The sequence below is a fragment of the Scyliorhinus torazame genome, chromosome 12, assembly GCF_047496885.1.
Source record: "Scyliorhinus torazame isolate Kashiwa2021f chromosome 12, sScyTor2.1, whole genome shotgun sequence".
In the NCBI taxonomy this organism is placed as follows: Eukaryota; Metazoa; Chordata; class Chondrichthyes; order Carcharhiniformes; family Scyliorhinidae; genus Scyliorhinus; species Scyliorhinus torazame.
Genome location: NC_092718.1, coordinates 116663286 through 116735374, shown reverse-complemented (window position 1 = coordinate 116735374; position 72089 = coordinate 116663286).

Below are 72089 nucleotides of genomic sequence, written 5' to 3'. Positions count from 1 at the left end.
TATTCTCATATACACCATTCTCATTGGGCTCACGTGGGTCAAGGTAGCACAGTGGTTAGCATTGTTCTTCATAGCGCTTGAGACGCGGGTTTGATTCCCGTCTTTGCTCACTGTCTGTGCGGAGTCAGCACATTCTCACAGTGTCTGCGAGGGCTTCCTCCGGGTGCTCTCGTTTCATCCCACAAGTCCTGGAACACATTCTGTTCAGTGGCTTGGACATTCTTAATTCGCCCTCAGTGGACCTGAACAGGCGCCCATAGTGTGGCGATTACTGGATTTTCACAGTAATTTCAATGCAGTCTTAATGCCAGCCTACCAGTCACGCGAATAAAGATTACAATTGTTATATTTTGTTAGTTAGAATAAAGAAGCAGCTCAGGACATAGCTCACGCATTGACAAACCTTTGACAAACTTTTAATGTTCCAACACACCTCAAAGGACGTCTGGTAACCAATGCTAAAACGTCGCAATGTCATTGTCCACGAATCCATGACATAATAACAATAACCTTAATTGCACTGCAATTAAGAGACTGTGAAAAACCCCTAGTCGCCATATTCTGGCGCCTGTTCGGGTACATTGAGGGGGAATTCAGAATGTCCAAATTACCTAAAAGGACGCCTTTCGGGACTTGTGGTGAAACCGGAGATCCGGAGGAAATCCATGCAGACACGGGGAGAAGGCATAGACTCGTCTCAGGGAGTGACCCAATCCGGGAATCGAACTTTCGACACTAGTACTGTGAAGCAACCGTGCTAACCACTGTGCTATCGCGTGACACCGTGTCTTTTCTCCATTATAAGGCCAATGAGATATTTTCAATTAAAAAGCTTCCACCTCCCGCGACTCCACAAGCTCACCCACACTCAACTCGAACTTTAATGTCAGACGTATTATTTCTGTTTGTATTTCTGCTATCAAAGTGTGTTATTTTAATATTACCTGCAGATTAGATAAATTGCAAGCTTCCGGCATTTTGCAGTTGTCAACACTTCCTTGCGTTCGATGTTGCTCTTTGTCACTGTTGACAAAAACGCACCCTATAAATGACACCCATGGGAAGGGCCAAATGTGGTTTTAAATCGATTTGTCAACTTACAGCCATTCTTCACAAGAGAGTTTCCAAGGGTAAGATCACATTCGAATTCAATAGAAGCCAGACTAAACGCAAATAACCAATTGCAATCCAATGTTTGTAAAATGATTCTGGAATGGCAATATGAAGGACTCCACCAAGAATACATTTTAATAGAATGTCAGTATATTAATTGCAGTGTAAACCCAATTGATCCTGATGAATTTTTCAGCATGCCATTACTTTGTACGCTCTATATAATTTGTCTATTTAATTTGTCTGAAATTCCTCCCCGAAGCCTCACGGTTGCATAGTGGTTAGCACCGTTTCTTGACAGCTCGAGGGTCCCAGGTTTGAATCACGGCTTGGGTGTCAGTGTGTGTGGAGTTTGTACTATCTGCCCACGGCGGTTTCCTCCGGGTTCTCCGGTTTCCTCCCAAAGATGTACAGGTCAGGCCGATTGGCCATGCTAAATTGCCCCTTTGTGTCCAGAAAAGTTAGGTGGGGTTATTGGGTTACAGGGATGGGGTGGAGATGTGGACTTGGGTGGGGTGCTTTTTACGGGAGCCGGTACAGACTCGATGGGCCAGGTGGCCTCCTTTTGCACTTTTAATTCTGTGATGATTCTCTGATGATGATTCGATGATGGTTCCTTTGTGTGCCTCAGGATTCACTGACATCGCGCAAATCAAATTTCCTTACAACTTTTCTTTCAATCAATTAATTTCAGGTCACGGGAACGTGTTGTGGAGAAATTGCCTCTGGTTTGAGATTTCACAGAAAATGAGAGCTTTGCACGTCTGTCTTTGGCAAGTTGTCATCGCTGGATCCGTATGCAATACGGAGATGGCATTGTCTAGATAACTCTTGAGCTGCTCTGCAAAACTCGCATCCCATGCTTTAGAGTGCAAATTCTTTGGGAATGTGTGCAGCTCCATTGCCTTTTTAAAATGTCGATATTATACTATTCTCTCTTATCAAAGCATTATTGCTGCACTTTGCTGGAAAAGTATCTTGAAACGACCACGCAACAAGTTGAACTATCTCAAAAATGTAAAAGCAGCTGTCATAAATTAAGGTCGACTTCCCAACAAAATTTAAGAATGATATAAGACACCATATACATACCGCACCACTTTAACTATTTTGATGGTAGCGTTCTATTGCTGTTCATGGAGTCGCAATTACGGTTCAAAGACAAAGTCGGACATGTATTAGCACAGACCAAACATATTACATCCGCCTCGACGTCCAGATCACACCGATTCAGGAATGTGCCATGTCCATCAGAGAGGGGCCTTTCCTCCCATGGAAAGATCGTTGGACCGAAGCAGCTTCATGACATATTTTCGGAGTACCCGTATTCGACAAACCTGCATACGCTGACACTTTCAGGATAGCATAATATTTAAATCGGTTTCAGTTCTAATAATGAATGAGAATGAATAACGTGTGTATGGAAGCTGGAGCGCTGCCAAAGTGTTGGGTAGCAGAATGTTATTAACAGCCTGCTGGGAGGCAGGGAGAAATGTTTCAAGCTGCTAGATTGGATTATGATAGTAGCTAATGGTTACATATGATGGCTGTGTGGTAGCTTGAATGGCATGATATTTTTCGGTGACATGGAAGAATGGTGGGGCTTCAGGTTGCACGGTGGCAGGCTGAGCTTGTTGGACAGTGGCTACAGGGATGGAGCAGGCGGGAGGGATTCAGATTTCTGGATAACTGGGGCTCTTTCTGGGGAAGGTGGGACCTTTACAGACAGGACGGTCGACATTTGAACCTGAGGGGCACAAATATCCTGGGGGGGGGAAGATTTGTTAGTGCTTTTTTTTTGGGGGGGGGGGCGTTTAAGCTAATGCAGCAGGGGCATGGGAACCTGGATTGTAGTTTTAGGGTACGGGAGATTAAGAGTATAGAGGTCAGGAGCACAGATTTGACTTCGCAGGAGAGGGCCAGTGTTCAGGTAGGTGGTTTGAAGTGATCCTACTTCAATGCCAGGAGTATACGAAATAAGGTAGGGGAACTGGCAGCATGGGTTGGCACCTGGGACTTCGATGTTGTGGCCATTTCGGAGACATGGATAGAGCAGGGACAGGAATGATTGTTGCAGGTTACGGGGTTTAGGTGTTTTACTAAGCTCAGAGAAGGAGGCAAAAGTGGGGGAGGTGTGGCGCTGCTAGTCAAGAACAGTATTACGGTGGCGGAGAGGATGCTAGATGGGGACTCTTCTTCCGAGGTAGTATGGGCTGAGGTTAGAAACAGGAAAGGAGAGGTCACCCTGTGAGGAGTTTTCTATAGGCCTCCTAATAGTTCTAGGGATGTAGAGGAAAGGATGGCGAAGATGATTCTGGATAAGAGCGAAAGTAACTGGGTAGTTATTATGGGAGACTTTATCTTTCCAAATATTGACTGGAAAAGATATAGTTAATATATGGGTCGTTTTTTGTACAATGTGTGCAAGCGTGTTTCCTGACACAATATGTTGACAGGTCAACAAGAGGCGAGGCCACATTGGATTTGGTTTTGGGTAATGAACCAGGCCAGGTGTTAGATTTGGAGGTAGGTGAGCACTCTGGGGACAGTGACCACAATTCGGTGACGTTTACGTTAGTGATGGAAAGGGATAAGTATAACCCCCAGGGCAAGAGTTATAGTTGGGGAAAGGGCAATTATGATGCCATTTGACATGACTTGGGAGGGGTAGGTTGGAGAAGAAGGCTGCAAGTGTTGGGCACACTGGATATGTGGAGCTTGTTCAAGGAACAGCTACTGCATGTTCTTGATAAGTACGTACCGGTCAGGCAGGGAGGAAGGCGTCGAGCGAGGGAACCGTGGTTTACCAAAGAAGTGGAATCTCTTGTTTAGAGGAAGAAGGAGGCCTATGTGAAGATGAGGTGTGAAGTTTCAGTTGGGGCGCTTGATAGTTGCAAGGTAGCGAGGAGGGATCTAAAGACAGAGCTAAGACGAGCAAGGAGGGGACATGAGAAGTATTTGGCAGGTCGGATCAAGGAAAACCCAAAAGCTTTCTGTAGGTATGTCAGGAATAAAAGAATGACGAGGGTAAGAGTAGGGCCAGTCAAGGACAGGGATGGGAAGTTGTGTGTGGAGTCTGAAGAGATAGGCGAGATACTAAATGAATATTTTTCGTCAGTATTCACCCAGGAAAAAGATAATGTTGTGGAGGAGAATGCTGAGACCCAGGCTATTAGAATAGATGGCATTGAGGTACGTAGGGAAGAGGTGTTGGCAATTCTGGACAGGCTGAAAATAGATAAGTCCCCGGGGCCTGATGGGATTTATCCCCGGTTTCTCTGGGAAGCCAGGAAAGGGATTGCTGAGCCTTTGCCTTTGATTTTTATGTCATCATTGGCTACAGGGATAGTGCCAGAGGACTGGAGGATAGCAAATGTGGTCCCTTTGTTCAAGAAGGGGAGTAGAGACAACCCAGGCAACTATAGACCGGTGAGCCTCACGTCTGTTGTGGGTAAGTCTTCGTGGGGTTATAAGAGACAAGATTTAAAATCATCTAGATAGGAATAATATGATTAGGGATAGTTAGCATGGCTTTGTGAAGGGTAGGTCATGCCTCACAAACCTTATGGAGTTCTTTGAGAAGATGACTGAACAGGTAGACGAGGGCAGAGCATTTGATGTGGTGTATATGGATTTCAGTAAAGCGTTTGATAAGGTTCCCCACGGTAGGCTATTGCAGAAAATACGGAGGCTGGTGATTGAGGGTGATTTAGAGATGTGGATCAGTAATTGGCTAGCTGAAAGAAGACAGAGTGTGGTGGTTGATGGGAAATGTTCAGAATGGAGTTCAGTTACAAGTGGCGTACCACAAGGATCTGTTCTGGGGCCGTTGCTGTTTGTCATTTTTATAAATGACCGAGAGGAAGGCGCAGAAGGGTGGGTGAGTAAATTTGCAGTCGACACTAAAGTCGGTGGTGTTGTCGACAGTGCGGAAGGATGTTGCAGGTTACAGAGGGACATAGATAAGCTGCAGAGCTGGGCTGAGAGGTGGCAAATGGAGTTTAATGTAGAGAAGTGTGAGGTGATTCACTTTGGAAGGAATAACAGGAATGCGGAATATTTGGCTCATGGTAAAATTATTGGAAGTGTGGATGAGCAGAGGGTTTTCGGTGTCCATGTACATAGATCCCTGAAAGTTGCCACCCAGGTTGATAGGGTTGTGAAGAAGGCCTATGGAGTGTTGGCCTTTATTGGTAGAGGGATTGAGTTCCGGAGTCAGGAGGTCATGTTGCAGCTGTACAAAACTCTGGTACGGCCGCCTTTGGAGTATTGCGTACAGTTCTGGTCACCACATTATCGGAAGGTCGTGGAAGCTTTGGAGCGGGTGCAGAGGAGATTTACCAGGATGTTGCCTGGTATGGAAGGAAAATCTTATGAGGAAAGGCTGATGGACTTGAGGTTGTTTTCGTTAGGGAGAAGAAGGTTAAGAGGAGACTTAATAGAGGCATACAAAATGATCTGAGGGTTAGATAGGGTGGACAGTGAGAGCCTTCACCCGCGGATGGAAATGGCTAGCACGAGGGGACATAGCCTTAAACTGAGGGGTAATAGATATAGGACAGATGTCAGAGGTAGGTTCTTTACGCAAAGAGTGGTGAGGCCGTGGAATGCCCTATCTGCAACAGTAGTGAACTCGCCAACATTGAGGGCATTTGAAAGTTTATTGGATAAGCATATGGATGATAATGGCATAGTGTAGGTTAGATGGCTTTTGTTTTTTGACTTCCCATGTCGGTGCAACATCGTGGGCCGAAGGGCCGGTACTGCGCTGTATCGTTCTATGTTCTATGTTCAGTGGTTGAAGCTACCTTTCTGGGCTGGATGCGGATTGAGTTGGTGCCAGGTCATTTTGCGGTGGAGTCGGAAAATGCTGGGGAGGCTCACTGTCTGGAGGTATGACATCCCGCCATAGAGCTGCTCTCATGGTGTGTGTTCTTTAGATGGAAATAAGTGGGATGGCCGTGAAATATAATGACGGAAAACGTATATAATCACCGTCTTCCAAGCCTCAGGGCAATCCGACGATTGCGGAGGTCGGCGATTGGAGGTTAATCAGAGAGTCGTGAGAAACAGAGCGGCGGAGCAATGACAGGGTAGGCGAAGCCATTGAAGTTAAGGGGCCCTCAAAAGGTTAGCTGGTTTGGAGGCTGCGGGACCGAAAACGATCTGAGAGAGATATAGATGTCCTGGGTTCATACCATGGGGTGCGAGCGTCTCAGAATTGGGAGTCGCCCAGGTAGAGAGAGTGATATTTTTGCGCATATACAGAGCAGTTGGGAAAGTTTAATTTCCTAACTAACATCATCGCAAGTAACCTTTTCCGCGAAGCAATCCACACGACCATGTCAGTTATTTTTCCAGATAGCTCCAGACGGACAGAAATTGCCAACTGGAAGTTAGAGGATCCCATCTGTTTCTTCGGAGTCCGCCTTTTGGTGCATTCACGGGTTCCCCGAGCACATTTTATCAGATTGCTCCGGAATACGATCGTCCAGGCAGCAATTTACTCTGCTCTATGAGATAACTAGGCATTTCAGTGAAATTCAGTTCCCATGCAAAAATGTTAGAGAACAACTGCCATGCGCATTATTATAGAAATAGCATCAGACTTTATTATTATACTCAGAAAGCGTTTTAATTCACGACAGCAATCGATCGGCAAAGGTTCAAAGTGGAATCGATATCTTTACCGATCCGATATCATCGTCAATTAATTTGCTGGACAATCACTTTCTGACATACCACTTGTGTATTCCATTACAATTCATCCTCACGTTTCTTCAAGATATCCAACATAAATACCAGAGGTGCTTTGAGAAAGCGACCAATACAAATCAACCTGTGTCATTTCCAGGGCAAATGCCATCGATATTTCTTTAAATGGTGATGATTCTTCAGTGTACACCTGGATGGCGGATGTGCACAATTTGTTTCAGAGCTGCATACGTTACAAACGAATCTCGGTGTTTCAAGTGAGTAATGCACGCATTCGCTTCCAATTACCGAATATTCCGTTCAGGTTTCTTTATCTTTTCAGCTATTTATATTTTCATCTTTTGAACACTACGACTTTTTCGTCCTCGTCTATTACTTCCGACAATGTATTCAGGTTCTAAACATATGCAATCTAAAATAAATGATTGCATGAAGTCCAGCACGATTCCTGACCGCGATTAGGAATTGGGGAAAATAAAGCTAAAAGAGACAAAGTAAATCATGGGGTTGATGAAAAGCAGATCCTTATACAAATTAATTCGCCTGTCATTCGAACACCAGTATGTTACCGATGTGACGATGGAAAACAAAACGTTTATAGAGGTGGCAACTTCAAAGTGGAGAAATAGGAAATCTAGCGCATGCCTTCCAGAAGCCAACCCACAGTTTGAATAGCATCAATGGTAATGACGTTATTCTAAGATATAACAACTAAAGGGGTAGATGGACAGCAAATATCAAAACTGTAGGTTCCATATTTTATTTCCCGAAAGAAAGCAACAAGTTCCCGCATTCGTTCAATCTGAAGAGTATTTCCCAGACATAGCCACCGAAGCTGGTTGTAGTGATTATTGGCTGGATTAGCTCTTGGTCACGTAATGCCGGATACATTAAGTAAAAATGGTGACTCAGTGTTTAGTAACTTAATGTTCCTGATCAAGTTATAGTTTAATGTAAAATGTGTTTGCATACTCATCAGTAGACTTCTTTGTTATGCCTACCCATCCCTGTAATGTGTGTTTACTTTTTTAAAAGTTATTAAACAATCTTTATTAATTGTTCGCACAACGACTGGACTCTTCCTAACTAGATTGTGCATTTTTCCTTATATTATAACAATAAACACGTGCACTGCTCTGAACCGGTGTTCCGAACTACCGTTCTTGGGATTGCCACGCATTACGGACAGAATGACATGTGCCAATTCCCGCTGCTCTTGGGCGGGATTGTAAAAGAAAAAACAATTCTTTGCAGAAAGGGAATTTGTGACTTGTTAAACGTAACAAGTGTGTGAAAGCGTTGCATCAAGGGAGGTGGTATGTAATTGACACAAACCAAAAGTACAATTGGCTCTTGCACTGGCTCAGACGTTTTTCTTCCTTTGTTCAAGAATTTAGAGATTTGTTTATTCATTTAAGTGCCAATTAAGTACGAGCAATTCACTTAGCCTAAACAACTATGGGATGTCGAGGTGAAACCCAGACAGACACGGGGAGAATCTGCAAACACCATACGGACACTGACACAGGGCCAGGATTCAGCACGTGCTAACCACTGCACAACGTTTCGCCGGAGGTAGAAATCAATATTCTATAATTATTATGAGTACAGGCACTATATTTCCCGAAGTCATACTCTAAAGGACCATAACGACCAATAGAGTTGTCGACCAAAATCGTTACTCGATATGTCTTCTCAAAAGAATTTCCAATCATATCAAAATACCACTTCCAATGCCTTGAAAAAAAACAACATGAAGCAGTTGTCGTATTATTCACTGCCATAATCAGCGTTCGGCTGCTGTCATCAACCATTGAAAATACAGATGATAGAGTATACTCAATATTAATCTCACGATTGGGTAAATTATTTTACGTTTTGCAATTAGGGGTGGACTAAATGATTCTATCTTTTAGTCCTCATGAGATGGTACAAACATTGGTCGATGGACATAAACTTAGAGGACAACCGGAATTTATCCGAGGAAACCTATTAAGTATTCAGAAAGCATACTCTTTGACTAAATATCGAATTTTAGAGAACAATCTGAATGGGACGGGCTTGTGAGGTTGCGTTAAGTTATTTCAAGATGGAACATCAGGTAATTATATCAGTGGCTGACAGAAGCCTATCATGGTAGTAGGGGAGAAACGGTTAGTGTTCATAGGTCATAGAATTTACAGTGCAGAAGGAGGCCATTCGGCCCATCGAATCTGCACCGGCTCTTGGAAAGAGTACCCTACCCAAGGTCCACACCATCCCCATAACCCAGTAACCTCACCCAACACGAAGGGAAAGTTTGGACACTAAGGGCAATTTAGCATGGCCAATTCACCTAACCTGCACATCTTGGGACTGTGGGAGGAAACCGGAGCACCCGGAGGAAACCCACGCACACACGGGGAGAATGAGCAGACTCCGCACAGACAGTGACCCAAGCCGGGAATCGAACCTGGGACCCAGGAGCTGTGAAGCAATTGTGCTAACCACAATGCTACCGTGATGTTACCAGTGTCGGCCGACCCACATAAATCTAGATGTAATGGACTTCATAAAATTGAAAAAAAATGTGTGTAGTAAACCATCTCATTCAGGTCCCAGATAGACGTAAATCTCACAGTCGGTTCATTTCTAAAATGCTTAGTTAGTACTAAGCTAGAAGAATGGAGGAGATTCTCCATCGCTCCAGCAGCATTTTCCCGGGCGCGGAGCCAGGGCAGACTGCGGGATTATTCCTTCCTGCCAATGGGATCCTCTTCACAATTGTGCCAACTAACGTCGCTGGGCATCCCGCGGGCGTGGGTGCAATGGGCAATCGCGGCGGTGGAGAATCCTTCCAGTAGTAATGAAACAGGTTGACTAATAAGGGTTAACTCTTTGACATAAAATCTTTCTACTTCAGTTGGTTAATGAGTAAGTTACCTAAAATTTACACAACTGACTGATTTATCTGGCGCCACGGTAGCAGTGTTGTTTAGAACATAACAACTAGGAGCAGGAGTAGGCCATCAGGCCCCTCGAGCCTGCTCCGCCATTCAATTAGATCATGGCTGATCTTTTGCGTTGTCTCAGCTGCACATTCAGACCCGACCACCATAACCGTAAATCCCTTTATTCAGCTCTGGGATTAACGTAGTGAATCTCCTCTTCACACCCTCCAGTGTCAGTACGTTCTCAAGTAAGGAGACCAAAGCTGAACACAATACTCCAGGTGTAGCATCACTAACACCTTATACAATTGCAGCACATCCTCCTTAGTCTTAAACTCCATTCGTTTAGCAATAAAGGACACAATTCCATTTGCCTTCTTAATCACCTGTTGCACCTCTATACCAACTTTTAGCTTCACATGCACCAGCACACCCAGGTCTCTCTGCACAGCAGCATGTTTTAATATTTTATCATTTAAATAATAATCCCTTTTGCTGCTATTCCTACCAAAATGGATAACCTCAAATTCGTCAACATCGTATTCCATCTGCCAGACCCTAGCCCATTCAATTAACCCATCCAAATCCCTCTGCAGATTTCCTGTGTCCTCTGCACTTTTTGCTTCACCACTCATCTTAGTGTCGTCTGCAAACTTGGACACATTGCCCTTGGTCCCCAACTCCAAATCATATATGTAAATTGTGAACAATTGTCGGTCCAACACTGATCCCTGAGGGACACCACTAGCTACTGATTGCCAACCAGAGAAACACCCATTAGTCCCCACTCATTGCTTTCTATTAATTAACCAATCCTCGATCCAGGCTACTACATTACCCTTCATGCCATGCATCTTTATATTATGGAGCAACCTTTTATGTGGCACCTTGTCACTGGCTTTCTGGAAATCCAGATATACCACATCCATTGGCTCCCCGTTATCTACCGCACTGGTAATGTCCTCAAAAAATTCCACTAAATTAGTGAGGCACGACCTGCCCTTTATGAACCCATGCTGCGTCTGCCCAATGGGACAATTTCCATCCAGGTGCCTCGCTATTTCTTCCTTGATGATAGATTCCATCATCTTCCCTATTACCGAAGTTAGGCTCACTAGCCTACAATTACCCGCTTTCTGCCCACCTCCTTTTTTAAACAGTGGTGTCACGTTTTTGTAATTTCCAATCCGACGCCCCCCCCCCCCCCCCCCTCCCCAGAGTCTCGTGAATTTTGGTAAATTATCACTAGTGCATTTTCAATTTCATTCGCCATCTCTTTTAGCACTCTCGGATGCATTTCATCAGGGCCAGCAGTCTTGTCTACCTTTAGCCCCATTAGCTTGCCCACCACTACCTCCTCATTGATAACAATCCTCGCAATATCCTCACCTGTCATAGCCTCATTTCTATCAGTCACTGGCATGTTATTTGTGTCTTCCACTGTGAAGACTGACCCAAGACACATGTTCAGTTTCTCAGTCATTTTCTCATCTCCCATTACTAAATCTCCCTTCTAATCCTTTAAAGGACCAGTATTTACCTTAGCCACTTTTTTTTTGTTTTATATATTTGTAGAAAATGTTGCTATCTGTTTTTATATTCTGAGCAAGTTTACTCTCATAATCTATTTTACTCTTCTTTGTGGCTTTTTTAGTAGCTTTCAGTTGCCCGCTAAATATTTCCCACTCCGCTCGTCTCCCACTAATCTTTGCCACTGCGTATGCTTTTTCCTTCAATTTGATACTCTCCCTTATTTCCGTAGATAGGCACGGTCGATTTTCCCGCTTTCTACCGTCCTTCCTCTTTGTTGGTATAAAACTTTGCTGAGCACTGTGAAAAATCGATTGGAAGTTTCTCCACTGTTCCTCAACTGTTTCACCATAAGGTATTTGCTCCCAGTATACCTTACCTAGATCTTCTCACATCCCATTATAATCTCGTTGTTTAAGCACAAAACACTCGTGTTTGATTTTATCTTCTCATCCTCCATCTGTATTTTAAATGTCTCCATATTTTGATCGCTCCTTCCGAGACGATCCCGAACTATGAGATCATGAATCAATCCTGTCTCATTACACAGGACCAGGTCAAGGATCGCTTCTTCCCTCGTAGGTTCCATTACATACTTTTCTATGAAACTATCGCGGGTACATTCTATAAACTCTTCCTCAAGGCTGCCTTGACCGACCTGGTTAAACCAATCGACACGTAGATTAAAATTCCCCATGATAACTGCTGTACCTTTTCTACATGCATCCGTTATTTCTTTGTTTATTGCCTGCCCCACCATAATGTTACTATTTGGTGGCCTTTAGACTACTCCTTTCAGTGACTTTTTCACCTTACTATTCCTGATTTCCACCCAAATGGATTCAACCTTATCCTCCATAGCACCGATGTCATCCCTTAATAATGCACGGATGTCATCCTTAAATCCCTTACCAGCCACTCTGTCTTTCCGAATATTTTGATACCCTCGGATATTTAACGACCAGTCGTGACCAACCTTTAACCATATTTCAGTAATAGCCACTCAATCATAGTCATTCACGATGATTTGCGCCATCAATTCATTTACCTCGTTCCGAATACTAAGAGCATTCAGGTAATATACACTTATGATGGCTTTTTTACCTCTGTTCAGAATATTAACAGCTCGATCAGTTATAATTCCTCTTACCTTTTCTCCTAATTTTCCTTGTCGTTGAACCCATATCTTCATGTAACAACCTGCCGCGTTGCTTACCATTAATGTTTTTACTTCCCGTTCTATTCCTTTTAGTATTACTGGGCCTTTTCACTGAGCTCACCTCAGTCACTGTACACTGTACTGTCGCTCTTTTTGATTTTTTGCTCTGGCTTCTCTGCCTTACACTTTCCCCCTTAATGCCTTTTGTTTCTGTACCTGATTTACTACCTTCCAACGTCCCGCATCGGTTCCCATTCACTTGCCCCATTAGTTTAAACCCACCCCAACAGCTCCAGCAATCACTCCCTCTACGTCATCGGTTCCAGTCCTGCTCAGGTGCATACCGTCCGGCTTGTACTATCCCCACCTCCCCCAGAACCGGTTCCAATGCCCCAGGAATTTGAATCCCTCCATTTTGCACCATCTCTCGAACCACGCATTCATCATATCTATCCTGACATTCCTACTCTCACCTGCTCGGCGTACTGATAGCAATCCTGAGATAACTACCTTTGAGCTCCTAATTTTTAGTTTAACTCCTAACTCCCTGGATACAGCTTGTCGGACCTCGTCCCGTTTTTTTTACCTATCTCATTGGTGCTTTTTATGCACCACGACAGCTGGCTGTTCACCCACCCCACCCCCACCCCAGAATGTCCTGCAGCCACTCCGAGACATCCTTGACCATTGCACCGGGAGGAAACATACCATCCTGGAATCTCGATTGCGTCCGCAGAACCGCCTGCTTATTCCCCTTACGAGTTAGTGCCCTATCACTATAGCTCTGCCATTCTTCTTCCTGCCAGGCTGTGCAGCAGAGCCAGCTTCTGTGCCATGAACCTGGCGGCTGCTGCCTTCCCCTGGTGAGCCATCTCCCTCAACAGTATCCATAGCGGTATATCTGCTTTGCAGGTAGATGACCGCATGGGACACCTACACTGCCTTCGTACTCTTGCTCTGTCTTTTGGTCACCCATTTTCTATCTCTCTCAGTAACTTTCACCCGCGGTGTGACCAACTCGCTAAACGTGCTATCCACGACGTCCTCAGCATCGCGGCTGCTCCAAAGTGAGTCCACCCACAGCTCCAGAGCCGTCAAGCGGTCTATCATGTTCTGCAACTGGACACACGCCTTGCACGTGAAGGAGCCAGGGACAGTGGACGTTTCCCTGAGCTCCCACATCGCACACGAGGAGCATGACCTGGGATCTGGGATCTCCTGCCATGTGTTAAACTTAGGTAAACTTATCCAACTACAATTACAAAAAACGAAAGAAAAAATAAATAAATTAGACAATAAAAGAAAAACTACTGACCAGTCACTTACCAGGGATAAAATTCACCTCCTCCCCCTGAAGCTTCGAATTCCCACCTAGCTTCAAATTCCCAAACTCACTCTTTTTTGTGTCTCACTCTGGCTGTATCTTCTCTGGCTCACTGGGAGATCTCACTTTGAGTGAGTTACAAGTTGCTCTTTTTAAATTGGCCTGAGTTGACTCCCCCCCCCCCCCCCTACCTGCTTTTAGATCAATGCAGATTAAGGTGACTGACACTTCACTGCCAACCAGTTATGTGAGTGGTGGGGCAGCCCTTGTTAACCTACACTGCACAATTCTAGATTAATTTAACTTAATTTAAACTCCTGAGATTTAAAAGGAACAGTCTTACGGTTGGATTGGATTCAATTCCCACCTAGCTTCAAATTCCCAAACTCAGTCTTGGTTGTGCCTCACTCTGGCTGAGTTCTTAACAGCGCTCAGGTAGGATACCCGGCTCAGGTGACTATCTGTGTGGAGTCTGGGCGTTCTCCTTGTACCTGCGTGGGGTTCCACCGGTTGCTACGGTTTCGTTCCACAAGTCCCCACAAAAAGACGTGCTCTTAGATGAATTGCACTTTCTGAATACTCCCTCAGTATACCGAACAGGCGCCGGGGTGTAATGACTAGGGGATGTTGCACAGTAACGTCATTGTGGTGTTTATGTAAGCCTACTTCTGACAATAATAAAGATTATGATTATGATAATGATTGTGATTGCGATTATGATTATGATTGTGCTTACTATTATTATTATTACGATTATTATTATTTCCCAGATAGGATCCGAAACAACCTGGAAGTGTTTCTTCCGTCTGGTGTAATTGGTGGGAATACATTGGATAGAACAACGACAGCCATGCATCGTACAGATGTTGGGATTACTGTCCCAATAAAGCAATATTCATGAAGGCAAATACAGCAAAGTTATCACAAGGACATAAGGAAATGTAATATCGTCGCTAAAATGACAGTGATGAATTGAGTTCATTTACTGGAGGTCCAGTATCATAATACTGCCAAATCCGGCTGAAGCACAGCGTCTTAGTGTTTTGCAGGGGGAAATGAATGCGCTCACCATGATGGAATGGTTTCATATAAACTATTGGAGGATTGCACTAAAACAGTTGGCCAGTCCATATTTCGCACACACACAAGAGCTATTGGCAAATACCTTTGTCTGAGAAAGAAAAGGAAATCTCCACACTCGTGACGTCAAATGGACTTCATCAATGTCAGGTTATGCAGTTCTGGATGAAGATCAGACGCACAACATTACATAGACTAAGAAATAAAGTTATTAAATAACTTCGACGCACATCGAAATTGACGACTTAATCGCGTTCAGTCGAAGTTGAGAAAAACAGTTGCAACACTTCAAACAATTGTGTGAAGGCGAACCACATCATAGATTTGGAGAATTTCCTGAAGATCAAATGTCATATTTAGGTTATTTTTTTAGGTTAGAGTATGGCCAAATAGCCCCACAATAGCGAAAATACAGGGCATTTGGGATTTTCTAGAACAGTCAAAAGTAAAAACAATTGTAACCTGTCTGGACAGGAACGGCTCGTAAGTTCATGCCGATTGTTAGCTGTGTGGTACCTCCAGTAACATGACTCTTGAAGAAGAAGAAAAACATGGCTGGATGAAGGACTGCATTCGACAGTTGAAAAAGATGTTGAAAACAAAAATAATATCAGCCGTACATCATTACAGCACACTGATCAAGCTTATTGTGGGTGGAAGTGACATTGGTATGGATGCTATGTTGTTCCAAGCATGAAATTGGACTTGAGAGGATGTGGGTCATTTCTCATGGAAATTAGTCGTCACAAATACAAGTATTCTACAACAGAAAAGATAATTTAAATTTGGTTTTAGCATTAAAACATTTCGAAGTTTATGATCGCATTAACTCAGCAGAGACAATCATACATACGGAGAATAATCCCCTGAATGTTCTATACCAATTTAGAAATCGGAAGACCAGCTTATTTCGATGGAGTTTGCTTCTACAACCCTACTATTTCAAAATCATCCAAGTGGCTCCAAGTGAAAACGATATTGTGGATGTTTTACCATAAGTGTAACAGAGGCTATTGGGATCATTGAGCGCACAGTGTAATGTATGTCAATGCAAGCGCTGGATTCCATTCATGGTTAATAAGGCAGAACCGATTATTTAATTATTTAGAAATTGAATATCTTTTTCATTAAGACCTCACATTTGAAAACAAGCAGTGGGCAGGTTCGGAATTGGTGACAGGTAGAAAATGTAGAGTAGGGAGTTCGTTGAAGGCATACGGCTGGCGAAATGCTCGGATACGAATTCAGTGGAAAAAGGTATTTTCCCCATGTGACTCGAGAAACAATGAGGTTATCGATGTGGCAACTTCAAAATGGAAAGATGAGGTAACTGCCACGTGCCTACGAAACGGTGACTCAACTGAATGTACGGCATTAAAGGGGAAACATGGGACTCCGTTTTGACACCAACGAAAGGAGAAGAGAGGCAATTAAATTCAAAGCGGCACACTTCCTATTCATTTGAAGGAAACAAAGCAGCCGTTTTCCTGTTTCGCTGAACCTGAAGATTATTTCCGCAGACATTGCCGCCTCAAGACAGATGTGGAATGAGTTGCCTGATTTTGCTCATAGATTTCCTCAGTGATTAATATTTTAGGGGGAAAAGGAATGTCTCAGAAATCAGCTCACTTACTTTTCCCAAGTTAGCCAAGAGAAACTTCCATGTAAGGTTTTGTATGCAGTCATCAGTATAATTAAGCACCATCATCTATTACAGTCTATCGTCTCGCTTGGAATTGGTACTTATTTTAAACTGAGAAATAGGCTACTTTTTAATTCCGCGACTGCACTGTTCCTTGCTGGATTGTACACCGTTCCGTTCATTAGACAGAAGAAACGCATGCCCCACAAAGAAGGGGGGGTCCAACTTACGCTTTGTCGTTTTCGGTTACCCTGGAATTTAGCATCAGTGTGGTTCGTAACGCTCCTCAAATATAATCCATGTCGAAATACAACGAGTCCTGGATAATATCCGGTTGAATGATGACGGGGTTGGTTTAGCACAGGGCCAAACAGTTGGCTTTTGAAATAGACCAAGGCAGGCTAGCAGTGCGTGTTCAATTCCAGTTCCAGCCTCCCCGAATAGGCGACGGGGGTCTTTTCACAGTAACTTCATTTGAAGCCAACTTGTGACAATAAGCGATTTTCACTTTTCACACGTGCTATTGAGAATTCGCGCTACAAACGTTTCTGTCAATGCCTATCTCTGAGAGCAGCGTCTTGAGCCAGCGAGGCTGACAGCCAATGTTATCACTGCACCACGAATACTTCAGAGTTTCATAAATGTGCGGTTATGACACGGAAATAGAGACGTCAAATGGATATTGTCTATTCCTTGCAGCCCCCGCAGCTTATATGAGAATGAGTAAATACAAACATAGCATCTACAGTTAATTTGCACATTGGAGCAATTAAACATTCCAAATCTCTATCAACTGAATTCAATTTACTTGCAAAACGTCATATGGAGTTTATTACCATGGTGTTCAGAAACTACAATACTTCCAAGCTTTGTTCCACCATCTTGTGTGGTAATTATTTTTCCTTCATCTGATGACGCTCCGGAAAGAAAAGCATTTTGTCTATCGACATAAATATTTGTTTTGTTACGTTCCATTATCTCTGCCATAAACACTGTTTTACGCTAAGTAATAATCCAACGTTTCTGGCAGGTTCGCAAAATAATGTAAATCTGATACCAACAGCCCATTGTAGGAATTTTGTCTGAAATCATCTCGAAATCCATTGTATGTGTTTTGATGTCTCGGACAACTCATGCATAATAATCTTGCCGAAAGTAAAGACGTCCAGTTTTAATTTAGTCGACGTGCAAATGTCTATTCTGTATAAATAAATGGCTATATGAGAGAAGGGCGTCTTGAACAGACATGGAGCACGATATTAAGTTGGCGAGTAAGTGAAAAGGTGGTTTGCCCCATTGCATAGAACTTATTAAAATGTTATTTTCAACATCTGGTTTCTGCAATTCTGATGGTTACCATTGTCTTGGGCTGGTTTAGCTCACTGGGCTAAATCGCTGGCTTTTAAAGCAGACCAAGGCAGACCAGAAGCACGGTTCAATTCCCGTACCAGCGTCCCAGAACAGGCGCCGGAATGTGGCGACTAGGGGCTTTTCACAGTAACTTAATTGAAGCCTACTAGTGACAATAAGCGATTTTCATTCTTCTTTTTATTCTTCGTCAAATTCGGCACACTTAAAGTTTTTTCCCACTTTTTACTCGAGCATGAGCTTTATTTAAGTGAGAAAAGAGTTTGGCGCTTTCAAATAAAATCATTTAAAAAACGTTTTTCAACATGCAGAACTGAACAGTTACAGAGAGATTTTTGGTGAGAAGAAAATTAATGTGCTTGATGGTGCATTTGCGTTTAATACGTCTCAGTACCAGTGTTGAGGGGATTGAGCAGAATCAGCACATGCAGACGCGGTTTCATGTTGGGTGTATTGACTAAGCATAGGTACAAGCCATGGTTACAGTAAATTTCAGAAACTGATCTCATGAATCTCACACGAGATAAATATTTGTCTCGCACCCAACTGCGGCATTCATGTTCTTGAATTGAGCGAAACAAAGTATAATGCAAAACATCCAGGACCTCTGTCTATTTATTCCAAACGCGTTTCAACGTACAGACTCAACTAATTGGTGTGCAGGAGGCCCTGTGGAGCTGTGACAGGGTCCCTGCCACTGGTCATGAATTTTGGCATTCTAGTCAAAAAGCAAGGTCAAGTTGGCCATGGAAGTGTCATTCAACAACCGCTCAAAGGGCTGCACAGCAGCTCTGGGTTCTTTATATAACTGCCCAAGCCACCATTCCTCAAAAATATAGCGGAGAAATCTAGCCAGTGGACATCGAGTTCTACTTCTGGTGAGCGGTTCCTCTGTGTTAGAGTTCCAAAGAGCAAATACTACCTCAAACAACCGACCGTCAAGTATCCGAACTGTCCTGACATCTTATATTTAATTTGTCCATAGTAACCATTCCTGTCAGTGGGGTTAGACCGACAACATAGAACATAGAACATAGAACAATACAGCGCAGTACAGGCCCTTCGGCCCACGATGTTGCACCGAAACAAACGCCATCTAACCTAAACTATGCCATTATCATCCATATGTTTATCCAATAAACTTTTAAATGCCCTCAATGTTGGCGAGTTCACTACTGTAGCAGGTAGGGCATTCCACGGCCTCACTACTCTTTGCGTAAAGAACCTACCTCTGACCTCTGTCCTATATCTATTACCCCTCAGTTTAAAGTTATGTCCCCTCCTGCCAGCCATATCCATCCGCGGGAGAAGGCTCTCACTGTCCACCCTATCCAACCCCCTGATCATTTTGTATGCCTCTATTAAGTCTCCTCTTAACCTTCTTCTCTCCAACGAAAACAACCTCAAGTCCATCAGCCTTTCCTCATAAGATTTTCCCTCCATACCAGGCAACATCCTGGTAAATATCCTCTGCACCCGCTCCAAAGCCTCCACGTCCTTCCTATAATGCGGTGACCAGAACTGTACGCAATACTCCAAATGCGGCCGTACCAGAGTTCTGTACAGCTGCAACATGACCTCCCGACTCCGGAACTCAATCCCTCTACCAATAAAGGCCAACACTCCATAGGCCTTCTTCACAACCCTCTCAACCTGGGTGGCAACTTTCAGGAAATATGTACATGGACATCTAGATCCCTCTGCTCATCCACACTTTCAAGAACTTTACCATTAGCCAAATATTCCGCATTCCTGTTATTCCTTCCAAAGTGAATCACCTCACACTTCTCTACATTAAACTCCATTTGCCACCTCTCAGCCCAGCTCTGCAGCTTATCTATATCCCTCTGTAACCTGCTACATCCTTCCACACTATCGACAACACCACCGAATTTAGTATCGTCTGCAAATTTACTCGCCCACCCTTCTGCGCCTTCCTCTAGGTCATTGATAAAAATGACAAACAGCAACGGCCCCAGAACAGATCCTTGTGGTACTCCACGTGTGACTGTACTCCATTCTGAACATTTCCCATCAACCACCACCCTCTGTCTTCTTTCAGCTAGCCAATTTCTGATCCACATCTCTAAATCACCCTCAATCACCAGCCTCCGTATTTTTTGCAATAGCCTACCGTGGGGAACCTTATGAAACGCTTTGCTGAAATCCATATACACAACATCAACTGCTCTACCCTCGTCTACCTGTTCAGTCACCTTCTCAAAGAACTCAATAAGGTTTGTGAGGCATGACCTACCCTTCACAAAGCCATGCTGACTATCCATGATCATATTATTCCTATCTAGATGATTATAAATCTTGTCTCTTATAATCCCCTCCAAGACTTTACCCACTACAGACGTGAGGCTCACCGGTCTATAGTTGCCGGGGTTGTCTCTGCTCCCCTTTTTGAATAAAGGGACCACATTTGCTGTCCTCCAATCCTGTGGCACTATTCCTGTAGCCACTGATGACATAAAAATCAAAGCCAAAGGTGCAGCAATCTCTTCTCTGGCCCCCCAGAGAGTCCTAGGATAAATCCCATCAGGTCCCGGGGACTTATCTATTTTCAGCCTGTCCAGAATTGCCAACACCTCTTCCCTACGTACCTCAATGCCATCTATTCTATTAGCCTGGGGCTCAGCATTCTCCTCCACAACATTATCTTTTTCCTGAGTGAATACTGACGAAAAATATTCATTTAGTATCTCGCCTATCTCTTCAGACTCCACACACAATTTCCCATCCCTGTCCTTGACTGGTCCTACACTTTCCCTAGTCATTCGCTTATTCCTGACATACCTATAGAAAGTTTTTGGGTTTTCCTTGATCCTTCCTGCCAAATACTTCTCATGTCCCCTCCTTGCTCGTCTAACTCTCTCTTTAGATCCTTCCTCGCTACCTTGTAACTATCCATCGCCCCAACCGAAACTTCACACTTCATCTTCACATAGGCCTCCTTCTTCCTCTTAACAAGAGATTCCACTTCCTTGGTAAACCACGGTTCCCTCGCTCGACGCCTTCCTCCCTGTCTGACCGGTACATACTTATCAAGAACACGCAGTAGCTGATCCTTGAACAAGCCCCACTTATCCAGTGTGCCCAACACTTGCAGCCTACTTCTCCACCTTATCCCCCCCCCCCCCAAGTCACGTCTAATGGCATTATAATTGCCCTTCCCCCAGCTATAACTCTTGCCCTGCGGTGTATACTTATCCCTTTCCATCATTAACGTAAACGTCACCGAATTGTGGTCACTGTCCCCAAAGTGCTCTCCTACCTCCAAATCCAACACCTGGCCTGGTTCATTCCCAAAACCAAATCCAACGTGGCCTCGCCTCTTGTTGGCCTGTCAACATATTGTTTCATGAAACCCTCCTACACACACTGTACAAAAAACGACCCATCTATTGTACTCGAACTATATCTTTTCCAGTCAATATTTGGAAAGTTAAAGTCTCCCATAATAACTACCCTGTTACTTTCGCTCATATCCAGAATCATCTTCGCCATCCTTTCCTCTACATCCCTAGAACTATTAGGAGGCCTATAAAAAACTCCCAACAGGGTGACCTCTCCTTTCCTGTTTCTAACTTCAGCCCATACTACCTCGGAAGAAGAGTCCCCATCTAGCATCCTCTCCGCCACCGTAATACTGCTCTTGACTAGCAGCGCCACACCTTCCCCTCTTTTGCCTCCTTCTCTGATCTTACTAAAACACCTAAACCCCGGAACCTGCAACATCCATTCCTGTCCCTGTTCTATCCATGTCTCCGAAATGGCCACAACATCGAAGTCCCAGGTACCAACCCATGCTGCCAGTTCCCCTACCTTGTTTCGTATACTCCTGGCATTGAAGTAGACACACTTCAAACCACCTACCTGAACACTGGCCCCCTCCTGCAACGTCAAATCTGTGCTCCTGACCTCTATACTCTCATTCTCCCTTACCCTAAAACTACAATCCAAGTTCCCAGGCCCCAAAAATGAAATACGTCACGAAATTAATGACATTTTCCGGATCCAGAGATGAACATGAAGTAGCATCGAAATAGTCATCGATGTATCCCCAAACAAGTTGTGGGAGGGAGTCAGAGTAGGGCAGGAACAAGGAATGCTTATTTATTCATATGTATTAATTTCGCTTCCAATTTCAACCCCTTTCTAACCTTCATATGGTCCATTCCCAACACTTCCCTACACTTCCTTGAATTTTTTATTTCAATTTCTGGAGATAGACTGTCCACTAATATCCAATACAAACTCCCACAGCTTCCTCGACTACAGCTCTTCACACCCCAACTCCATTCAGGATTCCATCCCATTCCACAGTTCCTTCACATCCGTCGCATTTGTTCTGCTGATGCCACTTTCAAAAACATTGTTTCTGGCATTTCTTCATTGCTCTTTAACCATGGATTCGCACCCACTGTGGGCGACAAGACAGTCGACCTTGTCCGACACATCTCCCGCACCTCTGCCCTCACCCCCCCCCCCTCCTCCTCCCTCCCGGAGCAGGAGAGAAACCCATCTTCCGCATTTTTCACCCCAACAGTCGCCATATTAAAATAGTCACCCACCATTTGTTCCACCAAATCCAGCATGATTCCACCATTAGATACATCTTCCCCGCATTCGCACTGCCACCATTTCGCAGGGACCGTTCCCTCCGTACGCCCTGGTCCATTCCTCCATCAACCCACAAGCTCACCGACATCCCAGGACAGCTACCCGTGCAGGCTCACAAGGTGGAACCATTCCCTGCTCGCGATATTAGGCAGAAAAACACCCTTTTCCAGTGAGGCTAGAAACCCAGTGCAGTCTACGCCACATTGGAGAGACTAAACGCAGACTGGGTGCTCGCTTTGCCGAACACCTCCAGTCCGTGCGCAAGCATGATCCAGACCTTCCTATCTCTTGCCGTTTCAACTCACCATCATACTCTCACGTCCATATTCCATCACCGGCCTGCTGCAGTGTTCTCGTGATTCCCAGGACAAATTGGGGGAAGTGTACCTCACATTCTGATTAGATACGTTACAGCCTTCCGGACATAACATTGAGTTCAACAACGTCAGACAGTGAACCCTCTCCTCCACCTTTTCCAATTATATTCCTATCAGTTTATTTTTGATTTCTTTTCATTTCTGTTTTTCTCTCACCATTCTCCCCCCTCTCCTCGTGCCATTCCACTGGACCAAATACACCTAGTCGCCCTTAGCACACTGCTCACCTTTGTTGTGCCATTCATATTTTTTAATTTCTTTATGTGTCACTATTAGCACTCTTCTTAGACTTAATCAACCTCGTTTACATTCCTTTTATCTTGTGACGTCGACTTTTTATTCTCTATCCAGCTATCGCTGGCCACCTATCCAGCCCAAACGCCCCACCTCCACTCGCTCCCACTAATGTATAAATCTGAACCCGTTTCCATTTGTCTGTACATTTCACAAATATCATTCAGACTCGAACCGTTAGCTCCCGATCTCTCCACAGATTCCAGAATCTGCAGTAATTTAGTTTAACTGCTCTTGCATCTCCCTTTCCGAACTGAAGGAGCAATGACATCTTGACCGTCTTCTTGCCATGCATCAGTTTCAACTAAGCTATATCAAATGATAGATGTGTAGCTAGGCATCGTATGGACAGCATTGTATCTCAGAAGTTTAGGAGTAGGTACACCGCCTATGATTGTGGCCGCACGGTGACACAGTGCTTGTGTCTGACGCTGAGGATCATGGCTCGATCCCGGCACCAGGTCACACTCCGTGTGGAGTTTGCGCATTCTCGCCGTTTTTGCGACGATTTGCCTTTAATTGGAAAATAATAAGTGGGTAAATTTAGAACATAATACTTATGATGTCATCACCATAACAGTCTTTATTATTTCACGTGGCCGGTAATTTGTTCCTATGGCCAGGTTACAGCTCCGGTCAGAACAGCACAGCTCATCTGTCAAGTCCCACAGATGGTTTTCTTGTGTTCGGACCCAAATCTGCTGGACTGCACGAATAAAATTGTGATACATTTTCCAATACCTTTCGCTCGCCATAACTACTGCTCACCATGCTTGCTTCTTTTCCGGTTGCCTGAGAAGGTTTTGATCATCATTGTCTCCTCCATTGTGCATTTCCCTGGTGTGAAACACACCAGCTGTTCGCTTTTGGACCTTAATGTCCACTTGGGCGCTTAATACTTGTCACGTGGGTGCACCTTTTGACAAAGTTCAGTTTAATTGTCCTGATCCTGTACAAACGTTCACAGAATATACCCACGATTGTTTCCTGGAACAGCATGTAATCGAACCTTCGAGGGGCAAGCTATCCTAGATCTGGTTCTGTGTAATGAGACAGTAATAATTAATGATCTCATGGTTAGGGATCCACTCGGAAGCAGCAATCATAGTATGTTTGAATTAAATAAAACAGAAGGAGTGTAACACGTTACAATCCATTAAAAGTACATTGTGCTTAAATAAATTGAGATGGGGAGGAGTTGTTTAATGTAGATCGGGAGCGAAGACTTTGTGGTGGGACAATTGAGGAACAGTGGAGGACCTTCAAAGAGATATTTCATAGTGCTCAGAAAAAGTTTGTACCAGTGAACATTATGTACCGTTAGGAGAACGGGAAATCAGCCGTGAATATCTAAGGGATTAAAGGACTGTGTTAAAATGAAAGAAAATGCATCCAAAATTGGCAAGATAAGTGGGAAATCAGAGGAGTCAGCAACCTTCAAAGGTCAACAGAAAGCCACAAAACAAGCTATGAACAAAAGTAAAATAAAATATGAGAGTGCATTGCTCAGAATACACAAATAGATTTCAAAATGTTCTACAAACATTTGAAAATTAAAAGAGTAGCTGACGTAAACATTGGTCCTTTGGAGGATAAGAAGGAGATCCAATAATGGGAAATGAGGAATTGCCGATGCATTGAACGAGTATTTTGTGTCGGTCTTCGCAGTGGACGACTCAAATAGCATGCCAACATTTATTGGCAAGCAGCCTATGGCAGCTGAGGATCTAGACACAATCGTTAGCACTCAGGAGGTAGCGTTGGGAAAGCTAATGGGGCTAAAGGTAGACAAGACCTCCTGGACTGATGGCCGACATCCCACGGCATCCCATGGTACTAGGACAAGTTGGATTAGATTTGCTTACTGCCACGTGCACCGAGGTACAGTGAAAAGTATTTTTCTGCGAGCAGCTCAACGGATCATTAAGTACGTGGGAAGAAAAGGGAAGAAAAGAAAATACATAATAGGGCAACACAGGGTATACAATATAACTACATAAGCACGGGCATCGGATGAAGCATAGAGGGCGTAGTTTTAACGATGTCAGTCCATAAGAGGGTCCTCTAGGAGTCTGATAACAGCGGGGAAGAAGCTGTTTTTGAGTCTGTTCGAGCGTGTTCTCAGACTTCTGTATCTCCTGCCCGATGGAAGAAGTTGGAAAAGTGAGTAAGCCGGGTGGGAAGGTCTTTGATTATACTGCCGGCTTTCGCCAGGTAGCGGGAGGTGTAGATGGAGTCAATGGATGGGAGGCAGGTTCGTATGATGGACTGGGCGGTGTTCACGACTCTCTGAAGTTTCTTGCGCTCCTGGGCCGAGCAGTTTCTATACCAGGCTGTGATGCAGCCAGATACGATGTTTTCTACGGTGCATCTGTAAAAGCTGGTAAGGGTTAATATGGACATGCCAAATTTCCTTTGCTCCCTGAGGAAGGAAAGGCGCTGTTGTGCTTTCTTGATGGTAGCCTCGACGTTGGTGGATCAGGACAGATTTGTGGAGATGTGCACTCCTAGGAATTTGAAACTGCTAACAATCTCCACCTCGGCCCGGGGGTTGATGCTGACAAGGGTGTGGTGAGTACTTAGCTTCCTGAAGTCAATGGCCAGCTCGTTAGTTTTGCTGGCATTGAGGCTGAGATTGTTGTCGTTGCACCACTCCACTAGGTTCTCAATCTACCTCCTGTATTCTGACTCGCCGTTATTCACGATCTGGCCCACTATGGTCGTATCGTCAGCAAACATGGAGATGGAGTTGGAACCAGATATTGCCACGCAGTCGTGTGTGTACAGGGAGTAGAGCAGGGGGTTAAGTACGCAGCCCTGTGGGGACCCCGCATTGAGGACAATTGTCGAGGACGTTTTGTTGTTCATTTTTACTGATTGTGGTCTGCTGGTCAGAAAATCGAGGATGTAGTTGGATAGTGGGGAGCCAAATCCCAGATTGTGGAGCTTTGATATGAGCTTGGCTGGGATTACGGTGTTTAAGGCTGTAGTCAATAAATAGGAGTCTGATGTAGGAGTCCTTGTTGTCAAGATGCTCTAGGGATGAGTGTATGGTTTCTGCTGTGGACTGGTTGCGACGGTATGCGAATTGCACTGGATCAAGGCGTTCTGGGAGTATGGAGGTGACGCGCTTCATGATCAACCTCTCGAATCACTTCATTATGACTGAAGTCAGGGCCACCGGACGGTAATCATTGAGGCATGTTGCGTGGTTCTTCATTGGAAAATTATGGCGGTCTTCTTGAAGCAGGTGGAAACCTCGGATTGGAGTAGGGACAGGTTAAAGATGTCTGTGAATACCTCTGCGAGCTGGTCCGTTTAGGCCCTGAGTGCTCTCCCAGGGATCCCGTCCGGGCCCGTCGCCTTCCGAGGGTTCACTTTCAGGGAGGCCTTCGGAATCTGTGATCGTGGGTATGGGTGAACTGTGTGCTGCTGTGGCACTCGACAGCGGATTTTTGGTTACCTGCTCGAAGCGAGCATAGAATGCTTTGAGTTCATCGGGGAGGGATGCGCTGCTGCCGGAGATAATGCTCGGCTTCGCTTTGTAGCCTGTTATGTTGTTTAGCCTTGCCACAATCGCCCAGAGTCTGTCTGTGACTCTAGCTTGGTTTGATATTCTCTCTTGGCATCTCGGATGGCTTTGCAGAGGTCGTACCTAGGTTTCTTGTATCTGTCCTTCAGTAGGGAGTCAATATCGCGATTGAGCCATGGTTTCCAGTTGGGGAATGTACGGACTGCTTTCTTTGGCATGCAGTCATCCACACATTTGCTGATTAAGTCTGTGACGGAGGTGGCATACCCATTTAAGTTGGCCGCTCAGTTCTTAAATATGGACCAGTCCACCGTCTCTAAGCAGTCACGTAAGAATCTTCTGTTTCCCCTGACCAGCACTGCACGACCTTCTTAGCTGCATTCTCCTTAGCTGTATGCCGGGAGAAGGAGCACCATCTTATGGTCTGATTTCCCAAAGTGCGGTCGGGGGAGGGAACGGTAGGCGCCCTCAAATCTGCTAGTTGTGAGTAGCAGTGGTCAAGAGTGTTGTCACCCCTGGTGGGACAGGAGATGTGCTGGTGGAATTTTGGCAGTACCCTCTTGTGGTTGGTCCTGTTCAAGTCTCTCTCCATGATGAACAAGGACTCCGATTGCTCTGTTTCATAGTTGTTTATAACTGTGTACAGTTCGCACTTCTGCCAGGGGTTGGATGTAGACCGCTGTAATAATGGCTGAACTTAACTCTCGTGGAAGATAGTATGGGCGGCCCTCCACGGTCAAGTTTCCAGGTCCGGGGAGCAGTAGGTCGCTTGGATTGCCACATCCTTGCACCAGGAGGAGTTGATGAGAAGCCAAACCCTTCCACCCTTCGCTTTGCCTGATGGCACGGTGTGGTCCGCCTGGTGAATGGAGAAGCCTTCACGTTGTATGGCACAGTCCGGTGATGCAGGGGTGAGCCATATCTCTGTGAAACAGAGCACACAGCAGTCTCTTACTTCCTTCTGAGAGGTAAGTCTGGCGTTAAATTCATCCATATTGTTTTCGATCGCTTGGGCGTTTGCGAGGAGTATGCTGGGGAGAGGGGTCTTGAAACCACGTTGTTTCATTCTCACCTGCAGACCAGCGCGTTTCCCTCGCTTTCTCGGTCGGCAATGCGGCTGGATGATCCGGGGATCCAATGGGAGATGTCTGACCATGTGGAACATAGGTGGTTGAGTCTGGTGAGGTCCAGGGAGCTGGCGGGGACAAGGGCGCTGGTTATGTTCCGGGGTCGCGTCCGGTAGAGTCCGGGCGCTGGTTGATATAGGGGGGTTGCTAGGCGGGCATGTCTGCGATCCGGATGGGTCTCGGCGTTCTGCGGGCACGTGTATAACTTGCAGCATGTTTGTGACCTTGCGCGGGGTCTCCACCATTTACGGGGTCCTGGGTCATGGGCAGGGGCTTCCTGCGGCAGGTGGGGCTGAGTCTCAGGGTCTGCTGCCTATCTGCACGCTCCTGGGGTCTGTTCCTGCCTCTATGTGGATTTTTCTTTCTTCCATCGCCATGTACGTTGAGTTGCTGGGCGGGCCTTCCGGATCGGGTCGCTGGGCGTGTCTCTCGAAGTCGAGTTGGGCTGGGTCTCGTCCTCGAGGGTCGGGTCTGGAGCTCCGGGGATTGGGCCGGGCGGTCCGTTGACTGGCGCCGGTTGATTGGCCGAGTTGGGAGCTCCGAGGTCCAGGCCGGCTCCAAATCGAGGTCGGGGATTCACTTCCGTTTTGGGCCCGATGCTGTTCCAGGTCGTGAAGGTCTGGTCGGATCGTGTCAAAATGTCTCCACGGGCCTCGGAGGAAAGATAAAAGAGAGAGGCTAGTAATAATATTCGTGTTAGCGTTAAATTTTGAAAGATTAGAACGAGTATAAGTTAAGTAAACACTGGATCTGTTGGGGAGAGCTCCGGTACAATCTTCTGGATGGTGGCGGGAAAAAAGCAAATGCTCGTGATAATTTGTCAAAATTCGCTGGATTCTGGGCTGGTTCCAGACTGGAGAACAGTAAATGTGAAGCTACTGTTTAAAACAGGAGGTAGACAAAAGGTGGTTAACTCTTGCCCAGTGAGCTAAACATCTGTCGTGCAGAAATGCTTGAATCTATCACGAAGAAAGAAATAGGAAGACGGCTGGTTAGAAATTGTCCCATTTGGCAGACGCAACATGTCTTCATTAAAGGCAGGTCATTTGCACTAATTTAGTGGAATTCTTTGAGGGCATTATGAGCGTGATAAACAATGGGAAACCGATAACTAAGATCCTTAATTTCCAGAAGGCATTCGACAAGGTGCCGCACAAAATGCTGCTGCATCAAATAAAGGTATATGACGGTAACGGTGATGTGTTAGCAAGGATGGAGAATTGGATATCTGACATAAATCAAAGAGTGGGGAAAAATGGTCTTTTTATGGTTGGCGACCAGCAGCTATTATGTGCCTCAGGGATCAAAGTTGCTTCCGCAACTGTTCACAATTTACTGAGACAATTTGGATATTGGGACCAAATGTAATGTGTCAAAGCTTGCAGATGACACTTAGACGAGTGGAAGATACAAGTGTGCAGAGGATACTAAACGTCTGCAGAGGGATATAGACAGTGAAAGTGAATGGACAAGGGTCTGGCAGATGGAGTTCGATGTTGGTAATTGAGTCTTTATCCAATATAGTAGGAATAACAGCAACACTGACAATTCTTTATATGTTAAAAAAATTGCAACATGCTGCTGTTGGTAAGCACCTGGTATCCTTGTGCATGGATCATAAACTGTTGTTGTTTAAGTGCAGCATGTAAGTACGAACGCAAATTGAATTATGTGCTTCATTGCGAGAGGGTGTTGCTCGTTGTGTCTTTAATTAATTTGCTCTGTTTTATAACCGTTTCTCTGGAGTCGCCAGGTATATTTATGATACCACTACGAGGTTCAAGTTCAAGTGCTGATCAATAACTCAATACACCAGTCAGTAAGTTTCAAATCAAAACACATTTATTATGCACAGTCAATCGCGGCTCGTGTATAAAACTCTACTTTCTAGACTATCTCTAACACTAAGATGCCTATACTTAGCTTTGGAACTGGCCCACCAGGTCAGGGGAACAAATGCCCTTTTGTTCGATTCTGAGTCTGCAGGCTTCAAAGCTGGTGTAGACTGGTAGCTAGGAGCACCTATCTCGTAGCGTGCGCTGACTGGAGACTTACTTGGTTGGTGCAGCAGCTAGGCAGGTCATGGTCAAGGGTTGTTTCGAGCTGCTGAAAAGCCCTGCCAAGAAGGACGAATTGAAATTGGGGACTCGAGGTTATAGTCCCCAGGGGCTTCGCGCCCTTTTGCGCGGACCCCGTACCTGGTTCCAAGTGATTGGACTAAATTCTGATCTCTTGGATCGATTTCTCCAATACTGAAGCTGTTCCTTGATCGCTGGGCAGTTCCTAAGTGTGCGTTGGCCTTCCTTTGTCTTGGCTCCTTCTGGCGCCGAGGAGTCCGGATTGGCCTTGTTTATCTTAATTGTTTCCAATTGTTCCCGGGGAACGCTCATCAATATGTAGACGGTTGTTAGTTTCAGTGCTGTCTGGATTCCTGCAAGTTCTGATGTACAGGAAACTTTTCACCTGCTTGTTTTTCCTGCGTTTGACCGAATTTCCTTGCATTCTTAGCGGATCTCCATTTTAAAGTCGGGAAGTGGCCAACCCAGGTGGCTCCACACCCTCCTTAAGATCCCTAACACGAAGCATGAAGGATCACATAACTGCGTCTTCTTCACTCCCTGACCCAGCGAGCACTCTTCCATGGCATCTACACTGACCATAACTATGCAAGAAAAATTTAACTGACAATCTAAGTGGCGCTATGTCACAACAGGGACATGCAGTACAACATATTAAAAATAACGGTACCTCTAACTATCTTCCATAAACTACACTCACTTAAACATCCAAACATTCTAACTTCCTAACAATACAAAAATAATACCAGCATTCACATTTTCCTCTGACTTGGCGGTCACGCAAAGAGTTGTACAATATTTCAGTTGCAAATGGGACATATTTCTTTATTCACAAATGACGCAAAACAAATGTCCTTTATTGTAGATCAAGGGGTTCGGGGCCTGGTGAAAACCGAAAATAGGGGATCTTAGCCTGTATACCGGAGTGCGAGAGCGGTAGGCTCTCCTTCCCCATTTTCTCATGAGGATAGTCTGCACAATGCTGCAGAATATCGCCAATGATAAAAGTGATTCAATTACATATGAAAGGGAGTACCATGTTATAAACCTATCACACCATGATGGTGTGTTGTTACTTGTCACCGGGCTCTGGGTGCGATGGGGAAGTGAATCATTGATGGCCAGCGGGATTGGGGTCAGGGGGTTCGCGTTCGCGTAACCGAATACAAATTATAATGATAACGAAAACACGTATGATGTCTTCATTGTTCTCGTCTTTCTTCTGTTCTCTTCTTTTTCGTCTCTTCTTTCTTCCTGGAGCTTCTGGAATTCTGTGGATCAAGCATAGTTTATGTTACTACCTTGTTTAATATCGTGTACGTTAGCATGTCTGTCTCTTAGTGCCAATTTCTCTTTATAATTGGTCACCATGCGTGAGCCACCCCCCCCCCCCCCCTATTAAAAAAAACCCGAATATTTGGACTAGACATCTCAGAAAATACTGCCATACTGCGAGCCGTCTCGCAGCCTGTGTGGTTTACCATCCCATTGTTTGAGGATGTAAATAGCATAGGGAAGCAACCTAAGGGTTGCCAAAACCAAACAAAAGACTTTTGAACGTAACAAGCCAAAATGGGGCGCGTATGGGCTGCGGCAGGTAAGATTTGGATGGAATTCCCGGGCAGGACGGTGATTAATGTCGTATGTGCGCTACCCGAGCGTAGCTGACCAGAGGGCGGGCTGGGGGGGGGGGGGGGGGGCTCAGGCAGGGCGGGGGACCAATACCGTTACTCCACTGCCTGAGCAACCGGCAAGAACTGGTAATAATGTGGTAGCCGTGGGTGGCTGCCTCTTGAATTAGGAGAGCAACTATGAGTCGGGTTCTGTCGACAGACTAGTTCCTCTGAACTATTGTCTGGGACAACTTGTACCTTGAACAATTTTCTGGGGACAAACTAGTTCCTCTAACAGCCAGTGGGCGTCATAGTGACGTGGAGCCGTGAAAAACTTTCCGAGTTTTCACACAACACTTAACGAAAACACTAATCGAACAAACATTCAACAAACATGGTGCAGGTTCCATCAGAAAGGACACCGTTTCTCCCAAGCGGTTCCGTTTAAAACATCACCTGGACACCTCAGTTATCAGCTGCGAACAGGGTCGCAAAGGGGTTCTCGTTTTTGGAGTCAGTCTCAATGTCATCATCTTCTCCCGGATGCCATACTCTTGAATGGGTGAGGGATGCGAAAGCTGCATGGTGTGACTTAGAGTCCACCTCGTCGTTTCGGACGAGCCTGTACGAATTGTCATGGTGCCAAATAATCGTGTCTAATTCTGTGGAGATGCAGTCGGGGTCGTCATCGTAGGGCGGTGGTCTTTGGTGAGGTTTGTTAAGGAATGTGATCAGGAAGGGATCGCTCGAACAGTGTTCAGATTCGCTGGGTGTGGGACCTGTAGCATGGGGAAAGTACGGAGGCATGCTGTGACTATCGTCTGTGTCACAGTCGCTGTCGCTGCTGCTGTCTGTGGGCGTTCCGGGGCGGAGTCTAGAGTTCGGGGGTGGAGTCGAGGTCGAGTCCGTGGATGGGGATAGCGTGTTGGGGGAGGGGAGGGATACGTTGGCTGTGGGCGGGGCGTGGTCTGCTGCGTCGAGCATGACGTGGTATTCGTGGTTAGACTGCGAGCCATATGCCTTGAGCTGGTTAATATGAAACCACGCGGACTTCCCGTTGGGGTACTTAGTGCTATTAACGGAGCAAAGAACATATAACATTACAGCACAGTACAGGCCCTTTGGCCCTCGATGTTGAGCCGACCTGTGAAATCACTCTAAAGCCCATTTAGACTATTCCCTTATCCTCCATATGTCTATCCAATGACCATTTGAATACCCTTAGTGTTGGCGAGTCCACTGCTGTTGCAGGCACGGCATTCCACACCCTTACTACTCTCTGCGTAAATAACCTACCTCTGACGTCTGTCTTATATCTATCTCCCCTCAATTTAAAGCTATGCCCCCTCATCACCATCCGAGGAAAAAGGCTCTCACTGTCCACCCCATCCAATCCTCTGATCATCTTGTATGCCTCAATTAAGTCACCTCTTAACCTTCTTCTCTCTAACGAAAACAGGCTCAAGTCCCTCAGCCTTTCCTCATAAGATCTTCCCTCCATACCAAGTAACATTCTGGTAAATCTTTTCTGCACCCTTCCCAATGCTTCCACATCCTTCCTGTAATGCGGTGACCAGAATTGCACGCAATACTCCAAAAGCGGCCGCACCAGAGTTTTGTACAGCTGCAACATGACCTTAGGGCTCCGAAACTCAATCCCTCTACCAATAAAAGCTAACACACCGTACGCCATCTTAACAACCCTCTCAACCTGAGTGGCAACTTTCAGGGGTCTATGTACATGGACACCGAGATCTCTCTGCTTGTCCACACTGCCAAGAATCTTACCAATAGCCCAGTACTCTGTCTTCCCATTATTCCTTCCAAAATGAATCACCTCACACTTTTCTGCATTAATCTCCATTTGCCACCTCTCAGCCCAGCGCTGCAGCTTATCTATGTCCCTCTGTAACTTGTAACATCCTTCCTCACTGTCCATAACTCCACTGACTTTAGTGTCATCTGCAAATTTACTCACCCATCCTTCTACGCCCTCTTCAAGGTCATTTATAAAAATAACAAACAGCAGTGGCCCCAAAACAGATCCTTGTGGTACACCACTAGTAACTGGACTCCAGCCTGAACACTTCCCATCAACCACCACCCTTTGTCTTCTTCCAGCTGGCCAAGTTCTGATCCAAACTGCTAAAACTTCCTGAATTCCTTGCTTCCGTATTTTCTGCAGTAGCATACCGTGGGGAACCTTCTCAAACGCTTTACTGAAATCCATATACACCACATCAACTGCTTTACCCTCATTCACCTGTTTGGTCACCTTCTCAAAGAACTCAATAAGGTTTGTGAGGCACGACCTACCCTTCACGAAACCGTGTTGACTATGTCTAATCACATTATTCCTTTTCAGATGATTATACACCCTATCTCTTTTAAACATTTCCAAGATTTTGCCCACAACAGAAGTAAGGCTCACTGGTCTATAGTTACCGGGGTTGTTTCTACTCTCCTTCTTGAACAAGGGGCCAAGATTTGCTATCCTGCAGTCTTCTGGCACTATTCCTGTTGACAAAGATGACTTAAAGATCAAAGCCAAAGACTCTGCAATCTCCTCCCGAGCTCCCCAAAGAATCCTAGGATAAATCCCATCCGGCCCAGTGGACTTATCTATTTTCACCCTTTCCAGAATTGTTAACACCTCCTCCATATGAAGCTCAAGCCCTTCTAGTCTAGTAGCCTGAATCTCAGTATTCTCCTCGACAAAATTGTCTTTTTCCTTTGTGCATACTGACGAAAAATATTCATTTAGCACCTCTCCTATCTCCTCGGACTCCAAGCACAACTTCCCACTACTGTCCTTGACTGGCCCTACTCTTACCCTAGTCATTCTTTTATTCCTGACATATCGATAGAAAGCTTTAGGGTTATCCTTGATCCTACCTGCCAAAGACTTCTCATGTCCCCTCCTGGCACTTCTTAGCTCTCTCTTTAGGTACTTCCTAGCTAACTTGTAACTCTCGAGCGCCCTTACTGAACCTTCATGTCTCATCTTTACATAAGCCTCCTTCTTCCTCTTGACAAGTGTTTTGACTGCCTTAGTAAACCGCGGTTCCCTTGTTCGACCACACCCTCCCTGCCTGACAGGCAGATACTTATCAAGGACACGCAGTAGCTGTTCCTTGAACAAGCTCCACATTTCCATTGTGCCCATCCCCTGCAGTTTTCCTCGCCATCTGATGCATCCTAAGTCTTGCCTTATCGCATCATAATTGCCTTTTCCCCAGATATAACTATTGCCCTGCGGTATATAGCTATCCCTTTCCATCGCTAAAGTAAACGTAATCGAATTGTGGTCACTATCACCAAAATGATAGGTCACTACCTCCAAATCTAACACCTGTCCTGGTTCATTACCCAGTACCAAATCCAATACGGCCTCGCCTCTCGTTGGCCTATCTACATATTGTGTCAGAAACCCTCCTGCACACATTGGACAAAAACGGACCCATTTAAAGTACTCGAACTATAGTGTTTCCAGTCAATATTTGGAAATTTAAAATCTCCCATAACAACTACCCTGTTGCTTTCGCTCCTATCCAGAATCATTTTTGCAATCCTTTCCTCTACATCTCTGGAACGTTTCGGAGGCCTATACAAAACCCCTAACAGGGTGACCTCTCCTTTCCTGTTTCTAACCTCAGCCCATACTACCTCAATTGACGAGTCCTCATCAAACGTCCTTTCTGGCAGCGTAATACTGTCCTTGACTAACAATGCCACCCCTCCTTCTCTTTTACCACCTTCCCTGAGCTTACTGAAATATCTAAACCCCGGCACCTGCACCAACCATTTCTGTCCCTGCTCTATCCATGTCTCCGAAATGGCCACAATATCGAAGTCCCAGGTACCAACCCATGCCGCAAGTTCACCCTCCTTATTCCGGATGCTCCTGGCATTGAAGAAGAAACACTTTAAACCACCTTCCTTCCTGCCGGTACACTCCTGCAACTTTAAAACCTTACTCATGACCTCGCTACTCTCAACCTCCTGTACACTGGAGCTACAATTCAGGTTCCCAAGCCCCTGCTAAGCTAGTTGAAACCCTTTCGAAGAGCATTAGCAATTCCTCCCACCCCCCTCCCCCAGCATAATGGTACCCCTCTGGTCCAGGTGTAGACCATCCCGTTTGTAGAGGTCCCACCGACCCCAGAATGAGCCCCAGTTATCCAGAAATCTGAAACCCTCCCTCCTGCATCATCCCTGTAGCCACGCATTCAACTCCTCTCTTTCCCTATTCCTCATCTCGCTAGCACGTGGCACGGGTAACGACCCAGAGATAATAACTCTGCTTGTCCTAGATCTAAGTTTTCACCCTAGCTCCCTGAATTCCTGCCTTACATCCCTATCCCTTTTCCTACCTATGTCGTTGGTACCTATGTGGACCACGACTTGGGGCTGCTCTCCCTCCCCCTTAAGGATCTCGAAAACACGATCCGAGACATCACGCACCCTGGCACCTGGGAGGCAACACACCAACCGCGAGTCTCTCTCGTTGCCACAGAATCTCCTACCTATCCCCCTAACTATGGAGTCTCCAATTACGAATGCTTTACTCCTCTCCCCCCTTCCCTTCTGACCAACAGGGACAGACTCTGTAGACATGCACCCCATGGCTCACCCCTGGTAAGTCCCCCCCCCAACAGTATCCAAAGCGGTACAATTGTTACTAAGGGGAACTACCACCGGGAATCCCTGTACTGACTGCTTCCTCCCAGCAGTGAGGGGCTTACTTTGTCCGTAACGGAATACGGACATGAATACTTAGGTGATATGAACGTGCTGGGGTTGTAAATGGATAGCATGACCTGCTGTCCTACATCAAACTCAGTCGCATGCACTGTCTTGTCGAAACAGGCCTTGCTCTGTTTCTTCCTCGTGCCTAATTTTCCTGCGGCTGCTAGCTGAGCCGTTTTTACATTCTCTACTAATTGTTTCACTGCGTTCTCGTGTGTGAGGGCCGTCACTTCGGTGCTGGTCAAGTCCTAACAAAAATGCTGTGCCCTTTATGGGGCGTCCGGTCATGATAGTGTGTGGGGTGTATCCTGTGGATGTCGAAACAGTGTTATGCAAAAACATTAGTGCAAACGGGAGGACTGAGTCCCCAGAGGTGCTGTTTTGTTGGACCATTTTCCTGAGGGTTTCTTATAGGGATCGATTCATTCGCTCCCCGATACCACTTGACTGGGGGTGGTATGCGATGTGGAATTTTTGGATAATGCCAAATATAGTGAGGACGTTCTTCACGGTACGTCCTGTAAAATGGGAACCTTGGTCGGATTCAATGCTGCGGGGGAGTCCCCATCTCGGAACGATGTGGTGGGCTAAAATCTTAGCTGTAGTCTTTGCCGTGTTTGTTCCAGGTGGGAATGCGTCTACCCATTTTGTAAACGTATCTATAACAACTAACACATAATTGTGACCTTTCCGGCTAGGGGGCAATTGTCCTATAAAATTCATCTGGAGGTTATCCTGGGGCCATTAACGGGGCGGGTGTGGCTAAGCTGAGCTTTCTTTGAATATCTGTCCGGATTGTTTTGGGCACAGATAAGGCAATTTTCTACATAGTGCGTGACGTCTTCCTATAAATTCGGCCACCAACAGATCTGCCTGAGGTGGGCTGTAGCGGGGTCAATTCCCTGATGCCCATGACTATCATGGTACAAGCAAATAAGATGATTCCTGTCCTGTTCAGGAACCACATAAAGGGTATCTTTTAGGACCACACGGTCATGTGTGGTCATTGCATTTTTACATCTATCATTTGGGGCTGGAAATTTGCCTTTTAAAATCTCCCTAAGGTTACTATCTTGCTTCTGGGACTGCACTAAATCTTCGCTATTTATCGTTCAGACCTGAACTGCATTCATTGGGGCGCTTTCGGGGGGTTGCAAAAATATCCATGTCTGTAACCTGCTTTAGCCAGTGCGTCGGCTTTTACATTTCCAGGTGGGGAGGAACGGTGGTGACTTCGTACTTTAGTAACACCAAATCTCCTGTCCTGTGCTTTGTGCAAAATGTGCCGGAGCAATGGGGCTGAAGGGAGGAGTTATCCATCCACGGAAACAAATCCTCTTGCTTTCCACAGGGGTAGGAATTCTGTGAGGCTGTTACAGACATAGAGGATGTCCGAGTATATGTCTGCTGGGCTGGGGAAGGAATCTGGGTGATCTACAATGTATGTAATGGCTCCTAGTTCTGCCGTCTGCGCGCCTAACTGTCCTGGCAGTTTTAACAAGATTTATTCTAGGGCGCGTCCCTGTGCGCCCTCAATACAGATGCCGCATCCTGTAATATGCTTCCCGTTTAGTATAGTGGAAGAACCATCCACATATATTCTCAATGGTGCGCACGTGTCTGTGTGCTTGGGGCTCTGGAGTGAACTACCTATCTTTTTGGGTGGTATTAATGGGGCCTGTGTTGTGGTGCGGTGAGATGATTTCACATTCGGGGGGGGGGGGGGGGGGGTGCCTGGGTACTGAAGGTTGTCGCCGATGAAAGTGTGGGTCTTGGTCCTTTTAACAGTGATGTCCCGTCCCTGCAAAAGAAGGGTCCATCTGGCTGCTCTGATCTTGCTTACTGTACCGCCCTTAAGTCGTCCGTCTAGTAAAAGTTGGGTAGGGGTGTGTTCCATAAGGATTGTGATGGGGTTTAGTCCGGTGACGTATGAAAAGTATTGAACTGTCCAGAAAACTGCGAGCAGGTGCCTTTCACAGGCCGAAAATCCCTGCTCCACAGGATCTAAAACTCTGGAGGCGTAAGCCACGGGTCTTAACTGTTCGTGCCGTCCCTGGAGGAGCACGGCCAAAAGGGTACGCTCTGTGCTAGCTATCTCGATAGCAGAGGGGGAAAGCGGGCCTGGAACCTGTAGTGCGGGCGCTGCAATGAGTGCGTCCTTTAAAGCATCTACAACATACGTGTGCCGCGGAAGCCATTCCCAAGGGGCTCCTTTCTTTAGGAGTTCCGACAGGGGTGCTGCTTTGGTGGCAAAACCGTCAATATGATTTCGGCAGTAGGCAACCAGTCCTAAAAACGACCGGAGGGCGGAAACATCCTGGGGAAGGGGCAATGTGACAATCGAGTCAATTATTTTATGCTCGATCTCCCGTTTACCATGCGTGATAATCGTTCCCAAATATACCACTTTGTTTTCCAAAATTTGGAACTTCTTGGGGTTCACATTACATCCAATTCGCTGTAGGAGTTCCAGGAGTTGGAACAGAAGCGCGATGTACTCTGCCTTGGTGTTTGTCTGCACTAATAGGTCGTCTACATAATGGACCAGACATTCGGGTCGAGAAAAGGGTGAGTTGTGGAATCCTTGTAGAAGGCATGTCCACGTGTACTGCTGACCTTTAAAAGTGAAGGCAAATTTGTACTGGCACGCTTTTGCCAATGGAATGGACCAGAATTCGTTACTGATGTCCAAAACCGTGAAATATCGTGAGTTGAGTCGCTGTTTGAGCATGGTCTCGGGACTTGTGCCGACCGTGGGGGCTGCTGCGGGGGTGACTTTGTTGAGTTCCCGGTAATCGATGGTCAGTCGCCATGATCCATCGGGCTTTCTCACTGGCCAAATCGGGGCATTATTGGTGGAGGCTACTGATCTAAGTACACCTTATTCGAATAAACTATCAACATCTTTTGAAATTTCTCCCTCTGCCTCTTGGAGAAATCCATATTGCTTCTGGGATCTAGGGTCAGGTCCTGTTATTTGAACCGAACCAGCCATCCTGCCGCAGTCATGTTTATGACTTGCAAATGCGGTCCTGTTTTTCTGGAGAACTGCCCTAACCTGTTTGACTGCGCTAATCGTGGTCGGGTCAAACCAAAAATCGCGGATTGCCCTAATCTTATTAGCATACTCACTGAATGTGAGCGTTGCGGGGGCTCTTGCTGACTTTGTCATTTTCCAGACACATTGATTTACTGGGTCAAATGACAGGTTGTGGGAGTTCATTAAATCGATGCCAAAAATGTGTTCTGCTGTGTGGCGCAGATCGACCAAAACTATGGGGTGTTTTGTTGTAATGCTATCAATTTGAATGGGTACAGGGGTTGTGATGTGTCCCTGTTATGAGTGGCCTGTGAAGCTCCTGAGGGTGATTTTGGCTGTAGTGGGCCACATGTCTTTTTGGAACATGGTGGAGGAATTAGTTGTGGTGCGGGACCCTCCTCTGTCCCAGAGAAATTCGATGGGCTGTCCCCGTATTTTTGCTGCAACGACTGGTCGGCCGGACCTATCCCAAAGGGTGTCGCAGACACAGGAGGGGGAGCCAGAACATCGCCAGTCATTTCCGTTCATGTCTGTCTGGTCTGAACGGGTGCTTACACTATGTATGGGCTTTGTCCTGTTTCTATTCAGAGTGCCTGCCTGCTGGGCTCTCTGTGGCTTTCTTGGGGCATTGCACTCTCGTGCAAAGTGACCTAATTGTCCCCAGTGGTAACACTCCTGTGGTTTCAGTGGGGGGAGGGCGGCTCATGCCTTCGTTCATCCATGCGGGGTTCTGATGCGCTTTAACTGCTTGAATTTCTGCCTCTGCCTGCGGTTCCTCGGGTCTTCTAGTCGCGGGTTTGTTGTGGACAGATTGCTCCCAGGTGTGGGGCAACCTTTTTAAAACCCACTTTTCGTTGTGCGTTTCTTCCGAGGAGTCATAAATAGTACAAGCTTTTTGTCCTGCCTCTGTGGCATGGGAGATAAGTGTGTGGGCCCATTTGGCCATGTTGTCTGGGGACAAATGGGCCCACACTAAGTTTCCGAAGACGGCTGTAAAATGGATCCACAGTCGTCCAGCAAACGCTGTGGGGTGTTCTGTTTTCTTCCGCCTGCACTTATTCAGGCCTTCTACTGGGTTGCTTTTGTTATAACCAATCGCGTCTAGAATCGCTCTGTGAATCTCTGCAAGGGCGCCTCCTCCTACATTCTGTGGGTCGGGAAGTGCTGCTCCAACAGAAGGGTCTAAGCTTAAAACTGGGTGTTTCACTTGCTTACGCTCATCCAGGCCGTATATGGTCGCCTGCTGCTTCAGTCTAGCAAAGAAGTGGTGGGGGTCTGAGGTGGGGAGGAATGGTGTGATATTTTCGCACGCGTTCCGTAATTGGGTCACGGATAAGGGGGTGGTGTAAAGGAATTCCACGTCTCCGTCCGATGTGACTGTGCGGTGGGTAGTTACTGGATTCATTGGTGCCTGATCTATCTGCTATGTGGCACGTTGGGGTGCATTTCTCCTTTGGGGCTTTCCTTGCACACATGTTTCCTGTACATATCTATGCGCGGTTTCGTTTAGTTCTTGCCAATCAGGGCCCTCTTCTTCATGTAATTGGGATCCAAAGGTGCGTTGAAACCCATTTTGCACTGAAAGCAAAGACTGCAGTTCCGCAATCTGCTTCCGGCATTTGCATGAATCACTGAGCTCTGTCTGTGCTCCGTGGTGGCAGCATGAAGTGCTCTTAACGCTTCTTTTAGATCGCTGCACTGCCTTTGCAATGCCTCTACCTGTTTCTCTGTCACTTCTCGTACCAGGACTACACGTTCCGTGTCCTGATAGGCCTTATCGTATTGGTTTGGAAGCTGCTCAGATGCGCTAGACAAAACTGGAGTGCCCGCTTGGCATCATCCACCCCACTGTCCTTTGCTGCCAACTTCCTTCTCAATTCTACATTCTCTCTCTCGATCTCACTAACATCGACCTTGCTCATTCGATGTCTCTCTTCTACCTCTGTACGGAGAGTCCGAACGACCTCCTCTGTGTCTCGCAATTGTGCCAGACAGGACACGATTGCCATCGGCTTGCTAGCTTTCCTTAAGCTCGTCTTATGGATTTCGCTCAGGTTCTCCCACCAAGTATGTCCTATACTCCCGGGATCTGTTTCCTCATTTGAACAAAAGTCACTCCAAAGGGGCTATCCCTTCTGTTTGAGGTACCTTCTAATCTCAAATTCCCAAACGGGACACTGACTTACTCTGCTGCTGGTCGCTGCGAACATGAATTCTTGAGGGTTCATCAGGCATTCATTTGCCTTCATTGCCATTTTTCCGATCAGAATGCTCTCTTTTAAAATTGGGAACGAGGGGTACTAAGGCGGTATTGTAAACACGGGTACGGCGTTCGCTATTTTCCGGAATACCAATTCCCAAAGAACAAAGAACAAAGAAATGCACAGCACAGGAACAGACCCTTCGGCCCTCCAAGCCCGTGCCGACCATGCTGCACGACTGAACAACAATCTTCTACACTTCATGGGTCCGTATCCCTCTATTCCCATCATATTCATGTATTTGTCAAGATGCCCCTTAAATGTCACTATCGTCCCTGCTTCTACCACCTCATCCGGTAGCGAGCTCCAGGCACCCACTACCCTCTGTGTAAAATACTTGCCTCGTACATCTACTCGAAACCTTGCCCCTCTCAACTTAAACCTATGTCCACTAGTAATTGACCCCTCTACCCTGCGGAAAAGCCTCTGACAATCCACTCTGTCTATGCCCCTCATAATTTTGTAGACCTCTATCAGGTCGCCCCTCAACCTCCGTCGTTCCAGTGAGAACAAAACGAGTTTATTCAACCGCTCCTGATAGCGTCCTGATATCCTGATAGCGCTCCTGATATATCATATGACCCTCCACATCAGGCAACATTCTGGTAAATCTCTTCTGCACGCTGTCTAAAGCCTCCACATCCTTCTGGTAGTGTGGCGACCAGAATTGAACACTATACTCCAAGTGTGGCCTAACTAAGGTTCTATACAGCTGCAACATGACTTGCCAATTCTTATACTCAATGCCCCGGCCAATGAAGGCAAGCATGCCGTATGCCTTCTTGACTACCGTGTCCATCTGTGTTGCTCCTTTCACTGACCCGTGGACCTGTACTCCTAGATCTCTCTGACTTTCAATACTCTTGAGGGTTCTACCATTCACTGTATATTCGCTACCTGCATTAGACCTGCCAAAATGCATTACCTCACATTTGTCCGGATTAAACTCCATCTGGCTCCTCTCCGCCCAAGTCTCCAAACAATCTGAATCCTGCTGTATCCTCTGACAGTCCTCATCGCTATCCGCAATTCCACCAACCTTTGTGTCGTCTGAAAACGTACTAATCAGACCAGTTACATTTTCCTCCAAATCATTTATATATACTACAAACAGCAAATGTCCCAGCACTGATCCCTGCAGAACACCACTGGTCACAGCCCTCAAATTAGAAAACCATCCTTCCATTGCTACTCCCTGCCGTCTATGACCTAGCCAGTTCTGTATCCACCTTGCCAGCTCACCCCTGATCCCGTGTGACTTCACCTTTTGTGCCAGTCTACCATGAGGGACCTTGTCAAAGGCCTTACTGAAGTCCATATAGACAACATCCACTGCCCTACCTGCATCAATCATCTTTGTGACCTCCTCGAAAAACTCTATCAAGTTAGTGAGATACGACCTCCCCTTCACAAAACCATGCTGCCTCTCACTAATACGCCCATTTGCTTCCAAATGGGAGAAGGTCCTGTCTCGAAGAATTCACTCCAGTAATTTCCCTACTGAAGTAAGGCTCACTGGCCTGTAGTTCCCTGGATTATCCTTGCTACCCTTCCTAAACAGAGGAACAACATTGGCTATTCTCCAGTCCTGCGGGACATCACCTGAACACATTGAGGATTCAAAGATTTCTGTCAAGGCCTACGCGATTTCCTCTCCAGCCTCCTTCAGTATTCTGGGGTATATCCCATCAGGCCCTGGAGACTTATCTACCTCAATATTTTTTAAGACGCCCAATACCTCGTCTTTTTGGATCTCAATGTGACCCAGGCTATCTACACACCCTTCTCCAGACTCAACATCTACCAATTCCTTCTCTTTGGTGAATACTGATGCAAAGTATTCATTTAGTACCTCGCCCATTTCCTCTGGCTCCACACATAGATACCCTTGCCTATCCTTCAGTGGGCCAACCCTTTCCCTGGCTACCCTCTTGCTTTTTATGTATCTGTAAAAAGCCTTGGGATTTTCCTTAACTCTATTTGCCAATGACTTTTCGTGACCCCTTCTAGCCCTCCTGCCTCCTTGCTTATGTTCGTTCCTACTTTCCTTATATTCCACACAGGCTTCGTCTGTTCCCAGCCTTTTAGCCCTGACAAATGCCTCCTTTTTCTTTTTGACGAGGCCTACAACATTTCTCGTTCTCCAAGGTTCACGAAAATTGCCGTATTTATCCTTTTTCCTCACAGGAACATGCCGGTCCTGAATTCCTTTCAACTGACTCTTGAAAGCCTCCCACATGTCAGATGTTGATTTGCCCTAAAAACATCCGCACACAATCTAGGGTATTCAGTTCCCGCCTAATATTGTTATAATTAGCATTCCCACAATTTAGCACATTCATCCTAGGACCACTCTTATCCTTGTCCACCAGCACTTTAAAACTTACTGAATTGTGGTCACTGTTCCCGAAATGCTCCCCTACTGAAACTTCTACCACCTGGACGGGCTCATTACCCAATACCAGGTCCAGTACCGCCCCTTCCCTGTTGGACTGTCTACATCTCGTTTAAGATGCCTGCCTGGATGCTCCTTACAAACTCTGCCCCGTCTAAGCCCCTGGCACTAAGTGAGTCCCAGTCAATATAGGGGAAGTTGAAGTCTCCCATCACCACAACCCTGTTGTTTTTACTCTTTTCCAAAATCTGTCTACCTATCTGCTCCTCTATCTCCCGCTGGCTGTTGGGAGGCCTCGACTAATCCCCCAACATTGTGACTGCACCCTTCTTATTCCTGATCTCTACCCATATAGCCTCACTGCCCTCTGAGGTGTCCTCCCGTAGTACAGCTGTGATATCCTCCCTAACCAGTAGCGCAACTCTTCCACCCCTTTTACACCCCCCTCTATCCCGCCTGAAACATCTAAATCCTGGAACATTTAGCTGCCAATCCTGCCCTTCCCTCAACCAGGTCTCTGTAATGGCAACAACATAATTGTTCCAAGTACTAATCCAAGCTCTAAGTTCATCTGCCTTGCCCGTAATACTTCTTGCATTAAAACATATGCACTGAAGGCCACCATACCCGCTGTGTTCAGCAACTTTTCCCTGTCTGCTCTGCCTCAGAGCCACACTGTCCCTATTCCCTAGTTCTCCCTCAATGCTCTCACCTTCTGATCTATTGCTCCCGTGCCCACCCCCCTGCCATACTAGTTTAAACCCTCCCGTGCGACACTAGCAAACCTCGCGGACAGGATATGTATGGCTCTCCAGTTTAGATGCAACCCGTCCTTCTTATGTATTTCACACCTGCTCCGGAAGAGCTCCCAGTGGTCCAGATAATGGAAACCCTCCCTCCTACTCCAGATGTTTAGCCACGTGTTTCGCTGCTCTATCTTCCTATTTCTAGCCTCACTGGCACGTGGCACAGGGAGTAATCCCGAGATTACAACCCTAGAGGTCCTGTCTTTTAACTTTCTGCATAGCTCCCTGAACTCCTGCTGCAGGACCTCATGCCCCTTCATGCCTATGTCGTTAGTACCAATATGTACAACGACCTCTGCCTGTTTGCCCTCCCCCTTCAGGATGCCCTCTATCCGTTCGGAGACATCCTGGACCCTGGCACCAAGGAGGCAACATGCCATCCTGGAGTCTCTTTCACGTCCACAGAATCGCCTATCTGTGCCCCTGACTATATAGTCCCCTATTACTGTTGCTCGTCTGCGCTTTGACCCTCCCTTCTGAACATCAGAGCCAGCCGTGGTGCAACTGCTCTGGCTGCTGCTGCTTTCCTCTGATAGGCTATCCCCCCGACAATATCCAAAGGGGTATACCTGTTCGAGAGGGGGACAACGACAGCGGATTCCTGCACTGACTGCCTGGCCTTTCTGGTGGTCACCCATTTCTCTGCCTGCACCTTGGGTGTGAGCACATTTATATAACTGCGATCTATGACGCTTTCCGCCACCTGCATGCTCCTAAGAGCATCTAATTGCTGCTCCAACCGAACCATGCGGTCTGTGTGGAGCTCCAGTTGGGTGCACTTTCTGTAGATGAAGCCATCCGGGACGCTGGAAGCCTCCCGGACGTGCCACATCTCGCAGTCAGAACACTGCGTCCATCTAACTGACATTGCGTCAATTTATTAGGAAATTAAAATTAAAAGTTAATTTTTTTTTAAAAAGTTACTGTTAACTATCTGTTTCCTAGCACTAGATTTCTACTATAAATGTGAAAGCTAAATATAGTACTAAATTATAATTAAGGAATTATGTTTAATGAGTTACCAATGCTTATTTTTCTCAATTTAGTGTAGATTCCCAACCAGCCACTCAGGTCACAGCTTTTCTGTGATGTCATTTCAGTCTCTCTCTCCCCCCCCCCCCCCACACACACACACACACAATTTGAAAAGGTAACAAAAGCAAAAAATGAGTAAAAAGCACTTACTTACCTTCTTACCTTCTGAGGGTCTCAGATGTTCTCAGGTTCTCTCCCTAACAGAGACTGCTCATCCTACTCCGAACTGCTCCCGATACTAGGCCGTGATCTTTTTAAATCTCCGCTCGGACTCGCAGCTCCGGCGCTTTTTAAATCTCCTCCCGGCAGTTTTTCGCAACAAAATCTATCAGTTTTACCTTATACCCCCGTTAGTTACGCATGCATTAAAACGCTTCCGAATTATGAGGATTGATCAGAACTTGAACACTTGTCCCCAATTGGATTCTCAATTCAATTTTGGGTTGTCTTGGAGTGCTTAGGCCACTTCTAAGTCGGGTCCCATCAGATGTCGCCAGTAAATGCTGCTCGTTGTGACTTTACTTAATTTGCTCCTTTTTATAACCTTTGCTCGAGAGTCGCCAAGTCTATTTATGATACCACCACGACGTTCAAGTTCAAGTGCTGATCAGTAACTCAGTACACCAGTTAGTAAGTTTCAAAGCAAAACACACGTATTATACACAGGCAATCTCTACTCATGTATAAAACTCTACACACTGGACTACCTCGAACACTAAGAGGCCTATACTTAGCTTTGGAATTGGCCCACCAGGTCAGGGGAACAAATGGCTTTTCGTTCGATTCTGAGTCTGCAGGGTTCAAAGCTGGTATAGACTGGTAGCTACGAGCGCCTATCTCGTAGCGTGCGTTGGCTGGAGACTCACTTGGTTGGTGCAGCTGCTAGGCAAGTCACGGTCGAGGGTTGCTGCGAGCTGCTGAGAGGCCCTGCCAAGAAGGACGAATTGAACTTGGGGACTCTATTTTATAGTCCCCAGGGGCTTCGCGCCCTTTTGGGCGGGCCCCGTACCTGGTTCCAAGTGATTAGACTAAGTTCTGATCACTTGGATCGATTTCTTCAATACTGGACCTGTTCCTTGTTCGCTGGGCGGTTCCTACGTGTCCGTTAGCCTTCCTATGTCTTGGCTCCTGCTGGCGCCGAGGAGTCTGGCTTGGCCTTGTTTATATTAACTGTTTCCAATTGTTCCCGGGGATCGCTCATCAATATGTAGACGGTTGTTAGTTTCAGTGCTGTATGGGTTCCTGCAAGTTCTGATATACAGGAAACTTTGCACCAGCTTGTTTTTCCTGCGTGTGACTGAATTTTCCTGCATCCTTAGCGGATCTCCATTTTAAAGTCGGATAATGGCCAACCCAGGTGGCTACAAGGGATAGAATTTAAATTCAGAATGTTACATTGCATCTGCGTAGGTTGCTGGAGAGGCTACTCTCGAAGTATTGTGTACAATCTTGGTCCTCGTACTTGGGAAATGATGTACTGGCACTGCAGGGCGTGCATGGGAGATTCACTCGGTTGATTCTGAAGTTGAGAGAATTAGCTTATGAAGATGAACTGAGTAGACTAGGACTATACTCACTGGAATTTCGAACAGTCAGGAGGAGGGCTATCATATAAACGTGTGAAATGCTTTCACAGGAATAAGCAGGGAGGTTCATTCCACTGGCAGGTGAAACTAGAACAAGGAGGTTCCGACGCAAAATAAGGCGGAGGAGATTTAGGACTGAATTGAGGAGGAACATCTTCACCCAAACGGTCGTGAATCTGTGGAATTCCCTGCCCAGTATAGCAGTTGACACTACCACCTTAAATGATTTCAGGCAAAGCTAGAACGATTTGGGAACAGTAACGGAATAAAAGGGTACCATGAGCTGGTGGGTAAGTGGATCTGAGATCACAAAAGATCAGCCATAATCTTTTTGAATGGCAGAGTAGGCTCTAGGGGACAGATGGCCTCCTCCTGTTACTATACTAGTGCATATCCTCACTACACCTTAATATTCCCAAGGTTGGATTTGTCTTGCCTAAAGCGTTGTGTCTTTCTGACAGTACTTTTGCATCTTCGCTTGCCTGGGCAGTCGGTCTGCCTCCAATTGCTGCAAAAAAGGGGGAGGCGGCTATGTGAAGTGTCTAGCAACTCCCGTCGTAACGCGTTGTGGTCTCACCAAACGTCGAAGTAGAGATGGGCGTATTCTAACAAAATATTAAGGGACGTTCATATTTCTGATCAATTCCTGCTAACTGCTGGAGGGCAAGTGTTTTTTTACATACGCTATTTATCTTTATTCTTATATTTCTTTCGAGGGACGATGTATTTCTTAGGAAACTGTATGTACTTTTCACAGTACGGGTATTCCTTGAGAGATTTCATAAAAATCGTTCAATTTATTTATGTGAATCAAAGTATTTGATGTGTTTGATTCGCGTTTAATTTATATTGTTTCCTATTTTAGAACTGTTGAATTATAAAATCAATGATAGTACGTGACAGACAAAATTAGGTTACGTGGAATCGAGGACGTGGCAGAAACACTACGTCAATTTTATTTTCTTTTTTCTTTTTTAATTTCCGAGATGTGTGTGTCGCTGGTTATACCAGCATTTATTTTCCTTCAAATGGGGAGGTGAATTGCCTTCTTGAACTGTTGCTGCCTTTGAGGTGCCACTGTGATGTTAGGGAGGAAATTCTAGAATGTTACCACAGCAACAGTGAAGGAACCCCGATATATTTACAAGACAGGGTGATGAGTGACTTGGAGGGAAACCTCCAGATGCTGCGGTTCCCATGTGGCTATTGCTCTTGTCATTCTAGACGGGAGTGGTCGTGGGTTTGGAAGATGGTATCTCAGGAACGTTGGTGAGTTTTTGCAGAGCACCTTGTAAGTGGTACACTTGCTGCCACTATTCATCGGTGGTGGTGAGTTTGAAAGTTTGTGGAAGGGGAAGCTATCAATCGGGCTGCTTTGTCCTGGGTGGTGTCCAGTTTCTTGAGCAGTGTTTAGGATGAACACATCCACGCATGTGGAATGTATTCCATTGCACTCCTGACTTGTGCCATGTAGATGGTGGACAGGCTTTACGGGGTCAGGAGATGAGTTACTGGCCGTAAGATTGCAAAAACTTGACCAGCTCTGGCAACCACAACATTAATATTGCCAGAACAGTTCGGTTTCTGATCAATAATAACTACCTGGATGCTGATTGTGGGAAATTCAACGACGGAACTTCCATGGACTGTCAAGGGGCGAAGGTTAGATTTTTTCTTGTCGGAAAAGGTCATTGTCTGGCCCTTTTTCGGTGCAAATGTAACTTGCGCTTTGTCAGCTCACCCATTGATGTTGTCCAGGGCTTGTTGCTTCATTGTCTGAGGAGTCGCACGTAGCGCTGAACATGGTACAGTTATCCCCATGTTTGAGCATATGATAGAACAGAGATCATTGATAAAACGATTGAAGATGGTTGCACCTGGATCACTACTCTGTCGAACTCTTGCAGTGATGTCCAGGAGCTGAGATGATTGATCTCCAGCCACCAAAAACATTTTCCTTTGTGCCAGGTATGAATATAACCAGCGTAATATTTTCCACCTTATTCCCATTGATTACAGTTCAGCTCGGGTCTTTGATTTTATTTTCAAATTGTTTTTTATTTTTATTTTTTATAAATCTAGAGTACCCAATTCAGTTTTTCCAATTAAGGGGCAATTTGGTGTGGCCAATCCGCCTACCCTGCACATCTTTGGATTGATGTCCCACGCAGACACGGGGAGAATGTGCAAGCTCCACACGGACAGTGACCCAGAGCCGGGATCGAACCTGGGACCTCGGCGCCGTGAGGCAGCAGTGCTAACCACTGTGCCACCGCGCTGCCCTAGCTCGGGGTCTTTGATTACACCATTGGTCAAATTCTCCCTTGATGTCAAGGGACGTCACTCTCACCTCACCTGTTTTCCGGCTCTTTCGCCTATGTTTAAACGAAGGCTGTAATAAGGCCAGGAGCTGAGTTTTCCTGGCGGAAACTAAACTGTGTCTAAAAGCAGGTTATTGAGTAAGTGACGCTTGATAGCACTGTTGAAGGCTCTTTCGATCACTTTGATCATGAGGGAGCGGAGACTGATAGGGCAGTAATTCGATGGGTTGGATTTGTCCAGTTTCTTGTGTGCAGGACATTCTGGAATTTGTTTTACATTGCCGGGTAGGTGCCAGTCTGATAGCTTGGAACAGTTTGTCTCGGGCTGCGGCAAGATCTGTTGTCGAAATATTGTCAGGGCCCATATTCCTTGCAATATCCAGTGTTCAGGCATAATTACATATCCCAGATAGACATTCAGAGATTCCATACATTTCAAGGCATTCTGTCAAACAACGAGAGGCCCATGGATATTGAGGTCGGAGGTACTTCTGAACTCAGTAATGTTCCACTGCAATGAATATGTCGCACTCCCTCACACCCTACGGACTACAGCCAATATGTCTTCCGGAAGAAAATGCAGGCATGCAATTATCAACAGTTCACATACTTTTGAATGAAAATTGTGTCAGGAACATAAAATCAGGAGTATGGCATTTGACGAAGCTCGCCAGATCTACGAGTCAACGTGATATTGCTAATCCACTATCTCATCATCCTATTCTCGCTATCGCGCTTTGACTGTTTGAAAACTCTATTAATATCTTCCTTGAATTCTTGGTTAGCTCCGAAATACTTCACGGACTTATGGAGGGTACATTTGTTTTTAAAATCGACCCTCTGACGAAATTCTTCGCTGTCAAAATAGTAAACGACGCCCTGCGGATGATGAACCCGTACTCCTTTATTCTGGAACCTTCAACACGATAAAAAATCACCCTTGACTCAAATCAGTTCAGCCCTGTTACATTGCTCTACGTTCCAATGAAATCCTCTCTTATTCTTCTATAGTTCATTGACTGGGCCTAATATCTCTTTATCCGACATTCAGGCTAGCCCAGCAATCAGTCTGTTGAACCTTAGCTTGACACGTTCTGAGATAAGTTCATCTATTCTTTGGTAATGAGACAATAACTTGCACACAATACTCAAGCTCTGCTCCGCAAGTGGCCCTATACCGCTGAAACAATAATTCGTTGTTCCTGTGCTCGGATAATTTTGCAACGAAGTCTTACTGTTTGACGCACCTTCGTGCTTCTTATCAATGTCAAGCATATCAGGACATGCAGGCCGCTTTTTGCATTGTAGTTTCCAAAATCGTCGCTATTTACAGAATACTCTGTGACCTGTTGTTTCCCCCGAACGAAATAGATAGCTTCACACGTATCTCCGTTATTGTGCAACTTCCATGTCTTTTTATCCAAACATGCAATTTTTATAATTGGTCTGAAACGACGTGACTCCCTCTTCGTTGATGACAATGCCAGGTCGAATTGTGCATTCAGCAAACAATGTTTTTTCAAAAATTGTTATCTCTTGTCTGCGATCTAATAATCCATAAATAACAATATGTGACCGGCAAATCCACGTGCGTTACATTTCCACACTGGCCTCCTATGAGTGTTTAATCAAACGTTTTGTGAACATACAGATAAAACAAATCCACTGGTTGTCGCCTATCTGATCTACTGCTTATGTGTGAAAACAAACGCTGCAAATTTGGCAAACATTACTTAATTTGGACATGAATGTTGCCTTTTTCTTAGCGGCTTGATTGTTTTAATTGACCTGTTATCACATTCAGTATAATCGACTCCAACATGTTTACTGATATTGGCTTGACAAATTTCTAATTCCATATATTCTCTCACATACTTTTGATATCTTGGCTCTATGTTACATTCTATAATCCGCTGGGTCTGTTGGAGAATCTACAGGATTTTGAAATATGAAAAACAGCAAATACGCTATTTCCTGAAAACGCAGCTTAGTACCCCTGATTCTGGATAACGATGACATGGAAATATAGCAGCTTTTAGATGCATTGAAGTCTGTAGCAAGTTTGTTTCACCCATAGTACATTCGTTCCATTCTTCATTTTCACTGGACACTTGATTATCTCACATATTTGGCAATTTATTTTCGTCTTCTTGCTGAAGGGGCAAGCAAAGATGTTGTTTAATTGTTCCGCCATTTCACTGCCATCTGACCTCCGATTTTGTAAAAACTCTGCATTTGTCTTCACTGAACATTATTGTTTAACATTTGCATTCATATATTTGACATTGCAACCCGGTTTTTATGGCCTTCGCAACATTAAACACTGCCTTTTTCCCCTCTGGATACTCATTTGTTGAATCCTAAACTGACCTCAATCCTGAATTTGCTATTTTTTTCCAGAAATTTGGCACCTATTTCGAACTAACACTGTCCTGAGTTTCGTTTCTTAGAAATATTTCGTCGACCATATTGATAATCTTTGCGCCAGAAATGAATGTAAACGTTTATAATGCATAACATTGTTCGTTAAATATTAGCAATTGCCGATCCACCGTCATGCCTTTCCATGAATTTCCCAAATCAACCATAGCCAACAGCTTCCGCACACTATCATAATTTCCTTGGTTTTGATTTGTGACCATGGTTAGGAATTAGACTGCATCAATTTATATCCAAATGAAAAATCAAGTGAATGCACAAGATTATTAAATAATCAGTTCTCATTGCACAATGGCAAATTTAATAGTCTTTTCCTGAGTTGGTTCCTCAAAAAATCAATCTGTGCACATTCCATAAATTCACCCCTCAGACTACGATTCGTCATTTGATTTGTCCATTATTTTTGTTGAATACAGTCACCCTTGATTACTGTGGCGCCATTGTTCTATGCATCTCTTGAGTAATGCCGTCCCCCCGTCCCCCCTTTTGCCTCGACTATTTGGAGACGCAGAAACAATCCTTCAAAATTGAATCCACACCCTTTTTATGTTCTCAGCTACAACAATACTCATTCTACATTTAGATCAATTGCGCCAAGAACCATCCCACTGTGCGGTGATTTCATAATTTCCTTATAACAGCAATCGCTTCTCCATTTATTGTAAGCCAGTTCTTCTCAAATATTGCATGCCGTTGGAGAAATAGATCCCAATCTTTGTTACCGTGCACCCATGTAACCGTAATTCCAGTTATCTCGTACCGGCTTACAGAGATTTACCCTGTTATTTCGCACACCTCATTGTTACTGCCACCCTCTATTCTACGAGGGTGTGATTTAAGTAATATTCAGTCCCAAAGTTGGAAATGTTGCAATAGGGATGTACTGGATAAGCAGAGGACCTCAAAATTATGTTCGTTTTCCTTTGCATTCTTGAATTACAGAAAATGCACTGAATCAAATGAATAAAGGTGAGGTTCACCATTTCCTTCTTTCGTAATTTTATTCAAATATGTGTCTATTTTGCGCATTTTGCCGGCAAGGGCACGCATCGAATGAATCCAATTGAAACAGACTAAATGTGAAAACAGTAAGCAAAGAAACATAGCAATGGCTGTAATTAGGTCAATGTATGTTCCCTGTTACACATTGTGCATGTAGGTTTGTAGCCGACAACTGACGCCACTCATCTGTTACACGTCGATGTGCACTCCGTATCAATGTTTGTAGAACACCAATTTAATCACAGTGATGTGAATGACACGGTCATGGATTTATCTACGACCAGCATTAATTCGAAATGACAAATACATAACATGATGCGAAGTGCCCCGCAACTGGTTGAATCCAGCCTCGTATTGCAGCAGTCAGCCCAGAATAGGCAGGATTCGATGCGTCTTTCCCACGAAGGACTTTTGCAGGTACGATCAGGTCCGATTCCCCAATAATAGAAACAGATCAAATGGAAGATTGGCGTATTGAGTAGGTATACACATGCTACTGTATACGTTCCTGGAATTTGAGAGGGACGGGGAACCAGATAGACTGAAGGCAACATCAAAGGAGAATAAAGGTATAACTAACAAGAAGATCAGAAGCAGGCAGACCAGTTGACGCCATGGATCCTCAAAAGCAGACGATCCAGTTCTAGCTAACAGCCGGAAGCCCACGTTAGACAGTCAACAAGCCCTAAGTATTAGGGCCAAGGTCGTGCATGAATCGTTCATGACGGCAGTTTAATTTTTGGCGTTGATAAGGACAAAGCATTTGCCAGATCTGAGTAACCTCCTTGCACTGCGTGGTAACTATAAACTGATTGTGACTCACATATATATCTGAATAAGATATTGTTTGGCGTAACAGGCGAACTATTAAAGAGATCAGGGATCGGAGACATATTTTGTAACAAGTGGCTCGTTACACAGCAATTGTACGTTTGTTTAGTAATTTATAATCAACATTCTCTCAGTTTATTACAGTCCTGTTGATGTGTATTTGTCTTTTCGTGAATTTTGCAAAATAGTCTTTAACGATTGTTAGACTATGATTGGCATCACTATTGTAATCGGGATTTAACTTGACTCTTCACATCATTCTCAAAATCAAAATTATTCATCCCCATGAATCGCTATTTCCAGGTGGGATGCCCTCGCAGCTTCAGCATGGTCCATGACTACATATAGCACTCCAGCGATGCTACTACAATAACATGCATCGGAATAGGCAGGACGATCATGGATTGCAGATGGAGAAGCAGACCTGAGATTACTGCATGATTCGCCCTTTATTCTCGCTACCCTGAATGAATTTTCATTTGGGAAACAACTCCTTGAATATTCTTCAGCGTGTATATTGGTCTTTCATTGCACTGAAGCCTGATAAGCTCTATCAACGAGCGTAGATTTCCGCTTCGATTCTGTGAAATAAACGTGTATGAACAGAAACTGCTGTAAGATCCCTATGCAATGAATGAATTAATGAATTATGAACGAACGAACTAACTAATGAATGAATGAAAGAACTAACGAAAAAAAAGAATGAATGAACGAACGAACAAATGAATGAATGAATAAATGAATGGATGAATGAAAGTCAGCTATTGCTAAGTGTTGAGGAGCGAAACATGATGTCGTTTTTTAAAGCTTGCTCTGTCTTCTTCAGCTGAACAAATAGCATTGTGCAGAGAACGTTCGCGGCTGACAAAACTAATGTTGACATTATTTTTCAGGAAGGCCACTGTCTCTCACCGGAAAGTGAAATGAGGAAATTAAAGCTGTTTCCTTGCAACTCGTTAACGTTCCCTTGTGAAATTGACCACAAGTAGTCTGTGATAGTATATTTCTTCAAAGTAGATAATTGTTTCATTTTGGAATCATGAACCTGCAGCTTCTACTTTGCGATCAAATATAACAGATAGAGATATCCGCTCTCTCACAATCGCGGCAACATCATGAGGTACACTTATTGGGCAAATTATGTTGTGTGAATCATTATATCACCACCAGCTGGCTATCCTATACATAGATTGACGATGCTGCAGTTGTTCACATAGAGTAGGAAAGGCAAACGGGAGACAAATACGAGTACTTTAAATTGTGAATAGTTGGCTACCATAAATATGTCGTCTGTGTAAAATAATCATCAAATGTTATTTGCAAAAGAAAATATCGACCTAACTCTGTGGTTTGTTAAGACGTCGAATTCACAATAAGAATGCAATAAGAATTGTTTGATCATAGGCTAGTTCTGACACCACTGGAATTAGTCTCATGGACCTGTTTCAGTGGGGGTTGGATCCCTCCTGGGAGCGTCAGGCATCCCTGGCCTGTTCGCAACGACCACTTCCGACCCGCAGCCGCCCTCTTTGTGTTAGGCTTTGGCGGAATCCTCCCGGGCGCGCTGAATCGACGATTTTGGGTCCTGTTGGCGCTCTTACTTCACGGCCGTCGCGTCGTCTGCGACCGGGAGTAGACGGTTGACGATCGTTCTGGCTGCCGAGGCTAAGGACCGCCTGGCCCTAGAGGTATTAGACACCGTGCTCCGCGCTGTCTTGTGATATGGCAATGTCCACTGCACTCTGGTTGTTAAAGTAGGCCACCACAAGGAGTCGGCTTTCGATCTCGGCGTCCCGGAGCGCACAGACAAGTATTCGGAGAGCGCAGCCCGAATTGAAATGCGGCAGCAAGCATTATCGAGCAGGCCAAAAAGTCGCCATTTGATTCTCCTTTTGCCTGGGGGACCGCTGAGGTTAAGATGTACCTCTACCAGATACACACACGTGGTACAGAGCTTCGAGTTCAGCCTGGCTAGATGCGTAAGGTTCTTGATGAACGCTTAGGTGGGTCCCCCAAGAGTGACAACACGATGACAGTCTGCCTTTCTGCCCCAACGATCCTGTTCAAACGATAGAAATGTTCCACTCCTTCTCTATATTGTGTCCATTCATCGAAAGCTGCGTTGAAGTAGTCGAGTTTTCAGATGTGCACCATTTCACCGTCCGTCGGAGAGACCTCCATGGAACTGAACGAAGTGGGTCGCCGGTAGAATGCCCAGTGGCTGCGGCAACTCTCCGCTACCCTCGTCGTCTGTATGGAATCTGAATAGAAATGACGGCCTGTGCACAGGTTAGGGTTAGAATTGACGACTAGGTTATTACGAGGCACTGAAGTCGACGAAATACTGTTTCTTTAGTCCCCGACGGGCCACCTTTCCTGACCTGCACACAGGTCAGGGTTTTTATGCTGAGTGGTTTGCCCTGTTAAAGGGGAAATTCCCCCAATTACCGGAAAAGGTCATTCTCAACTGTCGAAGCGTTAAAATTAATGGAGCACAGTCCTTGGACCACACGGGGGTTACAACATAAGAAAATGTGATCACGCTTTTCTTTCTGTCCGGAGACACTACACTCCAGTTTTTTGTATTTAAGGCATTTAATATTTAATGTCCAATGGAAGTTTGCTAACTGCCTCTTTGAAACTGAGGCAGGATTTATCCACATTGGATGTGCATTAGCCATTGCGGTGACATTCTCGTTCTGCATCCAAATATTGGTACTAATTGACTTGATCCCCATTTTAGCTGACAATGATGTCAGTCCGAGGGAACCTTGCAATTCGGTCTTACATTAAAAGACGACCACGCTCTGGACCACTGGAATGGATGTTAGAACAAAGAACAAATACAATTATAGCACAGGAACAGGCCCTTCGGTTCTCGCTGCATGCGCCGATCCAGGGGCGTCATTCTCGACGCCCCAGCGGGTCGTAGAATGGCCGTTGGCCGCCGTGAATCCCGCCTCCGCCGGTTGCCGAAGTCTCCGGTACCGGAGATTGGGCGGGGGCGGGAATCGGGCCGCGCCGGTTGGCGGGTCCCCCGCTCAATTCTCAGGCCAGGATGGGCCGAAGTCCCGCCGAGAAATTGCCTGCCCCGCCGGCGTAAATTAAAGTAGGTATTTCCCGGCGGGACAAGGCGGCGCGGGCAGGCTCCGGGGTCCAGGGCGATCTGACCCCGGGGGGTGCCCCCACGGTGGCCTGGCCCGCGATAGGGGCCCACCGATCCGCGGGCGGGCCTGTGCCGTGGGGGCACTCTTTCCCTTCTGCCTCCGCAACGGCCTCCACCATGGCGGAGGCGGAAGAGACTCTCCCCACTGCGCATGCGCGGGAAACTGTCAGAGGCCGCTGACACTCCCGTGCATGCGCCGCCCGGGGATGTCATTTCCACGCCAGCTGGCGGGGCAACAAACGCCGTTTCCGCCAGCTGGCGGGGCGGAAATTCCTCCGGCGCCGACCTAGCCCCTCAATGTCGGGGCTCGGCCCCCAAAGATGCGGAACATTCCGCACCTTTGGGGCGGCGCAATGCCCGTCTGATTGGCGCCGTTTTGGGCGCCAGTCGGCGGACATCGCGCCATTGGGGGAGAATTTCGCCCCAGATCCTTTATCTAAACCTGTCGCCTATTTTCCAAGGATCTACTTCCCTCTGTTCCTCGCCCGTTCATATGTCTGTCTAGATGCATCTTGAATGATGCTATCGTGCCCGCCTTTACCACCTCCGCTGCAAAGTGTTCCAGGTGCCCACCACCTTCTGCGTAAAAAAATTTCCACGCACATCTCCCTTAAACTTCCCCCTCTCACCTTGAATTCGTGATCCTTTGTAAATAACACCCTCACTCTTGGAAAAAGCTTGTTGATATCCACCCTGTCCATACCTCTCATAATTTTGTACACCTCAATCAGGTCCTCCCTGAACCTCCGTCTTTCCAACGAAAATAATCCTAATCTACTCAACTGTTCTTCACAGCTAGCACCCTCCATACCAGGTAACATCCTGGTGAACCTCCTCTGCACCCTCTCGAAAGCATCCACATCCTTCTGGTAATGTGGCGACCAGAAATGCACGAAGTATTCCAAATGTGGCCTAACCAAAGTCCTATACAACTGTAACATGACCTGCCGACTCTTTTACTCAATACCCCGTCCGATGAAGGCAAGCATGCTGTATGCCTTCTTAACCACTCTATCGACCTGTGTTGCCACCTTCAGGGTACAAGGGACCGGAACTCCCAGATCTCTCTGTACATCAAGTTTTCCTAGTACTTTTCCATTGACCGTATATATAGTCCACTCTTGAATTAGATCTCCCAAAATGCATCACCTCGCATTTGCCTGGATTGAACTCCATCTGCCATTTTTCTGCCCAACTCTCCAATCTATTTATATTTTGCTGAATTCTCTGACAGTTCTTCTCGCTATCTGCAACTCCACCAATCTTCGTATAATCTGCAAACTTGCTAATCAGACCACCTACACCTTCGTCCAGCTCATTTATGTATATCACAAACAACAGTGGTCCGAGCACAGATCCCTGTGGAACACCACTAGGCACCTTTCTCCATTTTGAGACACTCCCTTCCACCACTACCTTCTGTCTCCTGTTGCCCAGACAGTTCTTTATCCATCTAGCTAGTACACCCTGGACCCCATACGACTTCACTATTTCCATCAACCTGCCATGGGAAACATTAGCAAACGCCTTACTGAAGTCCATGTATATGACATCTACAGCCCTTCCCTCATCAATTAACGTTGTCACTTCCTCAAATAATTCTATTAGGTGTGTAAGACATGACCATCCCTGCACAAAATCTTGCTGCCTATCACTGATAAGTCTATATTCTTTCAAATGTGAATAGATCATATCCCTCAGTATCTTCTCCAACAGTTTGCCTACGACTGACTTCAAGCTCACAGGTCTATAATTCTCTGGATTATCCCTGCTACCCTTCTTCAACAAGTGGACAACATTAGCAATTCTGCAGTCCTCCGGGACCTCACCCGTGCTCAAAAATGCTGCAAAGATATCTGTTAAGGCCCCCAACTATTTCGTCCCTCGCTTCCCTCAGTAACCTGGGATAGATGCCATCCGGACCTGGGGGCTTGTCCACCTTAATGCCTTTGAGAATACCGAAATCTTCCCCTTCCTTATGCCGACTTGACCTAGAGTATTTAAACATCCACCCCTAGCCTAAACATCCGTCATGTCCCTCTCCTTGGTGAATACCGATGCAAAGTACTCATTAACAATCTCACCCATATCCTCTGACTCCACGCATAAATTCCCTCTTTTGGCTTTGAGTGGGCCAATCCTTTCTCTAGTTACCCTCTTGCTCCTTATATACGAATACAAGGCTTTCAGATTTTTCTTAACCCTGTTAGCCAAATATATTTCATGACCCCTTTTACCCCTCTTTATTGCTCGTTTGAGATTTGTCCTACCTTCCCGATATTCCCCCAAAGCTTCATCAGCTTTAAGTCACCTAGATCTTATGTAAGCTTCCTTTGTCATCTGAGCTAGTCTCACAATTCCATCCGTGATCCATGGTTCCCTAATCTTGCCGTTTCTATCCCTCATTTTCACAGGCACCTATCTGTCCTGAACTCTAATCAAACTTTCCTTAAAAGACTCCCACATTTCAAATGTGGATTTAAACTTAAACAGCTGCTCCCAATCCACATTCCCTAGCTCCTGCCTAATTTTGTTACACTTGGCCTTTCCCCAATTTAGCACTCTTCCTTTAGAACCACTCTCGTCTTTGTCCATGTGTATTCTAAAACTTACGGAATTGTGATCGGTATTCCCAAAGTAATCACCGACTGAAACTTCATTCAGCTGGCCGGGATCATTCCCCAGTACCAGGTCCAGTACTGTCCTTCCCGAGTTAGACTCTTTACATACTGCTCTAAAAGAAACTCTCCTGCATGTTACTTACAAATTCTCCTCCATCTACGCCTCCAACACTACATGAGTGCCATTCAATGTTGGGGAAGTTAAAATCTCCCATCACGACCACCCTACTGTGACTACATTTTTCTATAATCTGTCTACATATTTGTACCTCTACTTGACGCTCGCTTTTGGGAGGCCAGTAGTAAACCCAACAATGTTACTGCACCCTTTCTATTTCATAGCTCTACCCATATTGCCTCAGTGCTCGAATCCTCCATCGTGCCCTCCTTAATCACAGCTGTGATATCATCTCTGATCAGCAATGCAACTCCTCCACCCCTTTTACCTACCTCGCTATCCCTCCTGAAGCACCTATACCCTGGGATATTTAGATGTCAGTCTTGCCCGTCCCTCAACCAAGTCTCAGTAATACCAATAATATCATATTCCCAGGTACTAATCCAAGCCCTAACTTCACCTGCCTTACCTGCTACACTTCTCGCATTAAAACAAATGCACCTCACACCACCTGTCAATTTGCGTTCATCATCTCTTCCCCTTAGTCATATTGAATTTATTATCTTGTACCTGACTGGCTTTAGTTGCTGCCTCTCTACTGACCTCTAACTTCCTAATCTGGTCCCCCCCCCCCTGCCACATTAGTTTAAAACCTCCCCATCAGTATTAGCAAAAGCACCCCGAGGACATTGGTTCCAGTCCTGCCCAGGTGTAAACTATCCGATTTGTAATGTGCCACCGCCCCAGAACCGGTTCCAATATCCTAAAAATCTGAAGCCCTCCTTCCATCTCTCAAGCAACGTATTTATTCTGACTGTTCTTGAATTTCTACTCTGACTGTCCCGTGGCACTGGTAGCAATCCTGAGATTCCTACGTTTGAGGTCCTACTTTTTAATTTACCTCCAAACTCCCTAAATTCTGATTGTAGGACTTCATCCCGTTTTTTTTTTTTTACCTATATCGTCGGTGCCTCTATGCACCACGACAACTGGCTGTTCACCCTCCCCCTTCAGTACAACCTGCAGCCGATCTGAGACATCCCTGATCCGTGCACCCGGGAGGCAACATACCATTCGGGAGTCTTGTTTTCGACCACAGAAACGCCTGTCTACTCCCCTTACGATTGAATCCCCTGTGATTATAGCCCTGCCAGTCTTTTCGGGTTATTTGTGAAAACGTACACAGGGACACGTAGCCTAAGATGCGCAAGTATGTAAACTTCCGCACAGTGCCTCTAAACTGTTTGCATCTGATTCGTTTGATTCTTCCAAGTGAGCTCACCGCAGCGAGACAAAAAAATTCTCTGCATAATTTGATTTGTTTGATGTCTTCTTATGTCGTGAAATGTTATGGTTTCGTGTCGCACTTCGTGTAAGTTTTTTCAAGTCGGAGAACTAATTTAACTATTCTTATTCCAAAGATTGATCCATTGGCGTGGTGATGGCATGACAATAAATAGACCACAACAAATGTCCTGTCTGGCAGTCGAAACCTTTGCATCGATTACTTCATTTTGTTCCAAAGGAATTTTGGCGTAAAAAGAAACGAGTGGCCTTCTGAGGCAGATCAGGTATATTGAAGGAACAAATCCCTGCAGATAATATAGACATTGTTTCAGCCTTGAAAAACAATTTTGATGCAGGAAGTTAGGATATATTGCAGATTTAATTGATCTGCAAGGGAAAGTGTCGTGACAACCGATGTTTTAGTTGGTGGAGGTGCCTTTGCATTCTTGGCAGTATCCCTGGACTAGCAATTTCGACACCCAGACAGTCCCAAGGGACAAATGCTAATACATTCCATCAATAAACACTGGCAATTTAAAATCTAATAATGCCGATTAAACTGGTCAACCGTTGTGGATGAAAGGAACACATTCCAACACCTCCTATCCTTACCTGTGACAGCACTTCAGCAGAAATGCGTCCTCTCGACCCTCTGAAATGAACATGCAAGCCATTTAGTTACACACAATTAGAGATAGGCAATATATGCTGGGCATGTCGTTGAAGCCCACATCCCGTGACTGACTGGATGACAATAAAGGTTATTCACGAAAGAAAAACTACCGGCACTTTTAAAGAATCGCTGAAGCCGACTGCAATGAGGTTGCATGCTCTGACATACACAATTTAGTAAAAATCTATACTCGGATCCTTGTAATGAATTATTCCCAAGCAGAATCAATGGCCTGGTTGAAGCTTTCAAGTACACAGGTAGAAATCGCTCTTTAAATGAAAAATTCGAAGAATCAACGGCTAACCAAGGATGTTATGGAGAGGTTAAGTGGAATTAAGAACCATATAAGGCGTCCAAAATCAGCCATAGACCCTAATATTTTGATTATTTAATAATTCAACAAAGGAGGACTAAAAAGGTTATAATTGGGCAGAAAATAAACTAAGAGGGCAAACTGCCGAGGGATAGACATGAACAATATCAGCTTATTTAAATATTTTTTAAAAGGAAGCGAGAGGCGGGAATGAACTTGGGCCCTTATGGAAATTAAGCTGTGGCGATAGCTATGGGCAAAAATGAAATGGCAGAGGAGTTAAAAAGATGTTTTGCATCAATATTTACAGTGGAATGTACTTCCAACATCCCATTATTGGTTAACGAAAGCGAGGGCGTTATTCAATTCTGTAACGAGAGAAGTGTCTCTCGGGGGATTAGCGGCAGATATGTTTTCTAGCCCTGATTTCTTGCATCGTAGGGTTGGAGAAGATGTGGATAAAGAGGTCGTAGAATCATTGGGTATAATTTTGCAAAAAAAATCCTTGGATTCTTGAGTGCGACTGGGTTGTTGGGAAATGCCAATATAATCCCGTTATACAAAAACGGGACGGGGAAGGAAGAAAGGGTAACAAAAGGCCCCTTGGCTTCACATCTATTGTTGAAAAACGGTTGGAATCGATTGTTAAAGAAGCAATATCAACACCTTTGGAAAATCATTATCTAATCAAGCAGGGCCATCATTGCTTCTAGAAAGGGAAATCATTTCTGACTAACGTATTGTAGTTTTAGAAGAGGTTGTAATCAGATTGGATTGCGGGAACCAGTAGATGTGTTACATTTGGACTTCTGCAAGGCTTTTGGCCAAGTACCTCACGAACGGTTAAGTCATAAGACAAGGGATCGTGTTGGAAGTGGAACGTTGAGCGTTATTTCAAGAGGGTACGGGTGAGACGGCATCTGGATTATCGTGAGCAGTTTTGGTTACGCTCATTTAAGGAAATGCATTATATTACAGGGGGCAGTTGAAACACTCCACAGAATGATTCCTGATATGCAGCGATTGTCTTATGATCAATGGTTAAACATGTTGGTTCTCTGCTCATTGACATTGAGAATAATAAAACATGATTTCATTGAAATAACTCCGCTGGTAAGATTTTCTATTCCGCTGGCAACGCAACAGCCCGCGGGATTCACGGTCGCGTGGAAAGCTGCGGGCATAGGGTGGCCACAATGGGAAACCCCATTTGCCATTAACAGAAACGGGGAATTCCGAATTGCTAAAGGGCTTAACAGGGGAATGTCTGAGATAATTTTCCCCGTTATGGTAGTGGAGAGGACCAGAGGGCGTCGGCTGAATACTAAGGGAACACAATATAAGCCCGGGATGTGGACAAAGTCATCTCCGAGAGGATTGTGAGTTTTTAAAACCTTTTTCCACAGAGAGCTCTGAGGACAGAGTCCTTGTGGATATTTAAGTCTGAGATATGCAGAATTTGTGTCATGCAAGGATCAAGGGTTATGGAGAATTGTGAAGAAAGCGAACGTAAAAAGTGCTGGATCAGCGATGATCCTCTTGAGTGACCGAACAGGTTCTCGGGCCTGGATGGCCATTTAGTCTGGTATTTTATTATTAGTTAGTTTAGTAGTTTAGTCGGGCAGCATGGTCGGCACGGGCTTGGAGGGCCGAAGGGCCTGTTCCTGTGCTGTACATTTCTTTGTTCTTTGTTCTTATTATCGCATGTTGCGTAACAATGATGTCAACACAGCCTTCTGGTGAGAAACACAAGGAAAATCAAAAGCACTTTTCTCCACTTCACAAACATTTACAAAACTTGGATAGTTTCCAAATGCTTTTATGTTACAAGAAATGTTCCTTATTTTTACTGATGCACTTTTCACATTCACAACAAATCAGCATTAAAATGTGCTTGCATTAGACTGTCCAGCAATGTCTATGTTCTTATAAACAAAACAGCTCATAATACTCTCGTATTTTTCTGAGTTCTAAAAATGCATTTATGCAATGTAGTCATACTGGAACGCGTTTTAAAAATAAATTTAGAGTACCCAATTATTTTTACCAATTAAGGGGCAATTTAGCGTGGCCATCTGTTTGGGTTGTGGGGCTGAGACCCATGCAGACACAGGGAGAATGTGCAAACTCCACATGGACAGTGACAGGGATTCGAACCCGGGCCCTCACATACTGGAACATGTTGGGAAATAACTACACACTATTGATTTCCGTTCACAGACTTAGCGAAACAAGACCTTGATCAATGCCACAACAAATTATTTCAAACTGAATAGCTTATCTAATTGGGCTGGTTTTGCGCAGAGCTCAATCACTGGCTTTCAAAGCAGACCAAGGCAGGCCTGCAGCACGCTTCAATTCCCGTTCCAGCCTTCCAGAACAGGCGCCGAAATATGGCGACTAGGGGCTGTTCACAGTAAGTTCATTTGAAGCATACTTGTGACAATAAGTGATTTTCATTTCATTTCATTTCAGTTAAGTCAGAATGATGTGCAGAATATATTTAACGTCCTCAATTTTAATTGTATTCCATGTGTCATTCCGCTTAGGTACAAGTATCTGGAAACAAGAGAATGGTCAGCAAGACACCCGTTATTATTCACCAAAACAAAATGAGGGAACTTGGATGCTTAAGACGAAGAAAGATAGTCAATTTTCAATAAACCGTACAAGATCGCAACTCCGCATTTCATTTATTTGTAGATGTCAGTGAATGTCATGAGTTTCAATGATAATTCAATTGACGCACATCACAGAAACACACGGCATTATTATCCATAACCTATAGTTGTCCTCACTTTAGGATTCAATAGCGTTGGACGATCAGTGGGCAACGCCATTAGACAGTGCATTTTGAAAAATGAGTATATTTAAGCGTTTAGCACAAATCATTGCCAGTCAGCAACTTTATATTGATTTGTTTTGATTTATTATCTCGTGAACAGAGGTACAGTGAAAAGCATCGTTCTGCCCACCATTCATACACATCGCTCCATACATAAAAAACTTAGGACATACTAAAATAGACAATATAAATGCATAGCCATAGGCATCAGGTGAAACACGTAGAGTGCAGTACTACTGTGGAGAGAAGTTGGGTGATGAGACCAGTTCAGTCCAAGAGTGGGTAGTTCGGGAGTGTGGTAACAGTGGGGAAGAAGCTGTTTTCGAACCTGTTAGTGCGTGTTCTCAGACTTTGGTACCTCCTGCCCGTTGGAAGAAGTTAAAAGAGAGAGTAACCTGGGTGGGATGGGTATTTGATTATGTTGCCCGCTTTCCCAAGGCAGCGAGAAGTGTAGACATAATCAAAGGATTGAACTGTGCCTTGGCTTTCCAAATGCTTTAGTACAGTTCATCAGCATCATTTTTGGAAATGGGTTCCAGAGAACGGCATTAAGGTGCTTTCTTCAATGAAATATATTTCCGAAACATGACGTTAAAGCATAAGTGGATGCGCCTATATGTATTTGACCATGTTCAATTGTGTAACACACTACTGCAATGTTTGGCAGGTAATAACAAAGGATATACCTTCACAGCTGAGAAAATGGTCATGAGATTTGCCTGCAATGGAAGAGGTCTTATTTTCAAGCAGCTTCATTCACCTTACCAAACAAGATATCATGCTGTCCAAACTACCACAATATCTGAACTAATTGCTCAGTATATCCCACACTCGAGCATTACCTGCAAGCCAGAGGATCAACAGTGTTTTAATGATGAGCACTGCAGGCCATGCCCGGAGCAGTGCCAGGCTCGTCCACGATGAGGTCTCAACCTTTTTAGGCGACAACACAGTTTCATGGCGAACATTACAATCAGCAAGTGATAACCGAAAGTAATCATTTTCACAATCAACGATCTCAGATCTCAAGTACAGTCATATGCAGCGTGACTGATGGTGCAAATTAATGAACTCACTGGAGTACGACGATCCTCACAGATTCTCGTCGTGAAGGATGGAGAACTAGAGGAATTAGTGCAAAAGGTAATGCCTATGTGTTCACAACGATCTTCATCCAGAAGTGCCGGCTGGATGAAATCATCCACTTGTGGGGCTCACTCGACGGCCCAATAGTAGACTCCTGAGCATTACGCCAATTGAAATGCATTTCAAACTGCTATTGCTAATTTCCACCAAGTAATGATTCATAGGAGACGCCGGATAGGTTGACGATCGTTTATTCTGACATATTGGTGGTGGAGGATGTTGGATAGCTCAACAAGCATTATCGCCGAACAAACTCTGTTGTTGACGCTGAGCGGTACATATGTATATCGTTTTGTAGTCTAAGCACTGCGATTGTTTACAATTCGAGCCGACATTACACAGACTCTTTTAGAAAAGTTACCTCGCGTACTAGTCATGCATTCACGCCTGCACACGTAGCTCAGGCTTTTAGCTTATCTTTGCATGATAATTGCCTCTTCCTCCGTTAGCACCCAGGCAACACTCGTTGCTATCAGAAACCACGGTTCCGTCATTGCTAACGAGGTCGGCTGATGCAGGCCTTGCAGCTGGAGAGCATACTGACGTACTTTAAGTGTTACGAGGGCCAACAGCTGTTGTAATGTTTTGGATGATGGGTCCTTATGCAAAGAGACATATTGGGCGGGGTTCTCCGCTCCGCTCCAACAGTTTTCTGGTGTGGCGCGCCTCCGCCGGCAGCGGGATTCTCCATCCAGCCAGCCGGCCAAACGGGACTTTTATTTTGCGCAGGCCCACGTTGTCGTAAAATACCTGGGGGTTGGTGCACTGTTGGCGCAGTGGAGAATCGCGTCAGTGGAGAATCAAACCCAATGACGTTTTAGCAATGATGCAGCCTGAATTTTAAAATCACAGTCACTTGTAAATACTTTTTAAAATCTACTTTACTCCTCACCAGACAATCATATTAATAAACATTTTATTTTTATTACTTCCCTTGAAGAGCACTGATTCATCAACAAATCGCTCACATAAGCTCGGTGCACGTTCTGCCAGAGACACTCATCACAGAGTTAATTGACCGATAGAGACAATATCTGAACATCAGAGGCGAGGTGTGAGTGAGGTGACTTGCCATCCAGATAACAATTGGCCGAATATGGCATCAGGGAACCTTCGCATTCCTGCACTCAACGCCAATCAAGGGGAAAGAATTTCGCTACCAGGGTTACACCTGGCTCAAATGAAGGTTGTTGTCCTGTTTTGAGGTCAATTCATAAGTGCAAGAGTGCCTTTTTGTGGTGTATTAAACCCAACCATCTTTAACTGGTTCATCAGTGTTCTTCGTTCTATAATAACATCAAAAGTAGACATGTCCTCAGATGAATGTATAATGATCAGCATCATTCGCGACCCCTCGGGTACTGAAGGACATCGATTGCACCAAGTCGTGGACGATATTAAGGCTTGAACTAACATTTGGTGAGGAACAGTGGCACAAGAAACGCGCCAGATAATGATTACCTACAGCAAGAGAATATCTCTAAGGGCGTCACTCTCGCACAGGTGTCAGCACTGTTGCTTAACAGTTCCAGTGTCCCGGCTCGATTCTTTACTTGGGCCATGTATGTTCGGAGTCTGCAGGCTCTCCCCTTGTCTGCGTGGGCTTCCTCCGGGTGCTCTGGTTTCCTACCACAGTCCAAAGATGGGCAACTTCGGTGGAATGGCTATGCTAAATTGCCCTTAGTGTCAAAAACAAGCTTAGGTGGGGGCCCTACGTTACGGGGATAGGGTGGAGATGTGCACTTAAGTAGTGTGCACTTTCCAAGGGCCAAATGGCCTCCTTTTGCACTGTAAAATTATATCTTTCAATGATCTCACCATCGCCCATTGACGTCTTATGATTTTACCATCGCTGTATCCACGACTATCAATATCTATGCGTTACTGTTGTTCAAGAACTGAGCTGGAGAACAACAACAGGTCAAAAGGCCGAGATCCTGCAGCGATAAACTCACCTCCTGACTCCACAAATTATATCAAGCATCTACAAGGCGCAAGTCAGGAGTGTGATATTATGCTCTCTCTTTGCTTGGGCGAGTGAGTTCCAACAACAGTCAATAGGCTCGAAACTGTAAAAGACAAAGCTGCATCTTGATTGTACAGGTTCTGCAAACATTCAGAGCCTTCAACACTTCCAAGGAACCACTGCGGGAAATCATGGAGGTTCCTCAGCGAGCACCTTACATATACACGATAGATGTGATCAATCAGGACAGAAGCAGCTAATAATTCGGAACACCACCAACTGGAATCTCTCCTCCACGTAACTCGGCGTGCAATCATGGCAATATATCGCTATTTTTGCATTGTAGTACTGAAGGACATCGATTGCACCAGGTCGTGGACGATATTAAGGCTTGAGCTAACATTTGGTGAGGAACAGTGGCACAAAAAACGCTCCAGATAATGATTACCTACAGCAAGAGCATATCTCTTAGGGCGTCACTATAGCACAGGTGTCAGCACTGTTGCTTTACAGTTCCAGGGTCCCGGCTCGATTCCCTACTTGGGCCATGTCTGTTCGGAGTCTGCAGGCTCTCCCCTTGTCTGCCTGGGCTTCCTCCGGGTGCTCAGGTTTCCTCCCACAGTCCAAAGATGTGTAACCTCGGTGGAATGGCTATGCTAAATTGCCCTTAGTGTCAAAAACAAGCTTAGGTGGGGGTCCTACGTTACGAGGATAGGGTGGAGATGTGCGCTTAAGTAGTGTGCTCTTTCCAAGGGCCAAATGGCCTCCTTTTGCACTGTAAAATTCTATGTTTCAATGATCTCACCATCGCCCATTGATGTCTTACGATTTTACCATCGCTGTATCCACGACTATCAACATCTATGCGTTACCGTTGTTCAAGAACTGAGCTGGAGAACAACAACAGGTCAAAAGCCCGAGGTCCTGCAGCGATATGCTCACCTCCTGACTCCACAAATTATATCAAGCATCTCCAAGGCGCAAGTCAGGAGTGTAATATTATGCTCTCTCTTTGCTTGGGCGAGTGAGTTCCAACAACAGGCAATAAGCTCGAAACTGTAAAAGACAAAGCTGCATCTTGATTGTACAGGTTCTGCAAACATTCAGAGCCTTCACCACAAGGAACCACTGCAGGAAATCATGGAGGTTCCTCAGCGAGCCCATTACATATCCACGACAGATGTGATCAATCAGGACAGAAGCAGCCAATAATTCGGAACACCACCAACTGGAATCTCTCCTCCAAGTAACTCGGCGTGCAATCATGGTGATATATTGCTGTTTTTGCATTGTGGCTGAGTCAATGTACTAGAATTTCTTCCTTAACAGCACTGTGAGTGCATCTACCCTTCAGAGCTGCAGCAAGTTAGTCAGGAAGCTCGTCGTAAACGACTGAAGGGCAATATGCTTTGTGCAATCCATCGACGTGTCCAAGATGCTCCACATCTTTCGACCTGAATTGATTCAGAGTGCATATTTTATTCTTTAAAATGAAGCCGCGATGGTGAATACCCTCCTTTTATCTCCAGTAGGTATTCGAAACTATGTTTGTTTAACATTCTTAATTGCTTCCTGTATCTGCAAATTTCAAGTCCAATAAATGGAATAGTCTCGTACGTGTGTCAAAAACAATAGCAGCCTAATCACGGGGAAGACCATTAGCTTTCTATTCCACCTGTTTTTAAAAGAACGTTTCACGAAACCTGTTGGTTTTCCACGCTCTCGCCAATTTTGCATCCGTGTGGTTACTGTTACCTTTTTACGCCGTGGACTTCAAGGTTGTAAATCGTCAAATATGCATTGTGTATCAAATTACTTTTCAAAATCCATTTGCACACGTTTAATTAAAGGGCGGCAGAGGGTAAACGTCAATTGAGTTAATCGCTGCAATTTTGGATTGTCAGGGGATTTTCCGTCTGTGATTTAAAAACAACATTTTCTGGTGATTGCTCATATTTAGAATTTAAACAAATTACTTACACTGTTTTCCAAAGCATGTCAGATATGTAGAGCTATGAATAGATTCAGCGTAAGCATGCCAACATTTCACTCCATTGAATTTGACGTTTACAGAAAATCAGATCACCGCAAGGCCGTTTATGCTAATTTCAAAGAGCTGTCTATTCAGTCTAATGGTGGTTTTTAGTTTGGGTATTGGACCGATCTTTTCGATAATGCACTTTATTAAAATAAATGGTAATTTACAAGAAAATTAATCAGAATTGTTTGATGAGGTGAGGATATGGGCCTGGAACAGGCCACATGACAGAAGCTATTTCAATGCTGAACGTTTGACGAAATGGCATAATCGTGAGCAATGCTATCATATCACCTCGCAAAGAACATTTATTTCGATGCTGTCATCTAAATTCAGTTTCCTGGTCCATGATTTATTTTTATGTCTGAAATGCACCAACGAAATCAGATCCATTCGTTGTTGTATTTTATTGCTGCAAGCAAAACGTTCCTCCCTAAATCAGACAGCTAACAAGGCGGCCTTCACTCCAACCGCCCGGCGGGAAACAGAAAAGAGAGGTGTAATATAGGGTGGTGTTTTATAACATTTATATTTAGTGATTCAAGTAACTATTGAACACATATTGAATAACAAAGAACAAAATAAAATTCAGCACATGAACAGGCCATTCGGATATCCAAGCCTGTACCAGTTATGGCACCAATCTTGACTAAAACCCTCAGCACTTCCTTCGAATTGAGAACATACACCGTCATGGTCTTCCCTTCCCACGTGCTCTGTGTCGTTTGCCGGGCCCACGTTAGGAATTTATGCCCTTCTTGGAACCAGCGAAGCCTTGCGATAATCGCTCTGGGCTGCACCCCGACTTTGGCCTTTGGCCGGAGCGACCTGTGCACCCTGTCTATTTCTGGTGGGTTTGGGAATATCTCCTTTCCCATTCGCTTGCCCAATATTTGTGACATGTAGCCTGTTGTGTCTCTGCCCGCCCAGCTCTCTGGCAGACCCACTATTCTAATGTTCTGCCGTGTGGATCTATTTTCATGGTCCTCCACTTTCCCCTTTAGGCTCCCTTGAGCCTTTACTAATCTTTCCACCTCGGATTCTAGGGTTATCACCCTGACGCTCCGGCCATTTCCAACTCCAGAATCATATTTTCCTGTGCCTCCACTTCCCTTTCAAGGCCTTCGATGATCCGCAACATTTTGCGCGACGACTCTGCCAGCGCCTCCATCACCATTACTTAGAGGTCCGGCCAGAGAGCCTCCTTTATGCTGATCGCTCTGTCCTGCTCGCGCTAAGCTGTTTGTTCCGCCATTCTTTTCCCTTTCAGACTCTCTTTAACCTCCATCTCCGTTTTGTGGCGCCGCCTGCCTGCGCGTCCGCCACTTCTGCGCTTTCCCTCGCTGCTGCTGCTTGCGTCTTGCTGTCCCTTTGCTTTGGTGTTTTTATTTCCTCCAGCCATCTGTCTCTCTCTCTCTCTTTCAACGCTGCTCTTCCTTACTCACGGATTGCTCTCACTTTCCCCGCTCCTCTGCTCTCGCTAGGTCTGTCTCAGGATTTGGATTTTTTTGTTTCGGCGACGAGTTGTAGTTGGTTCCCTTCCCTCCCCTCTCTTTGTTTTCTCTACTCTTCCCTTCTCTTCGTTTTTCTTCCTCCTTCTCCGTCTCCTCCTATTTCCCTTCTCTCTCACTGGATGGGGGTGGGCGGGTTCGCGAGAGAAGTTTTGTGTTCTGTATGGGTGTCCCCTTTTGTGTATATGGACATTGGGGCGGACCTGGCAAAAATAAGAGCTGAGTCCAACAAGGCGCAATCTACACTGCACAAAACCAAGGTGAAATGTGTGATGTTATTGCCGGCCAAACTCTGGGGAACATTTCAGGGGAAAGAGCTGTATTTTATCACCCCAGCGGCGGATGAGGAGTTCATCAGAGCGAACAAGTTGGGGGAGTAGCAGATGCAACCACGATGAGAGACACGGGGTCGGGAAAGGAAGGGAAAAC